Source organism: Notolabrus celidotus, chromosome 4, assembly GCF_009762535.1.
Source record: "Notolabrus celidotus isolate fNotCel1 chromosome 4, fNotCel1.pri, whole genome shotgun sequence".
Classification (NCBI taxonomy): Eukaryota; Metazoa; Chordata; class Actinopteri; order Labriformes; family Labridae; genus Notolabrus; species Notolabrus celidotus.
Window position 1 is genome coordinate 22,342,428 of NC_048275.1, and position 61,185 is coordinate 22,403,612.

Here is a 61,185-nt window from a genome sequence, read left to right on the forward strand (position 1 = left end):
GATTAAAAACAAAGCCAGGAAGGACTTGGTGACAATTATTGGTCAGGGCAGTCACAGCCAGGTGTGCTGTCACCTCCTGTCCTTTCCCCTGTGACAAGAACAGGGGGAGAAGAGGAAAGGAAGAGGAGGTGTCAGAAAGGAGACAGCAGGGAGTTAGAGTATCGATCCACGTCAGGTGAAGATGACCTAAAGACAAGTCCACTGAGAGAAGCCTTCAACTCACTCTCTAACTAGGGGCTTCTTTCTATTTCCTGCTGCTCTCAGCTTTTGTGTAACTGCTTCGATTTTGATTGAGTGTGGGATATTAAAAAGTACTCGAAGGATCTCAAACATTAGTTATCATTGTATATACTATGCATACATTTGACTTTATTTTATAAGCCAATACATCATGTAATTTTCTAATAGTAAGATTTTTGTCATTATTTCCATGTCTGTCATGGATGGAGAATATCTGCGTCAGACAAGCTTTCACAGCTCAGAGCGCTCGATTTAGTTTTGATGAAGCGGGGGGCCTGGGGAACACATGCAGCAGAGGGAGGAATCTAACTTAACATTGATTGTTTCTGGGTTAATATCACTCCATGAAAAGGACATTTCCAAAATACAAATACAAATACAAACAGGCATTTCAGGCAAGAACAGAAAGCAGTGAAACTGTGCTCTATATAAACGACATCAACAACAAACATGAGAAATATCTAATATATTTTCCTGCTTTTCCTTTTTTTGTTCAGTATACATATCCAAAACTCAATCTAAATTTTTAAATCCCCTGTTGTATTTTATATATACTTTTTTTATGCATTTATTAAGAGACAGGACAGTGGATAGGGCAGGAAACTGGGAAGAAAGAGTATATGGAATGGCATGTGGCAAGCAGCTTCAGGTTGGATTCAATCCATGGCCATGAGCAGCAAGAACCGAAGCGATGTACATGTGGTGCATAACTTACCACTGGTCTTAACCTAAACTTTTTTTTTTTATAACATTTGGTTTCCATAATGCTGAGGTCAGACTATACAATTTCAGGTTATTCAATTAAAGCCAGATTATAGTCTGATCCAGCAGACATAGGGCATCAGGACCCGTTGGTCCTGACAGTCTAATGTATTATACCATGCAGTGTATCATAGTCAATGACAATCAAGATCATGTCTGGGGTGCCTCTCGACCTACTGACATAAATCCAGCATGTTTCATTTTTCACTTGGTCCTCTTGGTTTTCTTCCCTCACATCAATGACACTGACCAATGAAAGCACAGAGCGCTCTGCATGTGCCAAAGTCACGAGCATAAACAAACAAAATGGCTAAGCGTAAGAAGAATGATAAAGTTGGTGCTGCAAGATGGAACTGTAAGACAGAGGAAAAGTTTGTCATGCTATGATCACAACATCCCGCTTTCATGATATGTCGTCAAGAGATGCACTAAAGCAACCCGGTGAGTAACTGCTGGTAGCATTATCAGGTGTCGTCTTTCTCGGCCGCTCTTCCTTCCAGCGTCATCATGTCAGGATGATTGGTCAGGTAACATCGAGTAGCCTGCCATGACAAAAAGATTACGTCCTCTGATCTCGTCATAACTTGTTTTTTTCATTTTAATCTATCATTCCAGATCTCTTTCTCCTTCTTCTGTTAATCTTGTGTGGTTTCTGTGTGCACCTGGCACTGAGGTCTCATGCCTTTTTAAGGGCGATAGAGGAGTGTAAATCAGTGCTAATTAGGATGCACTTTACATTCATGGTCTTTATTCCTTGATTCTTTATTCAGATCCCCATTAGCAGCCACTAACGCAGCAGCTACTCTTCCTGGGGTCTGCATAACAAACAAAATATACATGAAATACAAAACTGAAAATGCAACAAACATGAAATACAAAACTGAAAATGCAACAAACATGAAATATGAAAACAGAAAAATGCTACAAACATGAAACACAAGAACAGAAAAATGCTGCAAACAGAAAATACAACAACTGAATATACTACAAATGTAAGATACAACAACTGAAAATGCTTCAAACATGCAATAAAAAACAAACAAACAGGATGTTCACTAAAATTCATTAAAATTCATCAATGTTAGGGTTATTATTACGTGTTTAAAACTGTCTTTACTTGGGGCTTCAATTATAGTAACTGGTAAATTATTCCACATTGTAACGGCTCTACACATAACAGATCTGCTCACTGCATCAGTTCTGGGTCTTTTCTTAACTAAATGACCCTGAACAGTCTGCCGGGTCTGATAAACATTAGTCCAGTTGACCAGTGAATACATCTCTGAGGACAAACTGGACATGTGATTGGTTTTGAAACAAAGGGACAGGTGAATTATTGTGTGGAAATTATACATGTAAAATCAAAACTGAAAAAATGAAAGGAATATTATCAATCAGTTTCTGATGAATATCTCTCTCTCTTATAGTCTCCCACATCTCCTGAAGGAAATAGTTCTTTAAATGCCCCACCATGTCCACTATTGTTTCTAAACTTTGTCTTGGATTTGTTAGGGCTTTTTTTTTTTTGCCAAAATCTAATTTCCTCTTCTGGAAAACTATTATTGACAGTGATGAGAGTGAATCCAAATTAAAGGTTATACAACAAAAATGACAGAAAAACATTCAAAACAGCAATTTCACTCAAATTGAACAAAAACTCTGAGAGAGGAGATGTCACATTATAAATAGTACCTTTTGATTGACAGTGGATCTGTAAAAAAAATTAACCACACAATCACTGCAGCGCAACTGATCAACTCAAAGATAGAGACGACATTAAAATAGAGGAACATGAAGTTACTGTCTAAATGTCTTCTTTTTATTGTTAGTATCGACATACCCACATTTTTTCTGTTTCCATTCTCCCACTCACTCTAATACATTTTCTTTTCACCACAAATTTGGCATCTTTGCTGACAAAAAGCTGGTGAATGTTCTGTGGTCTTGGGCTTGAACCAGCCCTGTGTTTTTTTACAGTTACAGCCTCCTCCTCCTCAGGTTAGCCGGGTCAGTACTTCTCTTTAAAAATCTTTAGAGAACAGTCTGAATATAATGTCATCATAATACACTTCTAAGCTATTTAAAACTTGCTGTTGATGCAATTCCATGGCTTTCTCCCTACTATGTTACTTTATTGTATCATCTCTGCTTTGGTTCCAGCTGTGATTATTAAAACTTCTTTGCACCCTTGCATTTCCTCTCTCTCTCACATGCACACAATCAGGATGAAGTTCTTTGCACTGTACAGGGGTCTCATTTATAAAAGAGTGCGTAGAATCTCTACTAAAAGAGTACGTACTCCGAAAACCCGGAAATGGCGTGCGCCAAAAATAATTATGATTTCTAAAACCGTTCGCGCGCAAACTTTTCACGCCCACATTCAACCATATACGGTCAATGCAAAGAGCTTTATAAATGAACATGCATACAAATGAGCCGGGAGATCAAAAGGTTCTCACGGTGAACCACGGCAAAAACAAAGAGGAAGACGAACAAAATAAAGTTTCTGACTCACAAACCGTGGTCCTCATGAATGAAGCGGAGGTCAGAGAGCACTTATTGTTTGTTTCTTACAGCAGGAGGGACACAAAAGAAATACAAATAAAAAATAAAAATATCGAGTTACTCCACATCGCTGCAGCATTCATGTATCCGTCACCAGTGCCAGAGCATCCACCATTCATCATTATGCACGGGTCTCACTGCAGTGTCATGTTTATAGGACACACACTTTTATTTCACATTACAGAGAGCTCACGTCCTTCAGAGATCTCCTCTGATATTATCTGACAGAAGTTGGATCCCTGGATATAAGTTTTAATATGCTGGTTTCATCACGGACAGCTTGGCCTGCGCTTTGACTGATTATGATGATATGTAAGATAATAACTGTGAGAACCAGGCATGGCTTTACTCCACACTTTTCTCATTAACACAGTAAACACATGCAGGTGAGGAAGATGTGATCAGTGTGTGAGGCAGCCGTCACCGTGTCTCTGCGCTCCGCGTGCGCCGTACAGCAGTCTTTATTAAGAGTATAACTACACTCAGGGACTCTGCACAGAAGTCACTAAACATGACTCTCACTTTGCTCCGCGGCTGATTTACGTCCTCTAATGTTACTTTGGGTTTTACCTCCCGACGAACACGTTAGGATACGGCCCGTTTTGTTCCTCTACACTTTGGATGAAATGTGACGGTGAGACAAAGCTGATTAAATATTTGATGAACTTTAAGACAAGTTTTTATCTTTTAATGACAGCTTATTGGAAACGACTCACAACAGACACATTCAAATAGAATATGTAGATTTTAGTGATGATGGTGACGTGGGTCTGTTAATATGTTGTTATTTAATGAATGAAATGTGTAAAAGGCATTAAAATATAATCTGACTTCAGTTCTCCCTCTCACAAACTGCGTCGCCAATTTCCCCCTGACTAAACTGTACGTACGCCTGGGTCAGAGTTTGCTTACCGGTAGTCACATTTTCACGTCAAGTTTGTTTTTTATAAATCACAAACTTGGCGTGAAAACAGGCGTATGCCAATTTCAGGCCCCGTTTTGTGCGTAAGCAATCTTTATAAATGAGACCCCTGCTCCTGATGCTCCTGCCCTGAGAGAAAGAGAGAGAGAATGAAGAGTTGTCCTTGGCATGGATTGTGATGTGTGAAAGTGAGTCTTTAATCTCTAAATCCACCTGGATAAGACTCTTGATGATTGGAGGGTTTAATCTCTATGTCTGTGTCCCTGTTTTGGTCCTCTTCCTACATCAACACCCACCTACCTAGTATCTATCAGAGCTGCATCCGTTGTGGAATATAATTGAACTGATATTTTGCCTATTGTTGGGCCAAGTGACCAATTGATAAGGTGGCGCTGAAGGATAAAACACAACAACATTTCAGGAAACACAACGACACTACAGTAAACAAACATACATAAACATACAATACATGGGGCTTACATGGGGGAGATAGGCCAAACCCTGGCTGCAACTTAACCAGTAGGCTTAATCTGTACCCCCGCACTTCTTGATTTTAATTGGTCTTAGACCTCGCTGAAAAAACTTCACTTTCTTGGATAGAAAAAGGCACTGCCAGCACAAAAACACTGTTAGAGGACACAATTTGAATTATGAACATCTGAAAATCCTAACTGTTAGGCAGCTACAAACACCTCAGCCATTCTGGCGGCTCTGTGGTGGCCAAGAGGCCAACCACTCACATGTTTTCTGGAACTGCTCTTAAAAAAACAAACATTCTGGGATGTTGTAAATAGAACTATAAAGGACATTACAGGTTATGAGATTCCAAACAGTTGTGTTGTCATGTACTTGGGAAACATTGAAGAGACTGTTCAAGGAAAGGACAGGTATCTGATTAAAATTTTACACATAGCCAGTAAAAAAGCTATAACCAACAACTGGTACAAAGCGGAACCCCCGAAGAAAGAGCACTGGTTTGAAATCATTCAGGATATCTATGTAATGGAAAAGCTTACGTACCAACTAAAGCTCAGAGGACATACCCATGATGAGAACTGGAGGAAATGGACCACATACATGGAAAGTGAGAACAATGAATAACTGAACTGTTTCAAAGTGACAAAGAGGGGGGGGACTCGCATACTAGAAATGCTCTTGAAAATGTTTGTGTGTTTATGTATTGTACTATAATTGTTTTCTAAAATGAAAATAAATGAAAATAAAGTATAAAAAAAATTAAAAAATCCCAACTGTAGGTTCTATGAAAAAAAGTAACCCATAGTACTGCACTGTATCCTCATACTTGCAGCACTATAAGGAGTAATTATTTCATCAAGACATGAGCTGCATTGCTTTAAAGTCATAAATATTCATAGAGATATGCTTTTATCCAGAGCAGCCCCTGAGGAGCAAAGCAGTACCAACAATCAAGGAAATTAAGGTTGGGGGGGGAGTTGCAGTTCAAAGACAGTAGATCATGTCATCGAAGCCAGAAGAACTACAGTGATCTTGTGAGAAGAGGAAAGACTACAGAAAAGCAGTAAGAGATAATGAGAGGTGAGGCAATGTTTAAACTCTAGGTAAAAGTGCAGCAGAGTGTAGAGAGCAGAAAGATCATGACTCCACTGGCAACAGTGATACAAGGTCTTACTTTAAGCCTGGAGATGATTTCAGTTTTGATGAAAAATGTGTCATTTAAGTTTAAGTATGATAAGTAGAGTCTAAGAGAGAAAGTAAAACAAGATGTCATATCAGGCACTCTGAGCCCTGTCTGTGTGCAGAGTACCCAGAGTCTGAAAAAATGTTCTTTCCTTCAGTCTTCTTATAAACAGCGTTCAAACACACCTCCGTAATTTGGAGAGAAAGCAAATAAATTGAAGCCATTTGTCCTTAATGTCTTCATTTAAAGCCCCAGCACACCCATGATTCAGCTACAAAGGTGTTTTCACTCGATTAGCCTGATGATCCTCAGACTGTGTGCGTTTACAACTCACAAAATACCTGTCCTGAGCATCTGAGCACCTGCTAGATAAATATATTTCTTATAATTCTTATCAGGAAGTGACCCTGAGTAAACTCCAGCACAGATAGATTCAACATGTACCTGATTGTAAGTACTTGATTGTGATTGGTCATCAAATCAGAACAAGTTTGCTTCTTGTAGCTGATTATCCTCATACTTTCAATTTATCTCTATTCAAGCCTTGGATGTACAACAGCCCGTCATCAAAGCATAAAATTAGTCAATTATACATGTAGAATCCTGGTCGCCCTGATATCATTTTCAGTTTAACATTATAACAGCTGATTTTTTAGTTTGAATGAGCCCACAAAGAAACACAAACCAGACTGCCTCACACAGATTTTCATCTTGAGCTAAACTTTTGTATTTCCGAGACAAACTTTTCTGACTTCGACTTAAGAATCACTGAGCAGCACTGTATTTGCCTAGAAAAGCACTCTCCCACTCTACACTCCTCCACTTGCAACTGTAAAAAACTCAGGAAAATGACTCAGCCTTTTACATAAAACCCTGAATGAAGCTGTCATTATGGAGTGCTTATTTTGAAAGAAAAAAGTAACTTCATTGATTTTTCCCACCTACTGCTGTCACACAGCTGGGTGGCTGTTTCTTCTTCAGTAGGTTTTTGATTGCAGCTCTTCACCCTATGGGAGGAAAAAGGACTGTATTATTGAGGAAATTACCCTGAATGCTGGGAAATTGAGACACATACTTGGATAATCACCAGTTACTTCGCTTAGTAGAAATCGTGTGCAGAGCCAGAGGTTGTGATTGGTGGCCTGCCTCACATGTTCAATTACAGCTTTGTGTGTACGTCTGCTACATGAGGGCTCTGAGACCTGACATAGCTGTACATTTTAACAGTGTTTTTATGGGATTTTGCTTTTAACACAGGGCTGTATCAAGTCAGATGTACAAAAACCTGTACATTTAAATGACATTTTATCATAATTTGCCCATCCTGAAATGTATCAGCCCACCCTTTTGACAGACCAGAACCAGGTTTATGATTACAGAATGCCAAAGCAAGACAGAAAACTAAAGAGCTTACAAACTGGTCTTTAAAATACTGCTCAAGGCAGATTATTGTTGATCACAACTTTTAATGGACTATACAGCAAGTGCCCCCCCAATCCTCTTCTGCGTCTGGCCCTCAAACAGGTTGAGTGTGCCACTGGTGTTCATTACACAAAAATTGGGAAACATAGGAAATCAGCTGGGGTCTTGTAAAAGTATAGCCTACACCACACTAGAGACTGGAAGATAACAGGGACATTTCATTATAATAACATTTAGATTTTTCAAAACTGGCAGATATGCCGCCAATATCCTGACAATGGCAGAAGCCGCAAGAAAACAATCTGTTCATTTAGAATATGGTTCATTTATAGATGCACTGAAATTATCCATCACATATTTTGGGGTTGGTAGAAAATGTTTAATTAATTTGTTTCACATTTGACGTTTGTCCAAGCCATGCATCTGTGTACAGAATGTCTGTCTGGGGAACTGCCAGTCACATAAGCTCATTTGTTTTGCATCATGAATTCTTTAGTGTTCATTGTCTGCAAGTTTTTTTTTTCCAAACTGAGGTGTCCTTATGTTCAAAACGAACAAACCAGATGGTTAAAACCTGTAAACAACAAATAAAGAGGTTGTGTGTCACATCAGTGTCCATTCATGTTACCCCTTGTGTTTTTAATACAGGTTCAATGTATTCAATCTTATTTGTTTACAAAGTTTTTTCAGGAGATGACTTATCCTTCATAACGGATAGACCTGGCATTTGAAACAAGTAATAATACTGTCTCTTCAAGATTTAACAAGACTTTTTTTTGTAATAGTTGCATCCTAAACTTCTTGACTGCACAGCAGCTTTTTGAAAAATGACTGTTTTTGGGCCATTTTGCCTTTCTTTCACAGGACAGCTGAAAAGAGACAGGACATGTGGGGAGTGGAGAGTGCTCCAAGCTAAACTAGTGCCGAAATGTTGTTTTAAGACTTTTATGTTGTGAAACTCTAGACACATTCACAGTGAGCAGCTGGGACAAACACTCCAATAAATTACATCTATTCGCTGAGCAAGCTTTTTGGGAACAGTTCCCTTACCTTTCAAAGAAAGTTAGATTCCTTTGAACAATGAACAGACTCCTGACTTTCACTTTGTTCAATCTGTACCATCTGTAAACAGGATTTAATTCTCCGTGCTCCTCTTCACTTTACTGTTCACTGTAGACCTCTCCACCTTTCTCCTTAGCTTACCTTTCTCCACCTTGTTTCCTTGTTAGAATCATTGTGTTTCCTCTTTTCTCCACGTCATAATTAATAGAGGGAAAATGTGACAACACAGGCTCTAGGGGATTTTATAAATGCAGCCAATCAACAGACAGCCTCCTAGTAAAATCTCTCTAATTTGTTTTCCTCTGATTTTCTCCTCTCCTTCCGGAACCAAGAGCTCTTCAAAAGCGCAAACAAATCGTTCATGATGAGATTATTCACAGAGCGTGTTTCATATAAATGATGCAACTCATCATGCTTACAAACACAGTGCAAGAAGCAGCAATGGAGTGGGTTCAGTACTTGATACATAAACACAATCAAATCTAACCAGAAGATTAAATTGACAGTAAAAATTATAATAATAATAATAAGCAGCAAAGGGATACACTGTGTGTCACTGATCCCAATCCATGTGCGATAGTACCAGCTGTAAAAGCAGCAGCAGTGATAAAGCAATATACACAATGCAATGCAGTGTAGGAGGTGAAGATGCTTGTTGTTGTTTAACAGGAAATGAGGGTGAGAAAATGAGGAGGGAACAGTTTTAGAAGGATATTTTCTCTGTTGTTTTATGCTATTTTGTTATTCTTGGTCATTTTCATGGCTTGAACTCATGTCAGGAGATCCTGACGGTTACAAAAAAATAATAAATAATTAAATAATTTGAATAAATTTCTAATAAATTATAAAATTGCGCTGTCATTACAAAACAGCATATACACCATTGTTATGATACCATTTGGTGACTCGAAGGGATATGTGAGTCTTGCTACTGTTAATTTTCTGAAAGCGTTTAAGATCAACACAACCAGAAGTGAAGCCTTATGATGCCCAATTTTGTGCATTTATTTTGTTACCAACCATTCTTACCTTAATCCTAGGTGTAGAGGCCAAGCCAAAGCTTTAAGCCACTGAGGCGCTGCACCTGGAATACCTATCTGACGCGCTTGGGTTACCGTGATTGATGAATGAAAGTCCGAGTCATATTTCCCAGTTGAACTCTTGGTCCGTTTATTTTCGTGATATATTCTCCAAAAGTGTCCAAAAACATGACATTTCATAGACAAACATACACGCATAACTCCCGCAGCACCATGCTGCTTGAGCGGTCAAAAACTGTATAACCATCCGGGCGGAACACCTGACCACACAACAAAGGTTCCTACCTAAATAGACAATGACCCCCGTACAACCTTAATTACGCACACAGGTCACACACATTCATTCATAATCTGCCGTTACACACCGGCCCCTAATTGTTCTGGCAGGCAGAACAATTCAATACCAACCAAAAAATGTGAAGACCAGACATGTAAGTGCAAACTATTATGATACAATTTAAACCTCTTGTACCAGACAAAGTTTCGTTACGGGTCTCACAAGCACACTGTTTTTAGTCTGTAGTTTGACAGATCGCACCATGCCCCTTTTGTCAGGAAAAACCTCCAACACTTTGCCAAGAGGCCAGGAACCACGTGGAGCTGAGGAATCCATGATGACGACCACATCACCGGCTACTAGACTCCGTTTCCTTTGATTCCACTTCTGTCTCTCTTGCAACAATGGCAGGTACTCCCGGATCCATCGCTTCCAAAACAGATCTGACATGTATTGAACTTGTCTCCAGCGACGCCTCACATACATATGAGAAGGTTCAAAAAGTCCAGGAGGTAAGGATGGTTTTCCCTTTAACAGGAGAAGGTGATTTGGTGTGAGAGGTTCCAAGTCATTCGGGTCATCCGACAGCTTGGTGATTGGCCGATCGTTCAAGATAGCTTCTACCTCACACATAACAGTGTGAAGTCCATCATCATCCAATGTCTGCTGGTGCAAGACTGAGTAAAGAATGCGTCTTATTATGCGTATCATACGCTCCCAAACTCCACCATGATGAGATCCTGCTGGTGGATTGAAACTCCATTTCACTCCAGCTGGATTCAGAGCTCCTTGAATGCGCTCATGGTTCACTGCAGCAAGAGCCTCTCTCAGTTCTCTTTCGGCTCCAATGAAATTTGTTCCATTGTCCGATCTGATGTGAGCCACTTGGCCTCTCCTGCTGATAAACCGACGAATTGCGTTGATGCAGGAATCTGTTTCCAATGAGTTTGCCACCTCCAGATGAACTGCTCTACTCGTCATGCAGGTAAACACCACACCATAACGTTTGCAAGTTGTTCTGCCCTTCTTTATTTCCACAGGTCCAAAGTAGTCCACTCCAACGTTTGTGAATGGAGGCAAGTCTGGAATGATTCTCTCCTTTGGAAGATCGGCCATTTTTTGCTCCATGGCCCTTCCGTTATAGCGTCTGCAATAGCTGCATTCAGACAATATCTTCCTCACGGCAGCATTTCCACTGGTTATCCAATACTTCCTCCTGAGTACGGACAGTGTATGGTTCCGTCCACTGTGTCCCAATAGTTGGTGAGTATCTTTCAGAATAAGCTTGGAGATGTGCTGATCCTTGGAAAGGATGAGGGGATGTTTTTCCTCCAACGGCATCGCTCCTTTACTTAATCTTCCTCCTACCCTTAGGAGTCCATCTTCAAAAATAGGATCCAGCCTATAGATGGAACTTTGTCTGCTCACTGTACCCTTTTCAGAGAGCAGAGAGGAAATTTCGTCCTCAAACCTTTGCTGCTGACAGTACTGAATGATAGCTCTTTCAGCATCCAACAGATCATTTGGTGTCAAGATGTTTGAATTTGGTTTGACAGCGGCCCTTTGTCCTCTCGTCTGACCCGTTTGTGGATCAGGGTTCTTCAAACCTTTTCTCCAACGACTGAGCTCCAACAGATGGTGTTTTATTTTGAGAAACCAGGCAACTGACACCTTGAGCTTCCTCCAGTCTGAGAAATACGTTAAAAGCTGGTCAGTAGCATTGGGTGAATCATTTACAGTGTAATTCACTGAGGCTTCCTTTCTCGTCTCTGGATCATCACAATCCACTTGGACATCAACGCCATCTGCTGGCCAGTCCTCTTCAGGATGCCACAAAAAACTGGGACCTTCAAGCCATGCACTGGTTTTTAGAAAATTTTGCACATTCATGCCCCTGGAAGCATGGTCAGCTGGATTGTCTTTTGAGCTGACGTGTCTCCACTGAGAAGGGCTTGATATTTCTCTTATGGCTGAGATCCTATTGGCCACAAACGTATGGAAACGCTTGTCCTCATTATTGATGTATTTTAAAACTGATGTGCTGTCTGTCCAGAATACAGACTTCTCCAAGTGAATTTGAAGCTCCGCCTTTAGCATCACATCCACTCTGGCAGCCAGTACAGCAGCAGTCAGTTCCAGTCGTGGAACAGTCACAGCTTTCAGAGGTGTAACTCTTGCCTTTCCCAGAAGGAAAGCAACGTGAACGTCATCTCTGCAGTTCTTCAACCTGATGTAGGTTACAGTGCCGTAGCCATCTGTACTGGCATCAGCAAAATGATGAAGTTGACTGTGTATGGAGTCTCCAAAGTTCCTTGACTTTACACATCTTTTGACCCTAAATGATGCTAGTGACCCAATCTCCTGCAGCCACCTTTCCCACTGCTTTAAGATGTCTGGTGGTATAGCATCATCCCATCCACAGCTTCTCCTGCAGAGTTCTTGTTGCATCATCTTGGCAGACAGAGTAACCGGTGACAAAAATCCCAAAGGATCATACACTGAGCTGGTTGTTGACAACATCCCACGCCGGGTTAGAGACTGTGGTTTCACTTCCATTTTGAACTTAAATGAGTCTGACTCAACGCACCAAAGCAAGCCCAAAGCTCTCTCCACAGGAAGATTGTCTCTGTCCAGATTGAGCTCCTTTATGTCTTTTGCCCAGTGATCCTCAGCAATTGTCTGCAACACTGCCCGACTGTTGCTCACCCATTTCTCCAGAATGAACCCACCTCTTTTACAGAGGGCGCTGAGTTCCTTTATTGTTCGCATGGCTTCCTCTTCTGAGCCAAAGCTCACCAAACAGTCATCCACATAGAAATGTTGCTTTACAGCCTCAATGGTCTTTGCAGAGAAGTCAGACCGGTTATCGTCTGCAGTTTTTCTTAGCGCATAGCTTGCACAACTGGGAGATGAAACCGCTCCAAACAGGTGCACAGTCATTCTGTGGTCTGCAAGCTCCTTGCTAAGATCTCCTTCTGGCCACCAGAGGAAGCGCAGAAAATCTTGATCTTCCTCTGCAACCTTCACCTGGTGAAACATAGCCTGTATGTCACCCATGCATGCCACAGGCTCCTGCCTGAAACGTGTGAGGACTCCAAGCAGGGTGCTAGTTAGGTTTGGTCCCTGTAGCAACTCACTGTTTAATGATGTGCCTTGATACGTGGCCCCACAATCAAATACCACTCGGAGAGAACTCTTTCTTGGATGGTAGACGCTGTGATGAGGTATGTACCACACCTTTCCTTTTTTACCTTGCAGCTGCTGCTGAGGCACTCGCTCTGCGTAACCCTTTCCAATTACCTCGTTGAGACACTGCAAGTATTCCGTGTGAAACTGTGGACTTTTCACGAATCTTTTCCTCAATCCAAGTATCCTCTGCTTAGCCACAGTATAGCTGTTTGGAAGAGAGACATCTGGTTTCTTAAAGGGCAACTTCAGGTTGTACCTCTTGTCCTGTAGAGTTGCCGAAGAATCCATTATCTCCATAAAACGAACATCCTCTCTCGACATTTCTTCCTCCTCCGAGGGCCTGTCGTTGAAGTCGTGAGTGTATTGATTGTTCAGCAACACTTCCAAAGTTGACACAGAGATTTTATTCACCATGGCAGGGGAAAACTCCATGTCACCACTGCTGCCATTTCCATTTAAAGGACCATTGATTACCCAGCCCAACACTGTTCTTATAGCGTATGGGCCATCTCCACAGCTGTTCACCACCTCCCATGGCTCCAATAACCTGGGTGCGTTGGTTCCGATCAGCAAATCAACACTGGCCTTTATGGCAGGAACAGGAACCTTTGACAAATAAGGCCACCTTTCCATATCCGCTGCAGTGACAATGTTATCTGAGGTGACTGGCATTTCTTTTTGTGTGAGGGTCTCGGGCAGAGGGTAAAATCTCTTTCCATTGAGCTCTGAAATCTCCATCCCAAATATGGAGTATGCAGGAACAACCCTTTCTTGTCCCATTGTTTTCAGAAGAAAACTTGTTCTTTTTCCTGCTACGCTTAACTGCTGCATGAGATGCTCGGAGCAAAACGTAGCGGTGCTACCAGGATCCAGAAATGCATACGTCTGTATGACCTTATTTCCTTTTGCGGACTTGACCTGCACTGGAATGATGGAGAGGATGCAACGATCCTTTCCAGCCCCTGTACGCCCACATGTCTCGGCAGAAGTTGATGCTACAACATTTGGTGGCTCCTTTGTCTGTTTCGACTCAACTCTAAACTTCGCAATATGCAGCGCTGTCGGATGTTGTTGCTCACAAACTTCACAGGTTAAGCGTTTGTCGCAGTCGCGGCTCATGTGTCCCATGCAGAGGCATCCAAAACAAAGTCCTTTCTCTTTTAGAAAGTGAATCTTCTCTCTGTGCTTCTTGTGCAGGAACAGTTGGCATTTCTCCAAAAGGTGAGTGCGTGAACAGCAGTGACAAAACAAAGCCTCTTGTTTCTTGAAGCCTTTGGTTATAGCTCTTTCTTCAGGTGAGTCCACTTGTGTCACTGTTGTAGCGAAACTACTTCCTCTTCCTCCGCTGAACTTTGTCTGTGGCTTGAATTTGTCAGAGGGTCTAACGCCAGCTGCACTTTGTGCTACATTCGCTCCAATGTCTCCAAAGATCGGATCAGAAAGAATCCTCACATGTTTCTCCAGCAACAAAACAACATCAATAAAACGAGCTCTGTGATTATAGGTTTCCAAAATGTTATGAGCCACTGCTCTCCATTTTTCTCGGAGTTTATATGGCAATTTGGAAACCACCATTCTCATATTGCTGGGCATGTCCAACTCCTGCATGTAATGGAGCTCCTCCATCACATTACAGCATCCACGCAAGAATAATGCATATGCTTGCAAAGATTTCACATCTTCTGTCTTAATGGTTGGCCAGGCTAGGGCTTTTTCAATATATGCAACAGCGATCTTATACTCGTTCCCAAAATGTTCTTGAAGCAGGCCCTTTGCCACAATGTAGCCACGTTCAGGGTCCATATGTTGGCAGCTACGTACCAATTCCTTCGGCTGTCCTTTGGTGAACTGCTCCAGATAGTATAAGCAGTCAGCTTTGCAAGCTTTATCCTCCACTCCTTGTTCAAATGCCTTTAAGAAAGCCATATATTGAAATGGATCTCCTTCAAACACAGGAATGTCTCGTGCAGGAAGCGACAGTAAGCGTTGTTGGTGAACAAGGGTTGCTGTGATTTCATTTTGCTTATGCATAATACTGATGACATCTCCAGATGGAATCTGCTCCTTTGACTGGTGATACATTTGTTCCTCACTTCTTTGTCTTATCCAATCAGTTGTTTCAGAAGGCAAAACTTTTGATGTTTCCACGGGCTTTGGATCCTTACCTCTAAGTTGTTGTTTTTCTATTGACGAGTGTTTTCCTTGTTGCTTTGATCGCACATCCATTGCTTGCTGTTTATTTTGTGGCAATAACCAATCCTTTTGTTGCATTTCTTGTGATGTTTTACATGCTGCAGGCTCATATTCCTTTGCCATAGGGTCAAGGTTATTTACTGATGCCACTTTCCTCTTTTCCTTTTCAAAATAAGAGTTCATTCCATCCGTGGGTGCCTGTGAGAGAACTTGTCCATCTGAAGCCTGAAAGACTGCCAACTTAGCATTAGATGCCGCTAGCTCGGTCTCCATCGCGAGCTGTTCCTTTTTCCTTTTTATCAGTTGCTCCTGTTCCTCCAATGCATGTCGTTCCTTTAACGATGCCATACGAGCAACCAGTGCAGCTCTTTCGGCTGCTGCCTTTATTTGAGCAGAAGAAGTGGTACTTGACCTGTTACTTGTGTCACTTTTATTTGAATGCTTGCCCACATTTGAAACGCTATCGTTGGGGTCAATACCATCATGTTTGTCACCAACATCAGTCGTCAAACCAGCATTAATTCCATTTTCGGACACACAGTTTCCATTGAATTTTACCCACTCTTCAACGCTTTCGATAAATTCATCATTGAACATCATTTTTGCTTTGAACCATGTTTCATGTCTTTCCTTTTCTTCACGTGGCAACAAAATCATCACAGAATCATGAATACACCTTATTTCATCACACAAATCAATGAAGTCATTGTGACATTTTTGAACCTCGGCGCCTTTACCATTTTGCATTAAACCTTGTATTGTTTTCCGCAAACCGCTAGCCTTATTTAGCTTCGCCTTTCTGCTACTTTGCAATCTGACTATTTTATCAGCAAGACCTTTCACAGAAAGTTTGACCACGCGTTTGCTGGTTTGAGCGTCGCTTTTTCCGGCCACAGAGTCCGGTTTGCAAGCGTCAGCTGGCACACTCACACCAGACGGCGCGTCTTCATTCACTGCACACTCATCCATATTTAAATAGTCCGACAGTCAACAGATCGCAACAAATAAGTCAATACAAAGTTAAATGTTTATCAACTTCACAACCAATGCATTGGAATTACGCAAGTACGTGTGCACACATTCTAAATTCAGATGGCCATCTTAACCGGTGGTAGCGCGCTACACATACCTATTTCAGATGAACGGTGAACAATAATCCAACCACGAAGAGATCCGGCGTCCTCTCCGCCATTGTCCCTCTCCGGCCTCCGCGTCCTGGGCCGCAGGTGGGAAGATGACCACCAGCTGATCACTGCTCCACACCGTGGCTCCACACACACACACGCCTCCGTGTCCTCTCCGTCGGCGTCCGCGTCCTGGGCAGCAGGTGGGAAGATGACCACCAGCTGATCACTGCTCCACACCGTGGCTCCACACACACACGCCTCCGTCTCCGTCGGCGTCCGCGTCCGCGTCACTCGACACACCGTCAAACTGCTTCAGAACCGCTCCCGAACTCGAGCAACAGCTCTCACTCCAACTTCCAATATAACAAAGTTTTTGACTTGATTGTAGAGGCCAAGCCAAAGCTTTAAGCCACTGAGGCGCTGCACCTGGAATACCTATCTGACGCGCTTGGGTTACCGTGATTGATGAATGAAAGTCCGAGTCATATTTCCCAGTTGAACTCTTGGTCCGTTTATTTTCGTGATATATTCTCCAAAAGTGTCCAAAAACATGACATTTCATAGACAAACATACACGCATAACTCCCGCAGCACCATGCTGCTTGAGCGGTCAAAAACTGTATAACCATCCGGGCGGAACACCTGACCACACAACAAAGGTTCCTACCTAAATAGACAATGACCCCCGTACAACCTTAATTACGCACACAGGTCACACACATTCATTCATAATCTGCCGTTACACTAGGGTTAGGGTTAGTGTAAGGGTTGTGATTAGGGTTAGGATTAGGGTAAGGGTTAGGATTAGGGTAAGGGTTAGGATTAGGGTTAGGGTTGTGATTAGGGTGAGGGTTAGGGTTAGGGTTGGGATTAAGGTTAGGGTTAGGGTAAGGGTTGTGATTAGGGTTAGGGTTAGAATTAGGGTTGGGGTTAGGATTAGGGTTAGGGTTAGGATTAGGATTAGGGTTAGGGTAAGGATTAGGGTTAGGGTTAGGGTTAGGATTAAGGGTTAGGGTTGTGATAGGGTTAGGGTAAGGATTAGGGTTAGGGTTAGGGTTAGGGTTGTGATTAGGGTTAGGGTTGTGATTAGGGTTAGGATTAGGGTTAAGGGTTAGGGTTAGGGTTAGAGTTAGGATTAGGGTTAGGGTTAGGATTAGGGTTAGGGTTAGGATTACGAATTAGGGTTAGGGTTAGGATTAGGATTAGGGTTAGGGTAAGGATTAGGGTTAGGATTACGAATTAGGGTTAGGGTTAGGATTAGGGTTGTGATTAGGGTTAGGGTAAGGGTTATGATTAGGGTTAGGGTTAGAACTAGAACTAAATTTAAGCAAACAGAACCAGAACCAAACTCAAGCAAACAGAACCAGAACCGAACCAGAACCGAACCAGAATCGAACCAGAACCAAACCAGAATCGAACCAGAACAGAACCAGAACAGAACCAGAACAGAACCAGAACAGAACCAGAACCAAGCTCGAGCAAACAAAACCAGAACCAGAGCCAAACTCAAGCAAATAGAACCAGAGCCAACTCAAGCAAACAGAACCAGAACCAGAACCAAACTCAAGCAAACAGAACCCTAACCCTCTCAGAAGGAACAGATGAAGCCCCGATACACAGATTCCATTACCTGTATCCTACATCCTCACATGTGATTGGCCGCATGGCCGCCATGCTGACCAATCAAAACAAAGTTCTGCTGTGAGCAGAGCTGGAACTGAGCACTGAGAGAACTAAGCAGCAAAAGAAAAAAACTGGGAGCCGGCTCTCTCTTAATGCGAGCCGGCTCTTCTGATTCACTATAAAGCGTCGGCTCCCAGAGTTGCAGCTTTTGATCATGACATATCACTAATTTGCTTAATCTGTGTTACAATTATGAGGGGGCCTTGGACAATTTTCTCACCTGTAAAGGGTCCCTGGCTCCAAAAAGTTTGAGAACCCCTGCTTTAGCAAACGCTTTTATCCAAAGTTACGTACGTACGAGAACAAGAACAACACAAGCAAAGATCAAGACAAGAGGAAACAAGATCAGTAAGAGTAACAAATTGCTTCAAGTCCATTTGGATGCAGGTACTGCCAATCAGTGTGAAGGCAATGCACAAAAGTAAATAAGGATTTTTTTATTTTTTTATTTTAGTAAAATAAGGAACATCTATAATGAAGCAACCAAACAATTTAAGACCTTCCATTATCATCATCAACAATTAACTTGTCAAAAATACATAACTTACCAAGAGAAAGTGTTGCAGATCCTTCTGGTGGGTACAATTCAGAGCAGAACAGATTCTTATATTGTCTTGAGGCAGACATGTAGGGCTATAGGAAGTTCATTGACTTTTGTGTTCATGTTCATTACATTTTTTTTCCTCCTGAATGCTGCAAATGCCAGCATTCTGTCAACTGAGCTTTCAATCAATTATTTCTTTTAAATTAAATTCCTAAGTAAAACTAAACCTCATAGAAAATTAACAATTGGATGTAGGCTCTGTGATGTTCTTAAGTGGAGTTTTGAAACCAATCAATGACAGTTGTTATATTGAAATGCTGACTCAACCTAACTTTGGAACAACCTAACTAAAGGCAAAGACGTGGAGTTGAGGCCGGCCTTTAGCCTCCTTGCCAGCAGCTACAGTGTGCCCAACTGCAGGTAAAGTCAAACGTGCCCCCAATTATGCAAAACTAGTAACCCTAATATCTTTAAAACAATGAGTTATGAAAAAATTCCCCCCTGCTCCCAGTGTGTGAGAACATAGAAATGAGCTATTCAGATTCAAATAATTGTTTTAAAGGAATGTAAACATGTTTATTTTTGCTGTAAAGATGAGCTTTTATAATGAGTGGTTTCTGGAGGCAGCCTTAAGTTGAAACTTAAGGAAATGCAGTTTTGGGCACTTCTTTCACAAGGGGGGTGAAATTTTTTTTCTAATGCTGCAATTTCGAAGATATTGAGATTACAAGTCTTCCAATGAGAGACTCAGCTGACTTGATTGACAGGCGGGAACACTGTAGCTGTTGGCTAGAAGGCTCAAAGCCCGCCTCTTTACGTCACAATCGCTCGACAGCAGCAATATGGCTGCCGCCGCCGACTGGCCTCAAAACAGCGCTTCAGAAACAGATGGGTGACGTCACAGATACTACGTCCATATTTTCCTCCAGAACCTCCACTGGCTTCCCATCACCTCCCGAATACAGTACAAGATCTCATCACCTACAAAGCTCTCCATAACCTAGCTCCCTCCTACCTTACCGACCGTCTGCAGCCATACAATCCCTCGCACAACCTCCGCTCCACCAATGCTAACCTCCTCACCCCTCTCACCAAACCCAAGCACCAAACCTGGGGGGACAGGGCTTTCTCTGTCGCTGTCCCCACCCTCTGGAGCTCTCTCCCCCAACACCTCAGATTCTCTCCCTCACTCACCAAATTCAAATCCGGACTCAAAACCCACCTATTTATAAATTGATAATTGATTGATTTTTGTTTGTTTTGTTTTGTTTTGCTGCTTTGCTTTCTCTTGCTTTTTTGCACTGTTTTGCTTTGCTTTTCTATTGTATAATTTATTTTCCTGTAAAGTGTCTTGGAGAAACATTTAAAGCGCTTTTATAAAAAAATTTTTTTTTAATTATTATTATTATTATTATTATTATTATTATTATCATTATTATTATTACTATTATTATTATTATTATTATTATTATTATTATTATTATTATTATTATTATTATATTTCATACAGTCTATGATTGCAATAAGGCAAATCCATATTGGAGTATAAATTACATGTAAAACCCAAAATATTACTCACCTTTTAGACTACAGCAAAAGCCTAACAAAAATCATGAAATACGACAAAATTAGAACATCTTTGTTTGATAATAGCCTTACGAAAGAAAGTCCAAAACCGTTTTATTTTTATTTTTCGACAGGCATAGTGCAGACGCCTTGTTATCCTCCGAAGGACCTGTCAGTATTCCAACATGGCGGCGTCCATACGGTTGTGCTGTGCCCTCCGCATCTCAATCGGAGGTAATTAAATCACCCTTCTTCACATCGCAAGCTTCGTTAACACAGTTCAGTATATCACGGAGCGCGCTACCTTTCTTTATGTGTGTTTCTGTCTTAGTGACTTTGTTGTTCTTTGAACTGTCTGTGGACTAGCCTGTCGCTGTGTAGGGATGTCATGGTCAGACATGCTTCAAAAAACACTGTAAGATCAGAGTTAAGGGATATATATATATTGCATGTGGTGAAAAACATAAGCATATTGGTCCTTAAATGTTTCGACTTTTACAACAGACGTGATTGATGTCTCCAGGATCGTGTCTGTTTTTGTATCCCTTGTGGGTTAGTGCTTGCTAATCCTCAACTAAGAAAAAAAAAACATTTTTTAAATAATATTTTAGATATTATATTCCTAAGCATGGAGTTATTGATAATACAATATTATTTAAATCCCGTTTAAATCCCTTCTTAAAACATACTTTTATCGCAGAGCCTTCCTGGATTTTATCTGAATTTTATTTGACTTTATTTCATTTTAACCATCTTAAGAAATATATTTTAAAATAATTGTATTCTTTAAGAGTTCTTTTATGGGAATTTTATGTCTTTTAAAATGTGTTTTTATTTCTTTATCTTGACTTGTGTGTTTTTATGATCTGCCTGTTTTATTTTGCTGCCCATGTAAAGCACTTTGTAACTTGTTTTTGAAAGGTGCTCTACAAAAAAAAGTATTATTATTATAATTGTTATTATATTAATAATAATAATAATAATAATGGTTATTATTATTATTATTTCCAAATTAATGATGTCACCGGTGATAAAACTGAAAGCTAATTAAGTTATGACTAGTTTCATTTTGCTGTTTACTTTCAATCAGCAGACACTTTATTTTACTTAAATTTCAACTTCTATCAAGCTTTTATTTTTCTCGTTGTCTCCCTGCTTCTTGATGTCACAGTCAAACTCCTTTAATATGCACCTAGGATTGCCAACTTTCTCTCTACTAAATAAAGGACAGGTGCACGGTGCCATGGTGGTGTGAGCATGATGTGTGAACTCAGTGTATATTCATATTCTTCTGATTCAACTAGAAATGCAGAAAGTGTGTATATTCCCTTTAATCCTTACTGTATCATTATGTAACCTCATATGAATAAACCTCAAAGAAACCACAATTTGTCTCTTTACATCAAAAAACAGGCAAAAGACAAATTAAATGCAAAAGAGGAGTATGACTCCCCCAAAGTACTTTTTCCATGGATACTTTTTGCTGCTCTTGACTGACTCAAGCAGTCTTTTGTCCTTTTGCAAAGCCAGAGAGAAGTCCTTACATGACAAATCACAGTTTACAGATATTTGAAGTTCATTTCTGATCAGCTCTGTGCTGCATCTGTTTGCTGGGGGCGGCAGTAGCTCAGTCCATAGGGACTTGGCTTGGGAACCGAAGGGTCGCTGGTCCGAGTCCCAGTATGGATGAAGTTTGGCAAGTGGACTGGTGGCTGGAGAGGTGCTGGTTCACTTGCCTGGGCACTGCCGAGGTGCCCTTGAGCAAGGCACCGGACCCCAACTGCTTGGGGTGCGCTGGTTGATGGCAGCATCCTCACTCTGACATCTCTCCCTAAGTGCATGTCCACTACATGTGTGTGCAGGATTGTATGTATATACCAAAAACTGTGTGTAACGTCCAAAAAACAACACAAGTGAAAAAATTGAATTTCCCCCATGATGATTAGTAAGTACGTTTCTTCTTCTTCTTTTTCTTTCTTGAGTTTGACCATTTAATGGCCATCAGCGAGAAAATCCTCTGTGATTGGATGACAGGCGGTGTGATCATGATCTGCCACTGCTGTTTTATCTGATCTAGGATCTGTAGAGTGCAGTCTGCTGTATTTACAAGAGTTAATAATAGTCAATATTTGGGACAATTGAGGTCCCCTATGAAACAAACCAATTTAGCCCAATATACGGGATGTCCTGGCTAATACGGGACAGTTGGCATCCCTATCTGTAACTGTCATACTTATGCACCTCTGCTGTGACCTAAGCCTGTTACTCTGTATGCCAAACCTTAGTGATGGATGTCTGTGTCTTTCAGGCGTGGCCCCTCTCCGCACCTTAGGGGGGGCTTTGCAGGTGTCCCAGTCAGCTAATCGAACCTCAGCTGTCTCTCTCCAAAGAAACTCTGCTCCTCCACTGGTCCATCCGACATTGTGGCAGCAAACCAGGCATGGCAGCTTCTTTAACAAGTGTAAGTGAAATGTCAATATTAAAATAAATGAAATGTCATATTTTCAAAATCCCTTCCGCTTGTCATAAATGATTTGGCTGATGTTATAGGGATTTTGCACATATAACTGTCCCTGAAATACCTTCACTAACTTCCTAGAGCAGATTATTTTAGAGGTGGTCCAACATGACTGGAGATATTCTAGTGATTATCAATGATTACACATGTTGGTGTGCTAATTATAAATACTACAAACTGTCACAACCGCTGATCTTCCTTATTTGTACAACAGTGTATCATGAAGACCTGCACATTTATGCAGATGTGTATGTGCAGCAGGGGTAAACAACTCTTTATCATAGTTCAAAACTCATCTGAAGCTCCCTGATCAACATACTAAAGATGATTTATTAGTTTGTACATTAATTCATTTACACCAGATCATGGGCTTACAGTGAGTAACATGCAGTACGATTTCAAAGCGACCAGGAGCAATCTCAAGGATGTTTAAAAATATACTACATTACAGTATTGGCTTAGTAAAATGAAATGTCCTTCTATTTAACAGGCTCAAAGAATGATGAATACTGATGAAAGTGCTATCAGGGACTGAAATATTGTGTGCCTGTGGTAGGTGCCAGGTCTTTGCAAACACAAGCATATCTTTATTACAGTCTCAAGGCAATCCAATATGTCACATGATGGAAATCTTTATTTCTGACACTTGCAGCCCCGCTGGGTCCATCAAACTTGTTCTTAAATATATAAAATGGGCAGAAATGACTCATCTTTGAGCTGTAATGTTCATTCATTTATTCGTGTACTTGTGGATGTGTGTGTTTACAGTGACTGCTGATGAATTATGGAGAGGTGTATTGGCAGAAATGGGTGCTGGAGCCAGGAAGGGCAGAGGCAAGAGAACCAAACGCAAGCTGAAGAGGGATCTGAACCGAGGACAGATCATTGGAGAAGGTGAGACATTGTCTGTCTTTCTCTTTCTTTAGGCTCTGCCCTTGTTCAACTTGACACTTCTCAGTGGAAACTAGACACTCTTGTTTGAATCTGCTGAAGGTCTTTTTTCAGATCCTCCAAAATTAAAATTGAATTTTTTACTGCATTTTTTTGTTTCAGTAGCACCAAAAAAATTGGGTTATTTTCAGTGAAGTCTGGTGCTGGTACATGATTGACATCACAAACATAAATATTTATAAGGTGTGCTAATTTTCTTTTTGAAGGAACAATAAGTCTTAATTCAGTTTAAGTCTCTCTGTCACAGTGTTGTCAGTCTATCTCTTCCTTTTCTTACTTTCACTTCATTTAAATATATCCAATTTGTTGCTCTTTTCCCAACTCATCTGTCTTCAGTGATGAAAACTCCTAATGATCTTATTCCAATGAATCAATTACCACTATTCATAGTCTGTGTATCAACATGGCTTCCAGCTCAGCCTTCACCATGCTCAGTTTTTGACACTTATACCAAAGCTTTTAGAAAACACTGAGTCTGGAAGGGGCAGCTGGACAGACAGCAAGTATATAGCTCTGTACCCTGATGACAAGTTACACTTGCACATGGTTTCTTCTCTTGTTTCCATCAAGTCCTCCTCTTTTGGTTTGTTTTATGTACTTCCCTGATTGTTTCTTTTGTTTCCTGTATTTACTTTAACCCACAGGTCGCGCCGGTTATCTTTGGCCTGGTCTGAACGCTCCAGTGCTGAAGGACGGGACTCTGCAGAGTATGAGTCGAAGAGGCGAGACTGAGCAGCAGGAGGTGCAAGCTGAGATAGGTATGGAGTCAAAATGCACTGTATACACCTAGGCATGCTCCAGTTTCTGGACCATGCAGAAATCTATGAACTGAGGAACGCTGAGAAAAAATGATCAAAATTCTTTGTCCAATTTGGGGGAAAATCTGCCAAAATGCTTTTCATTGATGGTTTGACTGTTAGAGTAGAAAAATTCTGCTCGTTTTAGCAAAGTTGGAGAACAATTATTTGACTATAAGAGTATTTTCAACAGCCGCTAGGAGGCAGCAGCACCGAAAAAATAATTTGAAAACAAAAAGGAGCAATGTTTCACACTGTATATACTTGAGATTGACAAACAAATCATGAGTTATCAGTCAGATGTTTCCCATACCTCATTAAAAAAAGCAAGTTTCTCACATTGTACACAAAGTGTTTCACCAGCCATTGACTTGAGGCACGCCGTGCCAGATAAAAACACTGCGATGCCTACACGACAGACTTAAAACAAAAGTCTACTATCATCAGATATGTACTCATTGGGATTAATCATTTTCATTTGGAAGCCTCTGTGCTCCTTTACATACTAATCAAAAGTCTTGTGTTGCATGCAAAATACATAACCAAAAATGTTTGGATGCACAAAGCGTCTGTCATGCTGTTGCCTCTGTGCCTGTGAAATGTTCTACAGTAAACAGTGACACATCTATATAGACTCATGTGGGCTTCTTCTTGGCTTGCTGTTCATTTTGGAGCATATCTTGGATGTTACTGCCACCTGTCAGTCTGTGAAACAGTGTTGGTAGACTCAGCAGGTAACCTTTATATTTGAGAAGGACAGCAGCACTGGTGTTAGACAGAATGCATCACTCAGCCTCCACTGTGGTCTCATGTGTTAGCCTTATCACTTAGTCAACTGGACGCTGACATATAGCACTTTTAATTTGTGACAAGTTGTGCTCTTTAACTAATTTTTTGTTGTTAATTTTGTGTCTTTCTGCAGTGCGTCAACGCGACGAATGGGAGAAAAAGAGGAAGATGAGGATAAAACGGGAAAGAGGATGGACAGGAAGTTCCTGGGGGGGCGTCAGTCTCGGCCACCCAGACCCTGGACCCAATGGAGGTAAAGTTAATGCTGTTGACACTGTGTGTAACATTTGAGCTGAATTTGAAACTCTGTCCATCTAGGGATGAGTGTACCTTGTGAAAAAGAAAGAAGAGATGATGGAGCCAATCAAGGAATAATACGTTTATTGGCTGCCCCAAGTAATAGAGACAGAAACAGAGAAGTGAAGTCAAGTATGGTGGCCCATTAGGACTGATGAAGATGAGAATGTGACCAAACTGTCAAGTGGGACAATTTCCTAATTTAGAAAGACATCTCTCCCTCTTCTCTTTCTGTACAGCCTGTCTCTCCTCTCTCCTTCTCACACTTGTCATTCTCTCTCCATCTTTCCATTGTCTCCCCTCTCTTCTTGTAGTCTTCTTCCTCACCCCTCCCCACACACACTCCTTTCTCTTCTCCCTCTTTCTATCTCTTCTGTAACACATTTGGCCTCTTTCCATGTTCCTTTAGTCACACTCTGTCTCTCTCCTTCTGTCTCCTCTTTATCAGCTCCTTCATTTATCTCTTTCCTCCCACACGCTCTTCTCGTTTTTTTCCTCTCCATTCTTGGCAAAAAAGCCAAAATGACTGCGCCGTTTCTCAGCCGTATGTTATATTTTCAATATAGCTCAAGTTAAGACAGTCTACCAGTTCGGTCCAGACTGAAATATCTTGACAACTGTTGTTCAGATTTCTGTGAAATGTCGTGCCCATCTGACTTTTCACAGAAAGTCACAGACATTCATCATAAACTGTATTTTTCATCTTTTTTTATGTATTAAAAATCAGGGATGTGATTCCTCTAGATAATCAACCTGAAGAGGTTACACACAGGAATCAGGATATGCATAAAGATATATTTAATAAAAAGTAGGGTGATGAGCTTTTTAGTGAAATGAGGACAATGTGAGAACATACAGGTGACAATGTTGGATCATACTTTCATTATCAATCAATCAATCAATCAATCAATCAATCAATCTAACAATCTATCTATCTATCTATCTATCTATCTATCTATCTATCTATCTATCTATCTATCTATCTATCTATCTATCTATCTATCTATCTATCTATCTATCTATCTATCTTTATTTGTTTAGCACCACATCACAACTAACGTTATCTCAAGACGCTTTTACAAACATAGGAGGTCTTGACCACTCTAGACCCAACTTCAGGACAGGGTAAGACTCAGTCACATATGTGCAAGTTACCCATGCCATTTCTGCACAGCTCATCAGTGTTGTCTGACTCGCTCTCAGAGATGTCGAGACAAGAAATACAATGCATAAAGCGTCAGGACATCATTTTTGAACCAGAGCAATGGTACTGAAACTGGAGTCTTTGACCCTTTTTTTTTTTACTTTCATTGTGTGATGACCACTAGCTAAATTTAGAAAAAAAATCATTTTAAAAGCTCTGCCAGACTTCAGTTTTTTGTCTTGTTGATTCATGTTTTATACAGAAAACCTTGAGTAATATTTTTGTACCCAGCACCTGATAAGAACTGTGTTCTTTGTAATACACCTCAGTTATCCCTCTTGCTGCTCATATTTGCACATATGAAATAGGTTTATATAAGATGTCTGTGTTAACCAAATCTCTACAAGGTGAAGAAAACCTGCTCAGATAAAGGAACACTTCAATCACTCTGGTGCATGGTGTACTTTGCTATGTTCAAAATGTTGACACATTCAGAGACTTTGACTTAGACCGGTTGAAACACACTCTGAATACACTATTTGATTCTATTACACATGACACTCTCAATACAAACAACAATATGATAAATACAGAAATCCAACCATAAGGAAAATAATATATTTGCAAGAATTTATTTTTATTGCATTTCTTTGTGTGGGATAAGACCGGAGTGACCCGGGGGAAAACCCACGTGTGGCAAGGTTGTCACGTCTTGTCAAGTGTCTGCTTCTTGTGCTGCATGAAGTTTAGGAACCTTCTCTTTTTCTTCCGAGGGGTCTGGATGATGTCTTCAGCATCAGGCTCATCGGCGGGAAGGGTGGGCTCTTCAGTCAGCACAGGCTCAATGTTGGTAGCCTTGGAAAGCTGCTGCCTGACCTCCTCCAGTTCTTTACTGAGGCCATGAGCCCTCATCATTTGATCTACCTTCTCCTTCCTGAGCTCCTCAACCTCCTTCTGCAGTCTGTTTTTGTCCTCCTCTTGTGCTGTGTGACTTTTTGTAACTTCTGCCAGCTGTTTTTTCAGGTCCATGAAGTCCCTCGCCACTTTGAAGTCATTTTTGATGGTTTTTTCATTCAGGCTCCTGATTTTTTGGACCAGGCCGTCATCTCTCAGCATTTGGATCGTGATCTGCTTCTTGAGGTCCTCTACCTCCTTCTGCAGTCTGACATTGTCCTCCTCCTGAGCTGTAAGCTTTGAGGCCAGCTCAGCGTGACTTGATGTTATTTCTGCCAGCTGTTTTTTGAGCCCCATGAAGTCCTTCGCCACTTGGAAGTCATTTTTGATAGTTTTTTCATGCAGGCTCTTGATTTTTCGGACCAGGCCGTCATCCCTCAGCTCTTGTTTCTTGATCTGCTTCTTGAGGTCCTCTACCTCCTTCTGGAGGGTTACATTGTCCTCCTCCTGTGCTGTTATCAGTAAGGACAGCTGGAGGTTAGAGCTCTCACTTTCCTCCAGCTGTTTTTCCAACGCCACAACTTTCACAGTCAGTGTGCGGTCCTTTTTCGGTTTCTTTGCATAATGCAACTTGATCTCAAGGTCTTGCAGTTGTTCTTTCAAGATCCCGTTTTGTTTTTCACACTCCATTCTCTGGTGTTGTTCCACCTTCAGCTTCTCCTGCAATTCTTGGACGTGGCTCTTGGCGACAGGGTATCTCTCCTGCCGTCGGGGTGGGCGTCTTTGGTAGGATGGTCGATGAGGTTCATCCTGGTCAGGCCAGCGGCAATGCCTGCTGTTGACCTTCTCAAGAGTCTCATTATTTGACTCCTCCATCACCATTATGTCATACCAGCTCTTTGATTGTGTGTTCTCCATCTCTCTTGTCTGAGGATTGTTTGAGGTCTCAATGGTCTCTCTGACGGTGCTCTCAAGATGAATCTGTTAAGCGATGACGGTTTGTCAGCTCGGTCCGTGGTTTATAGTAAAATCTCTACATTCTAAATGGCTATTTTCCATGGTTACGTTCCATCCTTCCTTTGTATCCTATTGTGATCCCATGGGGCATTCTATGAGGTCACAGCTGGTCCAGTCCACAGCAGATCAGATCCTAATGTTGGTGTGTAGCAGACGAAACATCCCGATACACTGTAAACAATCCACAACGTTACAGATACATATGCAGCAACTATTGCTGTGAAATGATACAAATAGAACCCCAATTACAATGCAGCGCAATTTAATGATTAGAAACAATATCAATCAGACTTTATTTATAAAGCGCTTTTCATGCAGTGGCATCCCACCCCCAGCCCCGACTCCTAACCCACCCCACTATCCACAATATATGCAACAATAGTGATAAAAACAATCAAAATAAAATACATAAATAGATACATAAAAAAGAAGTTGCTGAACGAATTGAGGAAACACTCTCATGATATCTTAATGAGGAAACACTGGAAGTAAAATAAGATGTTAAAACTCAACACAGGAAATTAAACTCACCAAAATAAAATACATTTCTAAGATAATAAAACACTCAAATATTAAACCATTAAAAGAAATTAAGACGCTATACTTACAATAAATAAATAAGTACATAAATAAATAAAATATAATAAAAGTGACTAAAATTTGAAATATAATAAATAAATAAATAAAACTGAGTTAAAAGCAAGACTAAAAAGGTCGGTCTTGAGTTTCCTTTAAAGATGTTGATGCTCTGTGCAGCCCTCAGATCTTCAACTAGGGTGTTCCACAGACATGGGCCGTGATAATAAAAAGATGCCTCACCGTGGGTCTTTGTTCTAACTTTTGGTACAATAAAAGTCCACTACCTGAAGACCTGAGGGCTCTCACGGGCTCATATGATAAAAGCAAATCTGATAAATAAGAAGGAGCAAGACCATTAAGAGATTTAAAAACCAATAAAATAATCTTAAAATCTAAAAGATACTGGAAGCCAATTCAGAGACTTTAAAATTGGTGTGAAGTGGGCGCTCTTTCTGGTCTTTGTCATTTTGTCATAACAGAATGATGCTTTGCATTTCAATAAGTTTAATTATTTACTACTCAAATCAAAGTCAATTTTCCCACACAGCTCTTTTTTCACATGTCCCGTATGAGTGCTCACTGCCATTTTCCACATAAAACTGAGCGATAGATCGAGGGGGATCCCGAATTGCCACTGAATATTTGGTACACCCTTTGTAGATTAGGGGCCTGACTCTCAGGTTTTTACGTTAGCATGAATGCTAACTTCTTTTATTTTGAACAGAATTAATAGATTACTCTTGCAGCAGTTAACATCCTTGTTACGGGGTGAACCATTAACAGAGTTAGAGTTTTGATTTACTGTCAGGGTTCGTACGGGTTCTTGAAATCCTTGAAAACGCTTGCATTTTAATGTTGTGTTTTCAAGGTTTGAAAAAGGCTTGAATTTGGGTCTAAGTGCTTGTAAATGCTTGAAATTGTAATCATATATATTTCACAATTAACAGCAATCTGACTCAACAGATCGATTAACTGGAGAGAAATAAAATAGTCAAATGTAAAGGAAAAAAAAAGAACGCTCTCCCTGATTGATTATTTTCTTTCTCTCCATTTAATTGATCTGTTGAGTCAGATTGCTGTTAGTTGTGAAATATATATGAAATGTGCATCCCTAGTTTGGTTAAAGGCACTATGAGGAGTTTTTCACCAGCTGAGAAACAGACTGAAACCAACACTGATGCCTCTTTATGACCTTCAAAGGAAACAAAACCATAAACAACAACACTGATACCTTCTCTGTTGTCATTTTTAATGCCTTATACCACTCAGTGGGGGTCGGTGTCAGACCATATGATTGACATTTGACTTTAGAAACATCCTTTTTCGGCTGTTTTCATGGCAAATAATCACATTGAGTGATACATCTGGCTGTTAAAAGACAGCAGGGCGAGGTTTTTGTTGAAAACACTACTATTGCATGTAGAGAACAAGAGATAAGAGGTATCACTTTGTCCACAATGGGGCGCCAAAATTGATATAAATCAAAAGTTCCTCACAGCAGCTTTAATAAAAAGGGGAAATTGCCATTTTTTGTGTTCATAAAATTATATCACATTATGCAATCTACAACTGCTTACAGTACTTGAAAAGTTTGAAAATTGACCTTAAAAGTCCTTGAAAAGTATTTGAATTTGACCATGAAAAAAGTGTATGAACCCTGTACTGTACCAACCTGTCCTTATTTACAGAACTGAATTTGTACTATAGAGTTTAGAGTTTTGAATAGAGCACATTTACATTGTCATTGTAGTGATTTTGGGATGTGTTATAATTTAGATAGGCATGTATGATAACTGTATGTTTAATGTAGCACTGATTATACTTTAAATAAAGTACAACCCCAATTCCAATGAAGTTGGGATGTTGTGTAAACCGTAAATAAAAACAGAATACAGTGATTGACAAATCCTTTACAACCTACATTCAATTGACTACACTACAAAGACAAGATACTTAATGTTCAAACTGATAAACTTTATTGTTTTTTCTGTTATTCTCTCATTTTGAATTTGATACCTGCAACACGTTCCAAAAAAGCTGTAACAGGAGCATGTTTACCTCTGTGTTACATCACCTTTCCTTTTAACAACACTCAGTAAGCGTTTGGGAACTGAGGACAGTAACTGTTGAAGCTGTGAAGGTGGAATTCTTTCCCATTCCTGCTTGATGTTCAACTTGAGTTGCTCAACAGTCCGGGGTCTCTTTTGTGCTTCATAATGTGCCACACATTGTTCGGCAGGACACTCAATTGAGACGCTCCATTGTTGCTATGCTCCATTTTTGTAAGGCTACCGCCGCGCAGAATTGTGACGTGTGACGCTATAAAGTGACGTGAAAGTATCAAACGCGAATCAAATCCGCCTTGGCTGTTCACACTGAGGTCACACTGAAAAAAATCGGATCTGTATCTGATTCAGGACCACATATGGAAATAGTCTAAATCTGATATGAAAAAATCGTATTTGGGCCAGATTTGAGTGTTCACACTGCCTCTAAAAAATCTGACCTGGTCACTTGACCCCAAAAAAATCAGGGCCACTTTTGCCTGCAGTGTGAACATAGCCTTAGACAAACACCTGTATACAGTCTGTTCGGTCCTGACGGCTCCAATGTTTACAGTGATGCCAATTCATCTCTATAACGCCTCTGTTATCACCTTTAATGTTCTGCAAAACAACAAACTTTCCTAGACAGTAGTGTTTTCAACATGCAATTCTAACTGTTAAGATTTGAATAGAATAAATTAAACTGTAGACCAAACATTACAAGTGTTTCTCTGTAACAGGAACATTTATGTCAGCACTCTGTTTCTAAGGCTGAGTCTGTTACTGCAGCTTTAAACAGTCTCTGAAGCCCATAAAGGTGCATCTTCAGCCTAATCAACTCCTCACTACAAAATCAGGGATGTGATTCCTCTAGATAATCAACCTGAAGAGGTTACACACAGGAATCAGGATATGCATAAAGATATATTTAATAAAAAGTAGGGTGATGAGCTTTTTAGTGAAATGAGGACAATGTGAGAACATACAGGTGACAATGTTGGATCATACTTTCATTATCAATCAATCAATCAATCAATCAATCAATCAATCAATCAATCAATCAATCAATCAATCAATCAATCAATCAATCAATCAATCAATCAATCTTTATTTGTTTAGCACCACATCACAACTAACGTTATCTCAAGACGCTTTTACAAACATAGGAGGTCTTGACCACTCTAGACCCAACTTCAGGACAGGGTAAGACTCAGTCACATATGTGCAAGTTACCCATGCCATTTCTGCACAGCTCATCAGTGTTGTCTGACTCGCTCTCAGAGATGTTGAGACAAGAAATACAATGCATAAAGCGTCAGGACATCATTTTTGAACCAGAGCAATGGTACTGAAACTGGAGTCTTTGACCCTTTTTTTTACTTTCATTGTGTGATGACCACTAGCTAAATTTAGAAAAAAAATCATTTTAAAAGTTCTTCCAGACTTCAGTTTTTTGTCTTGTTGATTAATATTTTATACAGAAAACCTTGAGTAATATTTTTGTACCCAGCACCTGACAAGAACTGTGTTCTTTGTAATACACCTCAGTTATTCCTCTTGCTGCTCATATTTGCACATATGAAATAGGTTTATATAAGATGTCTGTGTTAACCAAATCTCTACAAGGTGAAGAAAACCTGCTCAGATAAAGGAACACTTCAATCACTGGGGTGCATGGTGTACTTTGCTATGTTCAAAATGTTGACACATTCAGAGACTTTGACTTAGACCGGTTGAAACACACTCTGAATACACTATTTGATTCTATTACACATGACACTCTCAATACAAACAACAATATGATAAATACAGAAATCCAACCATAAGGAAAATAATATGTTTGCAAGAATTTATTTTTATTGCATTTCTTTGTGTGGGATAAGACCGGAGTGACCCGGGGGAAAACCCACGTGTGGCAAGGTTGTCACGTCTTGTCAAGTGTCTGCTTCTTGTGCTGCATGAAGTTTAGGAACCTTCTCTTTTTCTTCCGAGGGGTCTGGATGATGTCTTCAGCATCAGGCTCATCGGCGGGAAGGGTGGGCTCTTCAGTCAGCACAGGCTCGATGTTGGTAGCCTTGGAAAGCTGCTGCCTGACCTCCTCCAGTTCTTTACTGAGGCCATGAGCCCTCATCATTTGATCCACCTTCTCCTTCCTGAGCTCCTCAACCTCCTTCTGCAGTCTGTTTTTGTCCTCCTCTTGTGCTGTGTGACTTTTTGTAACTTCTGCCAGCTGTTTTTTCAGGTCCATGAAGTCCCTCGCCACTTTGAAGTCATTTTTGATGGTTTTTTCATTCAGGCTCCTGATTTTTTGGACCAGGCCGTCATCTCTCAGCATTTGGATCGTGATCTGCTTCTTGAGGTCCTCTACCTCCTTCTGCAGTCTGACATTGTCCTCCTCCTGAGCTGTAAGCTTTGAGGCCAGCTCAGCGTGACTTGATGTTATTTCTGCCAGCTGTTTTTTGAGCCCCATGAAGTCCTTCGCCACTTGGAAGTCATTTTTGATAGTTTTTTCATGCAGGCTCTTGATTTTTCGGACCAGGCCGTCATCCCTCAGCTCTTGTTTCTTGATCTGCTTCTTGAGGTCCTCTACCTCCTTCTGGAGGGTTACATTGTCCTCCTCCTGTGCTGTTATCAGTAAGGACAGCTGGAGGTTAGAGCTCTCACTTTCCTCCAGCTGTTTTTCCAACGCCACAACTTTCACAGTCAGTGTGCGGTCCTTTTTCGGTTTCTTTGCATAATGCAACTTGATCTCAAGGTCTTGCAGTTGTTCTTTCAAGATCCCGTTTTGTTTTTCACACTCCATTCTCTGGTGTTGTTCCACCTTCAGCTTCTCCTGCAATTCTTGGACGTGGCTCTTGGCGACAGGGTATCTCTCCTGCCGTCGGGGTGGGCGTCTTTGGTAGGATGGTCGATGAGGTTCATCCTGGTCAGGCCAGCGGCAATGCCTGCTGTTGACCTTCTCAAGAGTCTCATTATTTGACTCCTCCATCACCATTATGTCATACCAGCTCTTTGATTGTGTGTTCTCCATCTCTCTTGTCTGAGGATTGTTTGAGGTCTCAATGGTCTCTCTGACGGTGCTCTCAAGATGAATCTGTTAAGCGATGACGGTTTGTCAGCTCGGTCCGTGGTTTATAGTAAAATCTCTACATTCTAAATGGCTATTTTCCATGGTTACGTTCCATCCTTCCTTTGTATCTATTGTGATCTCATGGGGCATTCCATGAGGTCACAGCTGGTCCAGTCCACAGCAGATCAGATCCTAATGTTAGTGTGAAGCAGACGAAACATCCTGATACACTGTAAACAATCCACAACGTTACAGATACATATGCAGCAACTATTGCTGTGAAATGATACAAATAGAACCCCAATTACAATGCAGCGCAATTTAATGATTAGAAACAATATCAATCAGACTTTATTTATAAAGCACTTTTCATGCAGTGGCATCCCACCCCCAGCCCCGACTCCTAACCCACCCCACTATCCACAATATATGCAACAATAGTGATAAAAACAATCAAAATAAAATACATAAATAGATACATAAAAAAGAAGTTGCTGAACGAACTGAGGAAACACTCTCATGATATCTTAATGAGGAAACACTGGAAGTAAAATAAGATGTTAAACTCAACACAGGAAATTAAACTCACCAAAATAAAATACATTTCTAAGATAATAAAACACTCAAATATTAAACCATTAAAAGAAAATAAGACGCTATACTTACAATAAATAAATAAGTACATAAATAAATAAAATATAATAAAAGTGACTAAAATTTGAAATAATATAAATAAATAAATAAAACTGAGTTAAAAGCAAGACTAAAAAGGTCGGTCTTGAGTTTCCTTTAAAGATGTTGATGCTCTGTGCAGCCCTCAGATCTTCAACTAGGGTGTTCCACAGACATGGGCCGTGATAATAAAAAGATGCCTCACCGTGGGTCTTTGTTCTAACTTTTGGTACAATAAAAGTCCACTACCTGAAGACCTGAGGGCTCTCACGGGCTCATATGATAAAAGCAAATCTGATAAATAAGAAGGAGCAAGACCATTAAGAGATTTAAAAACCAATAAAATAATCTTAAAATCTAAAAGATACTGGAAGCCAATTCAGAGACTTTAAAATTGGTGTGAAGTGGGCGCTCTTTCTGGTCTTTGTCATTTTGTCATAACGGAATGATGCTTTGCATTTCAATAAGTTTAATTATTTACTACTCAAATCAAAGTCAATGTCCCGTATGAGCGCTCACTGCCATTTTCCACATAAAACTGAGCGATAGATCGAGGGGGATCCCGAATTGCCACTGAATATTTGGTACACCCTTTGTAGATTAGGGGCCTGACTCTCAGGTTTTTATGTTAGCATGAATGCTAACTTCTTTTATTTTGAACAGAATTAATAGATTACTCTTGCAGCAGTTAACATCCTTGTTACGGGGTGAACCATTAACAGAGTTGGAGTTTTGATTTACTGTCAGGGTTCGTACGGGTTCTTGAAATCCTTGAAAACGCTTGCATTTTAATGTTGTGTTTTCAAGGTTTGAAAAATGCTTGAATTTGGGTCTAAGTGCTTGTAAATGCTTGAAATTGTAATCATATATATTTCACAATTAACAGCAATCTGACTCAACAGATCGATTAAATGGAGAGAAATAAAATAGTCAAATGTAAAGGAAAAAAAAAGAACGCTCTCCCTGATTTGATTATTTTATTTCTCTCCATTGAATCGATCTGTTGAGTCAGATTGCTGTTAGTTGTGAAATATATATGAAATGTGCATCCCTAGTTTGGTTAAAGGCACTGTGAGGAGTTTTTCACCAGCTGAGAAACAGACTGAAACCAACACTGATGCCTCTTTATGACCTTCAAAAAGCAAACAAAACCGTAAACAAAAACACTGATACCTTCTATGTTGTCATTTTTAATGCCTTATACCACTCAGTGGGGGTAGGTGTCAGACCATATGATTCCCATTTGACTTTAGAAAAATCTTTTTTCGGCTGTTTTCATGGCAAATAGTCACATTGAGTGATAAATCTGGCTGTTAAAAGACAGCAGGGTGAGGTTTTTGTTGAAAACACTACTATTGCATGTACAGAACAAGAGATAAGAGGTATCACTTTGTCCACAATGGGGCGCCAAAATTGATATAAATCAAAAGTTCCCCACAGCAGCTTTAATAAAAAGGGGAAATTGCCATTTTTTGTGTTCATAAAATTATATCACATTATGCAATCTACAACTGCTTACAGTACTTGAAAAGTTTGAAAATTGACCTTAAAAGTCCTTGAAAAGTATTTGAATTTGACCATGAAAAAAGTGTGTGAACCCTGTACTGCACCAACCTGTCCTTATTTACAGAACTGAATTTGTACTATAGAGTTTAGAGTTTTGAATAGAGCACATTTACATTGTCATTGTAGTGATTTTGGGATGTGTTATAATTTAGATAGGCATTTATGATAACTGTATGTTTAATGTAGCACTGATTATACTTTAAATAAAGTACAACCCCAATTCCAATGAAGTTGGGATGTTGTGTAAACCGTAAATAAAAACAGAATACAGTGATTGACAAATCCTTTACAACCTACATTCAAGTGACTACACTACAAAGACAAGATACTTCCAAAACACGTTCCAAAAAAGCTGTGACAGGGGATGTTTACCTCTGTGTTACATCACCTTTCCTTTTAACAACACTCAGTAAGCGTTTGGGAACTGAGGACAGTAACTGTTGAAGCTGTGAAGGTGGAATTCTTTCCCATTCCTGCTTGATGTTCAACTTGAGTTGCTCAACAGTCCGGGGTCTCTTTTGTGCTTCGTAATGTGCCACACATTGTTCGGCAGGACACTCAATTGAGATGCTCCATTGTTGCTATGCTCCATTTTTGTAAGGCTACCGCCGCGCAGAATTGTGACGTGTGACGCTATAAAGTGACGTGAAAGTATCAAACGCGAATCAAATCCGCCTTGGCTGTTCACACTGAGGTCACATTGAAAAAAATCAGATCTGTATCTGATTCAGGACCACATATGGAAATAGTCTAAATCTGATATGAAAAAATCGTATTTGGGCCAGATTTGAGTGTTCACACTGCCTCTAAAAAATCTGACCTGGTCACTTGACCACAAAAAAATCAGGGCCACTTTTGCCTGCAGTGTGAACATAGCCTTAGACAAACACATGTATACAGTCTATTCGGTCCTGACGGCTCCAATGTTTACAGTGATGCCAATTCATCTCTATAACGCCTCTGTTATCACCTTTAATGCTCTGCAAAACAACAAACTTTCCTAGACAGTCCTGTTTTCAACATGCATTCTAACTGTTAAGATTTGAATAGAATAAATTAAACTGTAGACCAAACATTACAAGTGTTTCTCTGTAACAGGAACATTTATGTCAGCACTCTGTGTCTAAGCCTGAGCCTGTTACTGCAGCTTTAAACAGTCTCTGAAGCCCATAAAGGTGCATCTTCAGCCTAATCAACTCCTCACTACAAACCCAGAGCAACATTACTGGTTAATTCCTCCTGATTCACAGATGGAGCTCCTGTTCCCAGACTCATTACCTGCTTAAACTTTGCTCTTTGCTGACAGACTGAGTTCAGACAATTTAGCTCAAACTGCTGACTGATGAGGGCCGAGGCTCTGTAGTCGCACGGCATGTTTATTCCTCTCATCCTCCTCTCAGTCCTTTTGTTCTAATCCCTGTTTGTGTCTCATCCGTTCTTTTCCTCTTATTCAGTCTTGATCTTTCCTGTTAATAAGCTCTCACACCATCATGTTTGCTCGTGCTTTCTCTGCTTTCTGTACAAACACTCTCTTTTAAACACACACTCACAGAATACACACTGGGCCTTGTGATTGGGATGTGCAGAGAGCTGTAACTAGGTTGGTTGTCTCTGATCAGGTTTAGTTTCTCACAGATGGTGGGCTAATGTCCCAGCTGAGTGGTTTGTGTGTTTGTATGTGTGTGCGTCTGTTTGTGTGTGTGTGTTTTCTCCTTGGAGCCTCCGAGTCAGCTCTCCGTTGTTTGTTGTTAATTGGTTCGAAGTGAACAGGCTGCTGCTGGGAGACAAACATCCTTTAGAGGTCACTGACAATGAAAAGTGTCAACCTGTTACACTACTGCAAGGACTTCTGGGTATTAGTTACGCTTGCAAAGCCCGGATTCATCTGTTTAGAGTGTGTGTGTTTGTGCAAAGATGTGCTTATAACTAAAAGCTTTTTTTATCTGTTTTTCTTTCTCCACAGAAACTTATGAGGACTTTGATTCTCGTGTCATTGAGGTGAGTGCTTCTGTTTCCTCTGACTGAGCAAACCACAAACACAAACAAACACAAGAGTTGACTTGTCAGCTGCAGCTTTTGTGACATTGAAGTTAAGGGACTGTAATTCCCACTTTCTAGCCAGCCTTTCTTTTTGAAGTCAGCCTCTTTTGATTGAAATAATTATTTTTTAGCTTATGAAATGATTGATTCTTTAAGATTGTCTAAAATCTTTGGGCTATTGTTGTACAAGTTACACAGAATTTTCAATCAAGCACAAAACCAGACATCTGCATTGAAAACTGTTGTGATATTAAAGGGATGGTTCGTCAATTTTCAACATTATTCCAGTCTCTTCTAGTTACACATGCAGCAGTTGTTGCTTTTTTTTCACAGAAGCAAAATGTCTTCTTCTTCTTCTAGCACCATCATTTTCGTTTGATGTAGTTAGAAATTAGAAAAACTATGGACCATCATGGAGCTAGCTTGAAATTTCAGTCACTACCATCGTATGTACTGCAAACTTATTACCAAATATTGTAAATGTGCCCACAATATGAGCGCAGTGGTTGTAACTAACAAGGATACATTTTAGGGTGCTTTGCTGTACTCCGATATTCAGATGCTTTTGAACTGAATATACGACTGAAGAAATATGGCGGGTGAGGCTGAGGCTCGATCTGTTTCGACCTCACTCAGACTGTCACCACTTTCTTACCTTAGAAAGGTAGGAGGATGGTATCATTCAAGGTAAGACCGTGGTGTCGGTCATTGTTCAGTCTCATAGATCTAGTTGTAGTCATAACTTCCGTTCTGCTTGTACACTGCATCCTGGGTAGGGGTGGGAATCGAAAAGCAGATCCGACAATTGATCAATTCAATCGGAATTGTACACCTCAAATGTTATCGATTCTTTTTAACGATTCATTTCCCAGAGCGACGTCACGTCCTGTCGCGGTACGTTGTACTACGTCACACACTCTGCGTCGCAGAACTCCTTCAACAACGAGGAAACATGGAGAGGAAGAAGCGGTCTAAAGCGTGGCTCCATTTCAGTAAAAGAGATTAGAACAGTGCCGTGTGCAATCAGTGCAACGCTGTAATCTCATGTAAAGGTGCAAATACCTCAAATATGCTGAAGCATTTGTCGACCCGGCCTCGAAGCTTGGGGTTCACGTTGGGCTGAAGTGGAAAAGAGTTCCATGTAAACATGTTCGTGTCGGGGAGGCGAACCCCTGCCTACCTCTCCCCTTTCAGAGTCGGGACGCTTTCCCCCAGGCTCGAGGGACCACGTCTGGATATCTGTGCGATGACCCCCCGAGGAAAAGCGTTTTTCCTCTCCAAATTCAAAGTCTTTTCATCCTGGCTCGAGGGGCCACGTCCGGACTCATGCGGCCGAGAATTAGGTCAACCTATTGTTCAGTATGTTCAAGTTAAATATGTGCATGTTCAGTCTTGTGCAGACATAATTTGGGGAAAAAAATCAATGGTTCCTTTTGGTGCGGAAGACTGTGTAGAACTACTTTTTTCCCCTCAAAAAATACTCAGGAATCGTTAGGAGAATTGATATGGAATTGGATTGATAAGCAGAATCGACATATGACATTGACATTGATAAAATCTTATCAATTCCCACCCCTACTCCTGGGACATGTAGGCAGTACCAGCACAGCTCACTTAGAAAGAGAATCTCATGTGTTTGGTCAGTAAAGCATGCACAGGGAAATTAATTGGGTTCCGCTCTAAATCTTGTTTGAAACACTTAATGGCTCACAGACACATTAAACTCATCAATCATGAAGTAGTTAAGGTAGCTGGCTTTTGATTAAAATAACTACCATCTGGTTGATTTACATCTTTCTTTGTTGTGATAGAAAACAATTATTTTCTTTGTCAAATAACTGACTTTAATGGCCACTTGAGGCGGCAGAAAAAAACTGTGAACCAAGCATTTAGCTCCAGTGTTGACAAATTATTCCAATGCAGAAGTGTAGAAAGTTGCAGTTCCTTAAGTGTCCACTTGAGGCCGGCTCCAGAAGCCAATGGATCCCCAATTGGTCCCATTTTTTTTTTACAGCAGAACTAAAACTGTTTGTAGCAAGGTGCAAAAGGAACTGTTTTGGTCTCTAAAGCTTATTTCTTTATTTGTGTTATTTAAGTTTTTTAATTTATCAGATTATTTGATTATATTAAGAGTTAGGTGTGTTTGGGGGTGTGATTTGTTTGACAGACAAGAAGGAGTGTTGGAGCTGTTGATCTGACAGCAAGTAGTTGGCCTCATCTCAACCTCTTATTCTTTTCCTGGAGTAATGAGAAGTTACTTGAGTCAGCATTTCCACTGTGACGACCTCCATCTTTTGGCTTCATAACACCTCTTCAGAAATGGGTGACACCACTGAGACTGAGTCTGTGTTAAATGCAGTCTATGCTGTGAACACAACACTGACACATCATCATCATCATCATCACCATCACCAGCAGCTTAACAATAAGCCGAAACTTGTAGAGTAGGGTGTAACTGTGAGATCCAGTGTTGTCAGATAACATCTTCACTGTGACATTGAGTGAATCGATATCAGTTCACGACCCTGTCCTAGAGAATTAAGGCTTTGACTAAATCAGATGGTACAGAATAATAACACAGAATGCCTCCGAGGGAGAAGCTTTTTTCAGGAAACTCGGAATGATGGAAAATCCAGTGTTGCGTGTGCACATGGATGGTGTTGGAGGCAAATGTGCTGCGCTGGGATAGCTGCAGTTGAGCATTAAATGTCAGGTCATTTTGCAGCTGCAGTGTGAGGAGATCAGATGGATAATAACATGTTCTCATTTTTGACCTGTGTTTGTGGGGCTTCTAGAGGCAAAATGGTGTCATTTCTAAAAAGTCACATTTTCATCTGTGTTTGATGCAAAACATTTGAAACATTTTCGTTCATCTCAGAGTGGCTTTATGGAGAGGCAGCTTGTAAAAAACAGAGAGGCTGCGCTTATTTTCTCTGTAATGTGAGAAGAAAAAACAGACTTGTCCAACAAGGAAGCAATCTAGATCATTGACCTGGAGAGAAATTGACATGATTCGTAATTTTACACTTGATAGTTAAGGATGCTTCATCTTAAGAGAGGTGTGTGTGTGTGTGTGTGTGTGTGTGTGTGTGTGTGTGTGTGTGTGTGTGTGTGTGTGTGTGTGTGTGTGTGAGTGTGAGTGTGAGTGTGCGCGCGTGTGTGTGCGTGTGCGTGCGCGCAATCTTTCTGTATTTTACCTTAATTCAATCATCACTAATGGGCCCTACTAAAATAATGCAGGTAACACACAAGGGCACACACATACACACGCACGCACACATACACACTGCAGATTCATGCAGAAGACCCAAATATATTTGCTCCCACACATGTACACAAACAAACATTAAATTTTTATGTATACATATTTACACAAGGTAGACGTACACATTCCCTACATGGGTCCCACAGTCTCCACCCATACACACAGGATGAGATTGTGTGTGTGTCACATTGATAGTCTTCCCCAGCCCTCTCTCCTGCATAAATAAAAGTGGTGTCACAGACATTAGGCGTCCCCCTGGAAACTGACGGACGCTTTTATGGTGCCATCTCCTTCTATAAATATATCTGGTTTGTGTGTGTGTTGGGAGGGTGTGCTCCACTATAAATTCAGGCCTAATGAAATGAAAAAGGCTTACTGGAATAAAAGGCTTGTCTCCCAAGGACGATGACGCCGGCATGCCATTAGTGAACAAGTCCAACAAGAGGAGGGGAGGAGGAGGAGGAGGAAGAGGGAGGGGAGGGTGACAGAAGGGGCTGGTAGAAAAGTGGAGAAGAAGGGGAAGGTGAGAAAAGTTGAGGGAGTGAGTTTAGAAGTCAAAGAAGTTGAGGGAGAAACAGGAAAGTGAAAATAAAGTGTAGGGAAAGGTGAGCAGAAGAAGAAGACATTAACGGTATATAACATGGTGATACTGATGGATGAGATGATAATTTGGGACATAATCTTTAGTCTCTTTTAATATTTAAAAACAGTATGATATAAACAATACTCAGTGCTGCTGGCATCTTTTGGTCCAAAAACATATTGAGATTCTCAGGCCAGCTTTAGCTTATGCAAGAATAATATTAAACATTTCCACTGCCTTGATTTAAATTCCTTCCTCTAAAATTTTGGCGACTCAAAAATATGAAACCGTTCCAATGCATAATTATTTTGCCAGTGGTACGTCAGAATTATAGAGAGGCTTTCAGTATTATTACGGGACCTTTTGTCTTAGCCCCATTGACTATATTCAATATGTCAGTAATTTGAATAATAACTTTGGGGGGGAGGGGTGAAGGTTCTGACTTTTTAAATCTTCAACAATAGCCTCAGGTATTAGATAGCTCAGTCCAACAGACTTGGTTACATCATCTTGATGTTATGGTTAGTTCAGTTAAAGAAAACGGTATGTCCTCTTCAAGAGGAAACATCCAACAAAGTGATAACTCTACAAACCTTCTGCTCACCATTATTATGAATGTATAAATGTTTTAGCCTGTCTTTAGAGTCTTTTTATTTTGCACTGTCAAGCTGGTTGAGAAACAGTATTTCGTTTCACTGAGTGTGAAAATACGAAAGGAAATGACAATAAAGTGAATCTTGAATCTTGAATCTTGAATGCTCTGTATGAATGAGTGAACTGAAAGACAGGCAATTATGTATGTCTTATAGGGATGCACCAATCTGATCCTGGTATCGGATATCGGCTAGATCAGACTCAAAAAGCTAGATCGGATATCGGTGACAAAGGGACGATATATAGTGGCGATCCATATGGCAGATCTATTCATCTCAGTTCTATGCTTTTCTGTGTTTACAACAGCCATTTGTGTCTCCTAGATCATCAGCGCCGGCCGGTCTGTTCACTTTTGCCCGGTGGAGTATGATAGAGGATAACTACAGAGGCTCTGCAGTTTAGGTGCATGTCACGCTTCTTTTGCTAACAACTCCGCTGGAAACTTGCAACATGTGCAGCGGTAATGTTTCGACGGATGGCAGTTGCACTGAAGAATCAGCTGTAGCCTACTGCAAAGAAGCAAGAAACCTTCTTTTAATGGATTCAAAATGTGGAAAAACGGACTGGATTTAATTGTTCTGGATCCTTGAAATTAAGGGATTCCAGCCTCTGGTTTAGCACTTGGAACCCAGGTACAGTTCACCATCAAGTCAGAAAAGCCTGAAGTTGCCAAAACATGATTCTATCCTCACATTAAGGAATAGAGATAGTTAAATCAATACCAGGATCCGATCGGCTAGTATCGGTATCGAAATCGGTATCGGGACCTAAAAAGTAGGATCGGTGCATCTCTAATGTCTTATTGGCCAATCAGCACCTATGTTATTGTCCATTTCCTTTAAAATGTGGATTCATGGACTTTAGTGCTGGACCATAGCTGCTTTTCTGTAAACTGAAGTTGAATTGCAAGAACTGAATTTGTGAGATGGATTTTTCAGTGAGGATGATGTACAGATTCACAGGAACTGGACTCGATTTCATATTGTTACAGTCAGAACCGAGTTTATTGGAATTCACTTTCAAACTAACAACTTCACTTTCCCATAATCAGACTCAATCAACCAGACATCATTTGTAAAGCACTTTTTTGGTCATCAAGCTATGTCATTTCAAATCCAGTTGCAGCTTAATGATACAAATTGAAATGATCTGATTCAAATTTAAAATTTAAATTCAATTATTCAAGTTGAGCAATATAAACAATTCAAACTCTGTTTCTGCAGGCACATACATCTGTTGATAGAAATCTGAAGTTGAACCATAAATAGAAAGCTGTGAGCTCCTTATGAGGACTATAAACATATATTAGTAGAAATACAACTCTGAATCGATGCTAATATTGCTAAATTTCAGCTGTATACATTATTAGTTAGGTAAATGTTATGTGATACAGATATATCTTGTATGTTATTATTTGTTTCCAATTTTCTTAAAACTCCTGTAGGGAACTTTTGATTTGTACTGACTTTGGCACCCCCTGTGGACAAAGTGATGCCTCTTTAGTGTAGTAGTGTTTTCCTCCTGCTGTCTTATGATATCTGATTATTGCAGTTTCAGATGTTAGAAATGACAACTGAGGAATGATCAGCATTATTGCTGAAGGTCTTGTTTGCTTTTAAAGCTCATAAAGAATCAGTTTTAGTCTGTTTCTCCACCAGTTAAAAATTCCTCACTGTGCCTTTAAACACCAACATTTATAAGATAATAGTATGTTAATGTTGTGCTAACAACTCATTACATTGTCCTAAATGTCAAGAAATGATCATTTCTGTATGTTTAGATTAGGGTTTGTAAGCGCATGTAAGAGAAGAATACAAAGAGAGGTTGAAAGAGAAACATGCACCACAATGAATAATTTAATTGAACACACAAAAAAAAATCTAAATCACATCCTTAAATATTCCATCATGTTCTGTCTGCACGTCTCCGTCCTGGTCTGAGGAGGAACTGTAATCAGTCTGCCTTTAGAGAGATGAAAAAGAGGGCGAGGGACGACGGAGAGCAGGAGAATGGGAGGGGGTTAGAGCCACAGACAGAAAAGTGATGTTCATGGCCTCTCTCCAGCTGCAGCAGCCACTTGGACTGGACTCAGTGATTTCATTAACAGAGATGGACCGTTGTCAGTGTCAGAACAGGGGTTTTTATCTTTTTCTCCCCCTCTCTCTCACTGAAGACAACAACCTTGAAAAGTTTTGCTCGAAGTAAACAGACAGTGGGCTGCATGAGGGCAACTGTTTGGGAGAACTTTCAATCAGATTAAATGTTTTAATAGCCGAGCGGGTCCCACAGAGGCACGTACAGAACTTTAATATCTTAAGTGAAAGGTTTTAATACAGTTTGATTATCATTTCGTTGAAAGCATTATATTTGTTCTGAAAGTGGTTTCTTAATGTGTGTGATGCAATGCTAAACTGAACACAAAAGCACTTTAAGTTTACAATGAAACCCCTTTATTGAAAGCAATATTGAGCTGTTGAAATTAAAAGACTGTTATTGTAGAGTTTAGTTATTGCAGAGCTCTCTTATATGAAGCCTTTATATTCACATAAATTCACTCTAAATTACAAATTGCAGTTTAATGTAAATGTGAGAAGTCTCATATTTTTTAACTCAATCAGCTGTTCCCACAAAGACTAATTCACCCAAGTTTGATTATGGGTTTATCATTGATACATGGTGTCTTGATGATAATAATGAATAAATAAATAAATTATAGACAATAAAAAAGAAGTGGATTTAACCTCTGATTTTGAGAAGTCAGGTTTATATGCAGAAGTACTTTTATCCTGCATTCTTTCTCATGGACAGCATGGTTGCAAAGGACTGTAAGATAGTTACCCTACTTCTTCCCAGATTTATTACCTCAGTATCTTTTTTCTTTGGATTAAACGGTCTCAATCTCTATTTCAAGTCTTTCTAGATACTTAACATGTTGCTGACTATCTAACACAGGGCCGGCCTGTGGCATAGGCAGTATAGGCAAATGCTAGGGGTGCCGGCCATCCATAGGGGGCACCGCTAAATGAGTGAGGAAGAAAATGTGAAGGTAATAGGAAAAACAATATTGTTTTATTTCATTAAATTTTTTATGAAATTGCGGACTGATTCCAGTAACAATTAAAAGCTTGTGATTAACTTTGTGTTTTAAAAATAATGGTATGCAAATCAGTTTTTGAAGTCTTTCAGTGTTTTTACCTGTTTTTGTTATTGTTGTTTTCTTTACACTTTGGAAGCTGTTAGCTTAATTAGATAGAAAATGTAGGCTAGGCTTGAATAGGCATTTTGCTTCTGCCTTTTCAGTCATCACTTAATACATGACTGTTGCTTTGTTTAAAGTGTCTGCCCTTTTAAATTAATGTGTTATATAATTACTGGATAAATTCTACTACTATTACATTATGCATTTTGAAATTGTATTATTATTTCCCTGCTAAATATCAGTGTTATTACCATTTTATTTAAGTTCTTTTAGAGGTATTTGTATTTTAAAACAAAGGAAACCTGTAAAACATAAAGCTGGATGTCAGTTGTCTTTCAGTGTATATGTGATGTGATAGTTAGAGTTGGTTATAATACAAGGGGCACCAGTTAAGTCTTGCCTAGGGCACCAAGTTGGTTAGGGCCGGCTCTGATCTAACATTATTGTTGGCAAGGAACTCTTCCCTTTCATATAATATCCTGAGACAATAGGTGTCTCTAATCAGGGGATCTCACATCCTTTGAAGACCAATCGTGTCGGAGTGGCGTGTCGAAGGCTGTTCCAACATATGTGTTGCATAGCGCTATGTGTTTAATGATGGATGAGTTGGGGACGCAAACAGTATGTCCCCAGCTCGACTGCCTTCTTTCAGATCCGCCTGAGTGATATATGCATTCTACAAAGGTTGCATCCTTCGTAGGCTGGTCCTCCAAAGGATCCTACACCTGAATTGAGACGCAGCTAATATAAACTTTTTTATTTTATTTGAACTATTCACAGTCTTTCACTTGCTGATCAATTCCAGATTCCTTTTGTTTACATGACTTGCAACCTGGAGAACACCTTTTTTAGAAGAACAAACTAAAGTAGGACTATGGAAAATATTAGAACACGTCATTTGAAAATATCAACGGTGCAGAGAAGAGGTCAGCAGTAAGAAATGACACTAAGTGCAGATAAAATGGATGTAATGTGTGAAAGAAAGGATTTTCATCAGAAGGTGAAAGCAGTGTTCTGTTTGGTGTTGGGGGAGTTTTGTGCTCTCACTGCTCCCTCTGCTTCCATGTGGAGGAAACTCCTCCCCTGCACTGCTGCATATAGACAGATACAGATAGGAAGATGTGCAGCAACAGATTCAGAAAATAAGAGATGAAACAGAAGTGAGAGTGTCCTCCCACAGCCATGCTGTCGCTCATCCGGCAGAGAAAAACTCAGCCCATCTGCTCTGCTGCAAACGCTGCTCGGCCAAAACTACTGCATCTTCAGCTAACATTATGAAGCCAAAAGCTCAACATGACTACAGATGTTTACACACTCTTCTAATAGAAACTGTCTGTGAGTAGCTACAAGTTTCCTCAAAACAGGAGAAAGGAAAGTGTTTAAGGTCAAACCAGGTGAGGATCTTTGCAGAGAAGAAGAGCTTTCTTATTCTGGCGTACACACGCTTCATGCTCATACTTAACTGCAAGCAAGGATATGTTCCTGTTCTTTCTTTCTCAAGCTGGAGTCACAGTGCCAAAGCGAAATGATGCTTGTATCTCTGTTTAAGCTGGGAACACAAACATACAGAGTAATGACTGTGTACTTTGGCCATATCAAATAAGAGCGTGTGCTAATATTCTGAATAACAGCACAGTTATGACTCTGCTTAGAGCTGGGCGATATTGAAAATCATGTTATCACGATAAAATATTTCATACCAGTCAATATCGATAGCTATCACGATAAATATCAAATCATTATTTCATTTAAATTTAAATGCAGAATTTTCGGTCCTGAGTGAAAGTTGAAGAAACCAGACAGTGTGTTAGTTTGTTCCTGGATTTAGTTTTCTAATGAACTTCTGGAATCCATTATTTCTGACGGTGCTAACAGGAAGCAGGTCTTTGTGTAAATAAGATTCTTGGGAAGTTTTAGTTTGGAGATCCTATTTTTTTCAGATTGAGGTTATTTCCATAATTTGATTTACATTTACAACAAATATATATCAAACTGTGTACTGTGTATAAGTTTAGTAGAGTATTGTTTTGAGTTGAGCTCTCCCCTTTAAGATTACTAAGGGTTACGAGAAGAGTGACGTGTCACACAGTGCAGTGAATGTATCACGGTTATTCAGTGTTCAGTTGTCCTACGGTCGCGGTGGACATTAAACGTGTTAGAAATGAACAGCAGAAGTTGTCTCTGTGCTCTTCCTTTACCCACATCCTGAAAGTATATTTAAATAAGTGTATTAAGTTGATAGTTAAAGCAGAGTTGACTCAGTGTCAGACTAACGACTCTGCTTTGAGCTGGTAGGTTTTGAGTTTTCTTCCATGCTGCTGTCCCTCGTCTCAGCTGTGTTTACATTCAGCTCCGAACATCTTTAAGCCCCGCCTACCTCTCACCCTGCGACATGATTGGCTATTCAATGCTGTCGTCTTCTTCTTTCAAATGTTGGGTGGCAACGAGGGTTTAAGACTCATTAGTGCCCCCTCTATTTTAAGTGGGCGGGGGTGTAATTACATGTTTATATATATATGTATAAATAATTTTTATTGAAAATGTTTTATATTTATATGCAGAAAAATTATACCGCGATAATTGTCGTTATCGAATTATTGCCCAGCACTAATTCGAATTATTGCCCAGCACTAATTCTGCTATAGAAGAAAAGAACAGGTGTGCTATTATTCAGTAAACCAGCACGACCTTGAGTATGATATTACTTTAATACGACAGTCCTGACGGCAGCATTTAGTGGTAAACAGTAAAAAGTAACAACAGATGATCACTTTTTGTTTACCTGATGTTTATGTGTCAGTGTGATTTGTGTTGGATTGTTGCCAAACAACCCAAATATTTTTCAGCACTCTGGCTACTTAGTGTTTTTCTACACAGTTATGCTGATAATCTTCTCTGTTTTATCGATGTGTGTTCATCTTTGTTTCAAATTATTATTCCGCTGGTGAAATCAATGTGTTGATCAGGTGTGATGGATACCAGCTGGATCAGTCTAGACAAAGACTATCTGCGTCATTGCTAATGAATTAAACTAAAAACACCTGGTGAGACAGACAATTAAAGTGCCAGTGCTGTTGTTTTTAATATTAGCTCTCATGGACTGCCTGTTGACTGACTGTTGTTAGCATTGTGTGTATGTATGAAGGTATGAAATGAGTCAAGTATGTAAAGTTTGAATGGAGTTATTGTTGTGAACTAGCAGGGGCACATGAGTCCGTGTGTGTCTGTAAATGTGTGCCCTGCAGGGTTGTTTTTGTAGTGTTTCGGTGCTGCTTCTTCTCTGACCTGGATCCCTCTGCGGTGGCCCTGCAGTTAAATTACAACCCCTGCACTGAGCTGTGTGTTATATAACACAGTCAGGCTGCAGGAACATCTTCACTTTGAAGTTCTGTTAGCTGAAATTCAACGCTGCTCTGTCACTTTTGCTCTCTGGTTTGGATGAAAGCACGGAGGTGAAGTGTTTGGTTTTCTTTGGCAGAGATATGACTGTTGATGGTCCCTGTACGAGGCACTTAGGCAGTACTGTGGGCACCAACAGATGTGTAGCACACCTGGATCAAATACACAGGGGGGGGCGAGAGAGTCCTTATCAATAACACAACATCACATAAGAATTAGATTTACTGTTGAAGTCTTTGATGTCACTTTGGAGGTTGTCGTTTATCGTTGGTGTGCCCTTCCTCTACTCCTTTGTTCCTTTATCTTTTTTGCCACATTTTCTGTCTCTCACATTCACCTTAAGACACTCCTTTTCTTCTGTCATGGCTTTTGTATCATAAAACAATGCTTGATATGTCATATTTCCAATTTAACCACTTCTTTTAGGTCCCTTATACTTCTCATTGACATGTAAATATACATAAGATATCAATGTACTTGCATTGAATCATGAATGTATTGTCAGGGGATTTATCTTCAAACAATATCGTCAATGAAGCTGAATTCAATCTTTGCTAAGCTTATTTGGAGCTCGGATGAAAAACTTTGAATTTGGATTTTTTTTTTTCCTCCAGGCCCAATCCCGGTGGTATTTTGCCCGCCCTCTGAGCTCCTTCTGGGGGCCTTTTATGTGGTGCAAGGGCTCCCCTGGATGAAAAACTTTGAATTTGAAAAAAACAAAATCCCACTAAATTGTAACAGCAGAGCTCCAAAACACAGATTTAGACACACTAACATGCCTGACTCAGTTTCTGCCACACCCACCACTCAGCACAGCCCCGCATGAAAGTGCCTGATTTGGTATAAAGTCCCAGACAAACAACCTGGCTAAATGTTGGCTGGTTCCTGTAAAGCATTTAGCAGCTGAAGAGCTTAATTTTCCACATGATGTGTTGAGACCAAAACTGACCTAAAAAGAGAGTACATGTTTAACTTTACGATGCCATCAGTGTTCAAATGTGTGTAATGTTTCACAGAGGAATCATTGCAGCTTTAAATATTACATGATAGTTACAGTAGTCTTAAATGCTTAAGATAATTGTAATGATTAATATTAAAAAATGTGTGGAACCAAAATATCATTTAATCTGCTCTCTAATTAACTTCATTAACTCAGTTTAATTAAGTCATCAGTAACAGTGGCTGCTTTTATTTCTCAAAATTACTTCAGCTCAGCTCACTCTAGGTTTTCGGATTTTTTGGTGAGCGTATGCGTGTGCGTGTATCGGTGCAGCTGTGTGTGTTTGTTTTCACAGATTTTGAAAATGTTCTCATTTTTATGGACATCTCTTCTCCCATCAAGACACATATGTATCACACAGTCATTTTCTCTTTCTCTCACACCTGCTCGTACACACCACGCACATCTGCATTGGCCAAACAGACACATATGTTATGACAGAGCATTCCCTGTCTGTTGTTCTGCTGCGTCACACTGCCCCTCCTCTTCTTTACCTCTAAGCTGTTGTTTTCCTTTTCTTCCTCTTTCTGTTCATATTTTTTTTTATATCCATACCTTATTTCTCTTCTTTAGTCTCTTATTCTAATTTCACTCCTTCCTTCTCCCTTCAATCCCTCACTCACACACATTGTTTGTTGTCTTGAAGGCCAAACATCTGTGTGTCCCTCTTTACTCTCATCCTTCTTTTGACTCTTCTCTCCTTGCTCTCTCTCTTTTATATCTCCTCTTCTACACTTTTTTCTCATATCTTTCCTTCTCATTTTCTCTCTCCTTCTCTGTCATTCTTTAGTGTGTCCCCTCTTTTCCCTCCTGGCCTCTTTGATGTTTTAACCTACAGTATGTACCTCCTTTTTTCACCTCTAGTAAACTCCTTCCTCCTGTTTTATACTTTAACCATCACTTAGCGTTCCGCCGCTGCTTCCGTCTCTCTGCAGTGTATCAATGATGCCCCCTGCTGCTTTAAGAGTGGCGTTGCAGATAGCTGATCAGCCTACATTGTTGCACAGGGGAGGACGGGGGTGATGTGTTTGTGGATGACTGTGCAGCTCTGTTTACTTACAGATCGATGAAAATCACTTAAATCTGGACAGGGATTCATGTCTGGATTGACAGCACTGACATACACACAGCCTTAACAATCAGTTTTAGTTTGAAAACTTCACAAAACAAACACACACTTCCTTGCAGGGATCACCTTCAGCACTCAGCCTTGTATCATTGACTAAATAACAGCACTTCTAATGTGAGGTTGTTTGATTATTGTTGATTTGTAGGTGAAGAGTGTGTTCAACATGACAGCCAAGGAGGGCAGGAAGAGGTCTGTCAGCTGTCTGGTCGCTGTGGGAAATGGAAATGGAGCTGCAGGTACAACACTTGCTGCCAAATACATTTCCTTTATCTTCTTAAAACATGAACCGGAGTCTGAAATTCTGTCGACATTGTCTTTGTTTTTACTTTATGTGTAGAATGACACTGAAACCTTTCAGCCTGTGCAGTTTAAGGGAGGAGCAGGAAATGCTTTTGACAGTTCTTAAACTCTTTGTCTTCGACCTCTCATAACAGAGTCTGTTAGAGCTGCTTTATCTTACCTGCCTTCATGTTTCAGTCTTTATGTCACACCTGTTATTACACTTAAATAGCAATTTAAATGACACACAAATGCTCTCCCTCTTCCAGGTTTTGCATTGGGTAAAGCAGCAGACAGAATGACAGCTCTGAGGAAGGTAAGACAACAAAGTCCCTCTAATCACTGACTGAGTCAGTTTCCTGTTATTATCCCCAATTTGTGGCATTTTTAAGCTCCTTCAGTTTGTCCTATTGTCTGTTATGTGAAAATCAAATTGAGTGAGACTTGAGAATTCAACTGAATTGTTCTCGCCAATTATTCTGTCAGAGTGAAGTATGCTTTTAGACTTGAATGTTTCAGGAGTTATAATGCAGTTGGACAATAATTGGACACTTTGGCTAGACCGACATATGCAATAAAGATTCATTTTTATTGTGTGTCTGGATCACAACTTATGCAACCACAAATCATTTCAGATGAACAGATAATTCCTCTATTCATTTATATACTGTAACAAAACTCACCACGTTTTGGATAAGAGGATATTAATTTCGACTAGATTCATGCAGAACTTTTTCATCAAAACTTGATTTAATCCTGGCACACTGCTAAGCTCAGGTGGTAGAGCAGGCGCCCCATGTACGGAGGCCAATTCCTTTCTCAATGCTAGTTCGACTGCTGTATCCTGGTCTTGGCCCTTTGATGCATGTCCCCCCCTCTCCTCCACACATTTCCTGTCTCACCTCTGTTTGATTAGGGCAGAAGCTTAAAAGCCCCCCAGCTCCTGCATTTTAATGAAAACTGTCTTTATCTTTCTCATGTAACTGATCCACAGGCCAAGAACAGAGCCATCCACTACTTATACTACATAGAGCGATACAACAACAGAACCAGTAAGTATTTCCTCTCCTTCATCCATCCACATCCTTTTGCTTCTACTCTCCTTCACATAATTGTAAATCAGTCAAAGCCACTTTTTGGAGGTGTATCTCTCTCTCTTTTTGTTTTTACATGATCGTCAACATTGTTGAACATTCTGGGAATTTCTCAGATAATGTATTAGCCCTAGAAGTTGATGTAAAAAAAATAGATTTTTTTTTATTATTCTGCACATGCATCTGTGGTTGCAGAAGAAATAATAACAATAATAATAATGATAATGATAATAATAGTAATAATAATAACAATAATAATACACTTTATTTATATAGCACTTTTCTTAACAAGGTTACAAAGTGCTTAACAACAAACAAGCAGAGAATTACAAAGCATAAAAAACGGTGCAAACGGGGGAGAAAAAAGACAGAAGCAAAGCAAGACATCTGAACGCAGAGCAAATTCAAGAATTAGGGGTGAAGAAATTTCTTCTTATATAAAAATGTTTTTGTTTTTTTTTAAGTTATATTTTTGGGGCGTTATGCCTTTTATTCCATAGGACAGCTGAAGAGGGACAGGAAAAATATGGGGAGTAGAGAGAGGGGGAAGACATGCAGGAAATGGTCGATCAGTCGGGAATCTAACTGGCGACCCCTGCGACAAGGACTGTAGCCTCTGTATGTGGGGCACTTAGACCACTAGGCCACCAGCGCCCCTATAAAAATGTTTTTAGTGAGGATTTAAAGGCAGTTAAGGTTGTGGACTGTCTAATTGTCAGTGGCAGGGAGTTCCACAAACTTGGAGCTCTGATTGAAAAGGCCCGGTCACCTTTTGTTTCAAGGCAGGAACTTGGCACAACCAGCAGAGATGCATCCACAGACCTGAGGGGCTGCCCAAATACAGGGTCGTTCCTATGTTGTTGTTGTTGTTGTTGTTGTTGTTTATTATCTTGGTTCCAGTAAATTATGTATTTTGTTACCTTGGGAAGATGAACTATGTCATGTCAAGAGTCCATTTACCATTCAAATACAAACTGTGTTTATATAGCACTTTCTCTAGCATTCTGACCACTCAAAGCACTTTTATTTCTTTAAGTTAAAATTTTTTTGGCATTTTTGCCAAAACATGCATCAAATGGTCGCGGCGGGGAGTCGAACTGGCGAGAACTATAACCTCTGTATGTGGTGCGCTTAGACCGCTAGGCCACCAGCGCCCTTACTCAAAGCACTTTGACATTACATGTCACTCACATTCACACCACATTCATATATTTTAAACCAGTCTGGGGTTAGGTGTCTTACCCAAGGACACTTCGGCATGCGGACAGGGGATTGAACCCGACCTTTCGATTGAGATACAACCAACTCTACCACTGAGCCACAGCCGCTCAGTAGTAGAGTACTGGAATGTCATGCCTAAATTCAGAGATGGGGTGTTGTCAATCATAGCAGCCGATGAGACATAAAAATGTCTGATCAAGGAATATTAATTTAACTAGGAGAGTTTTATGCAGATCTCTACTGTAACTGTGCTTCAACTGAGGGTCAGATAAACATCCAGAATCAGGGGCAGCTGGGTTAGCTCTCTCCCTCACATCTCTAACCCTTCCTTTGGTTCCATACATCTGTTTCTCTACATCTCTTCCTCCAACCACCCACCCCCCCCCCCTCCTCTGTCCCCTGATATCACCTTCAAGTACTCCTACAAGCATAATAATGTATAATACATGGCCTTTTGCATAAATTTACGAGAGTTACTAAGCACCCTTGTACTTTTCTTATTGTAAAGCCCCACTTGGCTTCTCCTGCTGCTGCTGGAGAGCCCAGCCAGAAATTTAAATGTGTGTGAGTCATCAGCCTTCACCGCGGCCACCACACGAGAAAGTTACCTTCCTTTTATGGCACGGCACCAGATGAGAAGCGTGTGTCTGTGAGTGTGTGTATGTGTGTGTCCTCTCAGTTTGAGCTCAGAACTGTGGTATATTTAATTTTTGCAGGTTAGTGTCATTCCGGCTCTCGCTAAGCAACCATCTGCAGCCAGTCTGAGCTGCCATGTGATCGGATGTTTGTTTACTTCTTCAGTCTAGGTCTTGGTCTTCAAACCTGTCTTCATCGTTGCCCACTCAACAGAGTCATTGCCTCATTACTGACTAAGTTGTACAATTTTAAACCCTTTTTTTACTTTGGTCGGCGATAGTTTGCAAAAAAGAAGTGAAATGCTGTTTAAGGTTTTGAGCAGGCCATACAGTAAATCTCTAGGATTTTTCAAGCCTTTTTTCCCCTTCCACCGGACAATAAACTGTCTTTCTTTATAATATTTTATCTATGTTTTATCCGGTATGATTGGATAAACAAAACATCAATTAAAAGGACACAAAGGAGAGGCTGTAGTTTTGAAAATTGTTTATGCCAGAGGTTTGAGCTCCACTGACCTTCCAATTGTTGTTGTTGTTGTTGTTGGCAGCGTTATTCCCGCTGAATACTTATGTAGCTTGAGTTTGAGTGAGAATAAATATGAAGCCAGAATGAATTAAATTAAATTTGAATGCAGAAGCACATTTGGTTGTTTCTGTTTTGGGCACTTTGCACCTTTTGTTGAAAGAAAAAACACCTTTGGACTTTTTTTGACAGCAGAACAACAAAACAAACCGTTTGCAGTCACTCTGAGTGAGTTTTTAATTGTGTGCTCGGCTTCAAGTTGACAACAAAATGACTCAAACAAATAAATTTAAAAGTGTGAGCCAAAAAGGAGAATTTTTTTTGAATCCGCTTTGACTGATACAGCAAATATTCAGCTCCTCCTGTAGACTGTGTATGTGAGAATTATACATTCAACTATGCATTTGAAACTTCCTCACTTTGCGTAAAAATGTCACACTCTTTACTATTTGTTTTGCATTATTCCCTCCCTCTATTTTCTCCTTCATCAATAACCCCTTCCCTTATTGTTGTTGTTGTTGTTGTTGTTGTAACATCTAAGTACAAAACCTAGTTCATTTATTGTGTCATATTCAACCTGGATGTCTAGAGGGTGCAGGGAAAGCAGCCAGCTTTCAAGAAACACACAATTTCAGCCTCAAACCGTGGAGTTTTCCTGTGCTCATTCTTCATTTAGATGCTCACAGCTCCCACTCAGGGGCAGTGTGTCTGAATAACTAATGGACCACAGCTGCTGCTGCAGAGACAGAGACACACTACCATGTGGAGGGACATCTGGTGGGCAGGTAGAGAAACACAAGACCTGAGGGAGAACAGGAGAAAAGATGCTAAACAAAACACAGAGGCCTTCTTTGTGAAACAAACAAGTGGAGATAATTAGAGTTTCTGGAATCATTTGCTCTGTTTGTTGTGACTCAGTTTGACTGTTTTTTTCCTGGTTTACATCCTGAGAGTGTTATTCAGTCACTAATGATATTCTCTTCAACAGTTTATCATGACATCGATTCCAAGTTCAAGAGGACAACACTCCGCATGCAGAAGCAAGATGAAGGTACGATGTGGATTCATTAAGCTCTTACTCAACAGGACAGAGGTTCAATTACAGTTAGGCTACGTGACATTTAACTCTATTAAAGGAAGAGAAATGTTTTGGGTTTTTTTTAATTCTTTTTAAGAAACTTCTGAAAACAATGACAATTTTGGTACTCACAAAGTGGAAACACTTAAACTTAATACCTACAAACAGATATTAATATTCTTGAAATATTAAATAGAAATGAGATATTCCCTAGTATTAACTTATCCCTTTCACAAACTTATCCCATTCGTGAACATTTATTTAAAGAAACAATCTAATTTCATTTTGATAGTGATATAACGATTTTAGCTAGATTCTGATGAAATCATTTTATTGACTGTAGCTTTACCTGCTGAAAACAAGAAACGCAAGCTTCAATAATTAATTGAAAAATTAGTAATGATCAATTAGAATCAGCAGGAAATGCCCACTCCCCCCACAGTGGGGGATTTTCTTGTCTTCTGGTTAATTTTTTCAAGAAGCTCTTATGAAGCTATTTTTTGAGAAATTATTCTACAAACACAGATTCATTGAATAATGTCAGCAGTATCTGTCGACCTTCATTTTTCTTCACATTTCACACAGGATTAAAAATATATTTAGTTGATTATGTCTATTTTATAATACTGCTACTCCTACTACTACTAATAATAATGTAACATTTATTTATAGAGCTCTTTTCAGAATCAGGAGTTTAAAAGCCCCTCATAATGACAGCAACATAAAACAGGCAGAATGAGCAAAAATTAACATTTAAAAGTCATGAAATTATTTTTAAAAATCTCTTAAAATTCATGTTAAATCAGGAAATGCTCGCCCATAAAAGTACTTTCTATGAAGGGATGGAACGATAGAATGATTCTTCTCTCACAGCTAACACTTTTAATTTTTGGTCTGGTATTTGGAACACACAATAAACCTTTGCCCGAGGAGGTCCGTGTCAGCTTTTTAATGAAACTTACAGGTCCAAAACTTAGCTGTGAGAAAAGCCATGGAGAGCTTTAAAATGAATCCGTAAAATCTGAAAATCAATTCTCAAACACACTGGGGTCCAGTGTAGAAACTAAAATAGGACTGATGTGATCATGATCATGTTTTCAAATAGCATATTTAATTTCTACATTGTATCACCCTGCAGTGCTTTCCATGTGTACATTTGATCCTGATTGTCTGTGTTTCTGCAGGTTATGGTCTGCACTGTCACCGGGCAGTCATCACTCTGTGCAAACTGATTGGCATACAGGACATGTACTGCAAAGTGGAGGGATCTGTCAATCTACTCAACGTCACCAGAGCCCTCTTCAATGGACTATCCAATCAGGTGAGTGGGAAAGGTCACAGAGGGAGGGATCTTCAGAGTAAGAGCTTTCTGAGATTAGTTTTGAGTACTGCTACTTTTTTCAAGTATCTAACTTCAGAGACAACTAAAGATTGAAAACAATGTTTTAATCATAGACACATTCAATCTTCCTCACTTCTTCCTCACCTCTTTATTCTATTGTCTTCCTTGTTGCAGCAAACCCACCAGATACTGGCCGACAAGAAGAAACTCAACGTGGTGGAGTTTCAGTCGCAGCGAGGCATGCTGCCCATAGTAGTGGCGAGTCCTAAAGAAGGAGTACGAGTGGACCCCGAGCCTCAGGATGAGATCCCAAACACCAGGCTGCACTGGGACGACGTGAAAGCCGCACAGGGGACCAAGCGCTCGATCTGGGCGGGTGTCAAACGCACCATCTGGTAGTGTGGGAGTTAGCTGATTGGATCTGGCCAAAGGACAGATGAGTTGACTCACAGAGGCAACATGAGTCAGAGGCAGGGTCTCACATTTGGCTTTGAAAGAAAAGATGAACATATGGGTGGAATGAGTACATTTTTCTCAAGCACAGTATCCATCTTAGCCAAAAATATCAATATTTTGATGCTTTTGTCGGCTGAGTTTTCTCAAACTGTAGAAGGCTGAACTTGGAAAATACTCTTACAGATACAGCTCCCAAAGGTCAATATTGATGCTTAGTAAAATAAAGATGTCCTAGATGTCGAGATCCTTTTTGTAACTGCAAAACAAAGAACCTTCTTCTTGCTCAACTTTGTGGGATTGTTGCAAAATACAGGATGTACTTAATAAATAAAGCAGAGCTCTGTAAACACTGTGATGAGTAGTCTTCTCTTTGTGAAGCATTAAGTAATTCATGGTGTGTGTGTAAACTAATAAACTCTGACAGCAGGCAGAGCGTGTTCATAGAAATATTGATCTTCTTTTCATACCTGTCTGTTAAAAAGAGGTTTACAACATAGACTAGAAGAATGAACCACTCCAGTGTTACAGATCTAGAGCCAGGAGCTGATGAACCTGTCTTTGGACCATTCCTCAGTTTGACTTCTTTTGGGACATTAAGAAGATACAAAGATAAATCTAATGTGTTTATTAAATATCACAGCTGTAGTCTCATTTTGTTTTTCCAAGGTAAATTATTTGAGCAGTAGACACGGTGAAGCTTTCAGATTTTTGATAGGATAAGATGAAAATGATTGAGCTTTTCCATGGCAGTAGTGGTTTAATCATGCACTCTACAATACCACATAAACGGCAGCAGGATTTAACTGATGAACAACAAACATGCTCCAGGTGAGGATCGAACTCACAACCTCGGCATTGCTCCACAGCGTACTGTCTTATAAGTACCGCGCGCTAACCGATTGCGCCACTGGAGCTCAGTATTCTCTAATCTCATATCAGGATTTATCCTTATCTCGAAGCAATTTTTCGAATGTTAACAATTTTGCAGGTTGAAGATGCCGGATGTTGAGAAACCAAACTACTTCTCAGTCAGATTTCAACCAAAGATGTGAAGACTTCATCACGTTTGATCCATTAAACTTAGAGGACAGATGAATGAGTAAATCACAGCGTAAAGCTGATGGAATGACATTAGAATAAAGATTAAAGGTCGAACTTTAGGGTTGTGTCACTGAACATTTTCAAAGAGGAAAAAAAGAAAAATCTAAGAATTAGTGAAGAACACAGCATTGACAATTTTCCTTTGTTTTATTTTCCTACCGAAAGAAGAAAGTAGCCAGCATTTTGTCCAGTCCTAAATGCTGTCTGGAGGATATTATTTCAGCATATCCACAAATGCTCCTGGTGTTATTAGCTTGGGAAAAGTCAAGTAGTGTCAGCGTAATGGAAAAACATTACAGTAAATTATATTTGCCCATACTAGCACCATTGTGCTCCTGTGGTGTAATCAGGTAGCTTGTGGTATTTATTAGCCAGTACACTGAACAGCATCACTGAGGTTGTGAGTTCAAGACCCACATGCCCCCCAGTCCAGTCTTGTTTCTATCAGCTACGCAAAATCTCTTAGATCAGGTCCTTCCTTTCACACCGTAACCTAGAAATTGTCATCCATGCATTCATAACTTCCCGATAAGATTATTGTAACTCACTCTACACCTGCCTAAGCAAACACAACCTCTCAAAACTCCAGTTAGTCCAAAACACAGCTGCCAGACTCCACACACACACACACACACACACACACACACACACACACACACACCAAGAAAAGGGAACACATCACACCCATTTTAGCCTCCCTTCACTGGTTGCCTGTGGGTTTTAGAATTGATTTTAAGATTTTAACTCTCACTTTTAAAGCAATAAATGGACTGGCCTCAGAGTATCTAAGTGAATGCCTTAAAATCTATGTCACCAACCACTGCCTGAGATCTTCCCGCATGTCCCTCTTGGAACTTCCAAGGGTGAAATTAAAAACCAGAGGCGACCGGGCCTTTGCAGTCAGGGCCCCATCAGTCTGGAATGACCTGCCGGAGGAGGTCAGGCAAGCCACATCCTTGCCCTCTTTAAATCTCTTTTAAAAACACACTTTTTTAAATATGCTTTTATTTCTTAACTCATCACTGACTTTTTAATTTCTGCATGGTTTTTATTGTTGTTTTTACTTCACTCATTCTAGCTCTCCTTACCTATGTCATGTGCTTTAGTGTTTTCACTCGCTATGTCTTGCACTCTGTAAAGCACTTTGTAAACATGTTTTTAAAAGGTGCTATATAAATAAAATGTATTATTGTTATTATTATTATTATTATTATTATTATGGAGCATATTGATAGTCACACCTTCTCTGTACCAAATTCAGTAAGTCATACATACATGTGTGGTTTCCAGTCATCAGAGTAGTCTGATAATTATGTATTTTTTTCACTGAAGCTAAAATCTATTAACTGAGAAAAATTCAAATTATTATTTTTTTAAAAATGACCACAGAAAGCTGCGTAAATACAGTTTTCAGATGATAGATGGCTAACTGCAATGTCAAAATAATTGCAGGCATTTGGTCATAAACCAACATCCTGAGAAGGAATTTTTTTTTTTTTCTGAGTTCATTAGAATTCAAAGTCACCACCGAAGTCAGTTGATTTCCTTAGAATTTGTCTGTTTTCAAGTTATTCCTAGGTAAAAGTTTCAATAACT

At 40.0% G+C, this 61,185-nt stretch overlaps 1 protein-coding gene and 1 non-coding gene across 2 annotated transcripts; one reads left to right on the plus strand and one right to left on the minus strand.

Moving 5' to 3' along the window:
• The first annotated feature begins 20,392 nt into the window (after nt 1–20,392).
• On the plus strand, nt 20,393–58,843 carry mrps5 (mitochondrial ribosomal protein S5). Its single transcript, XM_034682240.1, has 12 exons — nt 20,393–20,486; nt 22,561–22,713; nt 23,539–23,664; nt 24,366–24,479; nt 25,441–25,560; nt 38,555–38,589; nt 52,006–52,096; nt 52,409–52,455; nt 53,134–53,191; nt 56,601–56,663; nt 57,875–58,011; nt 58,207–58,843. Exons 1-12 carry the CDS (start codon nt 20,438–20,440, stop codon nt 58,429–58,431), a joined length of 1,218 nt encoding a protein of 405 aa, XP_034538131.1. The 5' UTR covers nt 20,393–20,437; the 3' UTR covers nt 58,432–58,843.
• A 465-nt stretch (nt 58,844–59,308) lies between these two features.
• On the minus strand, nt 59,309–59,402 carry trnai-uau. Its single transcript has 2 exons — nt 59,365–59,402; nt 59,309–59,344 (listed from the first exon to the last, which is right to left on the minus strand). It is a non-coding gene; the product is annotated as a tRNA-Ile (tRNA).
• Between the last annotated feature and the right edge of the window lie 1,783 nt (nt 59,403–61,185).

Coding starts and splice junctions, on each gene's coding strand:
- mrps5 (XM_034682240.1), top strand. CDS start 20,438: ATGGCGGCGTCCATACGGTTGTGCTGTGCCCTCCGCATCTCAATCGGA. Junction 23,665..24,365: donor AGGACAGATCATTGGAGAAG/GTGAGACATTGT, acceptor TTTAACCCACAG/GTCGCGCCGGTTATCTTTGG. Junction 52,097..52,408: donor AAATGGAAATGGAGCTGCAG/GTACAACACTTG, acceptor TCCCTCTTCCAG/GTTTTGCATTGGGTAAAGCA.